The 71,098-nt window shown below is 52.6% G+C and overlaps 1 protein-coding gene and 1 non-coding gene across 4 annotated transcripts; both read left to right on the top strand.

Moving 5' to 3' along the window:
• Nucleotides 1-12,780: 12,780 nt before the first annotated feature.
• LOC119953809 lies at nt 12,781-12,922 on the top strand. The gene has a single exon (XR_005458121.1). It is a non-coding gene; the product is annotated as a small nucleolar RNA SNORA79 (small nucleolar RNA).
• Nucleotides 12,923-36,769: 23,847 nt separating this feature from the next.
• Nucleotides 36,770-70,323, top strand: LOC119952826 (tropomyosin-1-like). 3 transcript variants are annotated; one of them, XM_038776335.1, is made up of 9 exons: nt 36,770-37,046; nt 38,096-38,209; nt 39,060-39,173; nt 51,327-51,446; nt 54,816-54,941; nt 57,948-58,035; nt 65,232-65,301; nt 66,976-67,092; nt 69,759-70,323. In XM_038776335.1, the coding sequence occupies exons 1-8, from the start codon at nt 36,813-36,815 to the stop codon at nt 67,088-67,090; spliced, it is 981 nt and encodes a 326-aa protein (XP_038632263.1). In that variant the 5' UTR covers nt 36,770-36,812; the 3' UTR covers nt 67,091-67,092; nt 69,759-70,323. The 3 variants fall into 3 exon arrangements, with proteins under 3 accessions (XP_038632263.1, XP_038632262.1, XP_038632264.1); XM_038776334.1 differs by having other exon boundaries at nt 51,324-51,446; XM_038776336.1 differs by lacking the exon at nt 54,816-54,941 and having other exon boundaries at nt 51,324-51,446.
• The last annotated feature ends 775 nt before the right edge of the window (nt 70,324-71,098 follow it).

The raw sequence follows: 71,098 nt of genomic DNA, 5'->3' as shown, positions 1-71,098 counted from the left end.
CTGTACCCCAGTGTTATACAGTGACAGACCCATCCCCACCAGTACTGTACCACAGTGTTAGATAGCGACAGACCCATCCCCACCAGTACTGTACCCCAGTGTTATACAGTGACAGACCCATCCCCACCAGTACTGTACCCCAGTGTTATACAGTGACAGACCCATCCCCACCAGTACTGTACCCCAGTGTTATACAGTGACAGACCCATCCCCACCAGTACTGTACCCCAGTGTTATACAGTGACAGACCCGTCCCCACCAGTGCTGTATCCCAGTGTTATACAGTGACAGACCTGTCCCCACCAGTACTGTACCCCAGTGTTATACAGTGACAGACCTGTCCCAACCAGTACTGTACCCCAGTGTTATACAGTGACATGCCAGTACCTCACCAGTACTGTACCCCAGTGTTATACAGTGACAGACCCGTCCCCACCAGTAATGTATCCCAGTGTTATACAGTGACAGACCCCTCCCCACCAGTACTGTACCCCAGTGCTATACAGTGACAGACCCGTCCCCACCAGTACTGTGCCCCAGTGTTATACAGTAACAGACCCATCCCCACCAGTACTGTACCCCAGTGTTATACAGTGACAGACCCATCCCGACCAGTACTGTACCCCAGTGTTATACAGTGACAGACCCATCCCCACCAGTACTGTACCCCAGTGTTATACAGTGACAGACCCATCCCCACCAGTACTGTACCACAGTGTTAGATAGCGACAGACACGTCCCCACCAGTGCTGTATCCCAGTGTTATACAGTGACAGACCTGTCCCCATCAGTACTGTACCCCAGTGTTATACAGTGACAGACCTGTCCCAACCAGTACTGTACCCCAGTGTTATACAGTGACAGACCCATCCCCACCAGTACTGTACCCCAATGTTATACAGTGACAGACCCGTCCCCACCAGTACTGTGCCCCAGTGTTATACAGTGACAGACCCATCTCCACTAGTACTGTACCCCAGTGTTATACAGTGACAGACCTGTCCCCACCAGTACTGTACCCCAGTGTTATACAGTAACAGACCCATCCCCACCAGTACTGTACCCCAGTGTTATACAGTGACAGGCCCATCCCGACCAGTACTGTACCCCAGTGTTATACAGTGACAGACCCATCCCCACCAGTACTGTACCCCAGTGTTATACAGTGACAGACCCATCCCCACCAGTACTGTACCACAGTGTTAGATAGCGACAGACCCGTCCCCACCAGTGCTGTATCCCAGTGTTATACAGTGACAGACCCGTCCTCACCAGTACTGTACCCCAATGTTATACAGTGACAGACCCGTCCCCACCAGTAATGTATCCCAGTGTTATACAGTGACAGACCCCTCCCCACCAGTACTGTACCCCAGTGTTATACAGTGACAGACCCATCTCCACTAGTACTGTACCCCAGTGTTATACAGTGACAGACCTGTCCCCACCAGTACTGTACCCCAGTGTTATACAGTGACAGACCTGTCCCCACCAGTACTGTACCCCAGTGTTATAAAGTGACAGACCTGTCCCGACCAGTACTGTACCCCAGTGTTATACAGTGACAGACCTGTCCCCACCAGTACTGTACCCCAGTGCTATACAGTGACAGACCCATCCCCACCAGTACTGTATCCCAGTGTTATACAGTGACAGACCTGTCCCCACCAGTACTGTACCCCAGTGTTATACAGTAACAGACCCATCCCCACCAGTACTGTACCCCAGTGTTATACACTGACAGACCTGTCCCCACCAGTACTGTACCCCAGTGTTATACAGTGACAGACCCATCCCCACCAGTACTGTATCCCAGTGTTATACAGTGACAGACCTGTCCCCACCAGTACTGTACCCCAGTGTTATACAGTGACAGATCCATCCCCACCAGTACTGTACCCCAGTGTTATACAGTAACAGACCCATCCCCACTAGTACTGTACCCCAGTGTTAAACAGTGACAGGCCTGTCCCCACCGGTACTGTACCCCAGTGTTATACAGTGACAAACCTGTCCCCACCAGTACTGTACCCCAGTGTTATACAGTGACATGCCCGTCCCCACCAGCACTGTACCCCAGTGTTATACAGTGAAAGACCTGTCCCCACCAGTACTATACCCCAGTGGTATACAGTCACAGATCTGTCCCCAACAGTACTGTACCCCAGTGTTATACAGTGACAGACCCGTCCCCACCAGTACTGTTCCCCAGTGTTATACAGTGACAGACCTGTCCCCACCAGTGCTGTACCCCAGTGTTATACAGTGACAGACCCATTCCCACCAGTACTGTACCCCCGTGTTATACAGTGACAGACCCGTCCCCACCAGTACTGTTCCCCAGTGTTATACACTGACAGACCTGTCCCCACCAGTACTGTTCCCCAGTGTTATACAGTGACAGACCATCCCCACCAGTACTGTACTCCAGTGTTATACCGTGACAGACCCACCCCCACCAGTACTGTACCCCAGTGTTATACAGTGACAGACCCACCCCACCAGTACTGTACTCCAGTGTTATACAGTGACAGACCCGTCCCCACCAGTACTGTACCCCAGTGTTATACAGTGACAGGCCTGTCCCCACCAGTACTGTACCCCAGTGTTATACAGTGACAGACCTGTCCCCACCAGTACTGTACCCCAGTGCTATACAGTGACAGACCCATCCCCACCAGTACTGTATCCCAGTGTTATACAGTGACAGACCTGTCCCCACCAGTACTGTACCCCAGTGTTATACAGTAACAGACCCATCCCCACCAGTACTGTACCCCAGTGTTATACACTGACAGACCTGTCCCCACCAGTACTGTACCCCAGTGTTATACAGTGACAGACCCATCCCCACCAGTACTGTATCCCAGTGTTATACAGTGACAGACCTGTCCCCACCAGTACTGTACCCCAGTGTTATACAGTGACAGATCCATCCCCACCAGTACTGTACCCCAGTGTTATACAGTAACAGACCCATCCCCACTAGTACTGTACCCCAGTGTTAAACAGTGACAGGCCTGTCCCCACCGGTACTGTACCCCAGTGTTATACAGTGACAGACACGACACCACCAGTACGATACCCCAGTGTTATACAGTGAAAGACCTGTCCCCACCAGTACTGTACCCCAGTGTTATACAGTGACAGACCCGTCCCCAACAGTACTGTACCCCAGTGTTATACAGTGACAAACCCGTCCCCACCAGTACTGTACCCCAGTGTTATACAGTGACAGACCCGTCCCCACCAGTACTGTACCCCAGTGTTATACAGTGACAAACCTGTCCCCACCAGTACTGTACCCCAGTGTTATACAGTGACATGCCCGTCCCCACCAGCACTGTACCCCAGTGTTATACAGTGAAAGACCTGTCCCCACCAGTACTATACCCCAGTGGTATACAGTCACAGATCTGTCCCCAACAGTACTGTACCCCAGTGTTATACAGTGACAGACCCGTCCCCACCAGTACTGTTCCCCAGTGTTATACAGTGACAGACCTGTCCCCACCAGTGCTGTACCCCAGTGTTATACAGTGACAGACCCATTCCCACCAGTACTGTACCCCCGTGTTATACAGTGACAGACCCGTCCCCACCAGTACTGTTCCCCAGTGTTATACACTGACAGACCTGTCCCCACCAGTACTGTTCCCCAGTGTTATACAGTGACAGACCATCCCCACCAGTACTGTACTCCAGTGTTATACCGTGACAGACCCACCCCCACCAGTACTGTACCCCAGTGTTATACAGTGACAGACCCACCCCACCAGTACTGTACTCCAGTGTTATACAGTGACAGACCCGTCCCCACCAGTACTGTACCCCAGTGTTATACAGTGACAGGCCTGTCCCCACCAGTACTGTACCCCAGTGTTGTACAGTGACACACCCATTCCCACCAGTACTGTATCCCAGTGTTATACAGTGACAGACCCGTCCCCACCAGTACTGTACCCCAGTGTTATACACTGACAGACCTGTCCCCACCAGTACTGTACCCCAGTGTTATACAGTGACAGACCCACCCCCACCAGTACTGTACCCCAGTGTTATACAGTGACAGACCCATCCCCACCAGTACTGTACCCCAGTGTTATACAGTGACAGGCCTGTCCCCACCAGTACTGTACCCCAGTGTTATACAGTGACAGACCCATCCCCACCAGTACTGTGCCCCAGTGTTATACAGTGACAGACCCGTCCCCACCAGTACTGTACCCCAGTGTTATACACTGACAGACCTGTCCCCACCAGTACTGTACCCCAGTGTTATGCAGTGACAGACCCACCCCCACCAGTACTGTGCCCCAGTGTTATACAGTGACAGACCCGACCCCACCAGTACTATACCCCAGTGTTGTACAGTGACAGACCCGACCCCACCAGTACGATACCCCAGTGTTATACAGTGAAAGACCTGTCCCCACCAGTACTGTACCCCAGTGTTATACAGTGACAGACCTGTCCCCAACAGTACTGTACCCCAGTGTTATACAGTGACAAACCCGTCCCCACCAGTACTGTACCCCAGTGTTATACAGTGACAAACCTGTCCCCACCAGTACTGTACCCCAGTGTTATACAGTGACAGGCCCGTCCCCACCAGTACTGTACCCCAGTGTTATACAGTGAAAGACCTGTCCCCACCAGTACTATACCCCAGTGGTATACAGTGACAGATCTGTCCCCAACAGTACTGTACCCCAGTGTTATACAGTGACAGACCTGTCCCCACCAGTACTGTTCCCCAGTGTTATACAGTGACAGACCTGTCCCCACCAGTACTGTACCCCAGTGTTATACAGTGACAGACCCATTCCCACCAGTACTGTACCCCCGTGTTATACAGTGACAGACCCGTCCCCACCAGTACTGTTCCCCAGTGTTATACAGTGACAGACCCGTCCCCACCAGTACTGTTCCCCAGTGTTATACAGTGACAGACCTTTCCCCACCCGTACTGTTCCCCAGTGTTATACAGCGACAGACCTGACCCCACCAGTACTGCACCCCAGTGTTATACAGCGACAGACCTGTCCCCACCAGTACTATGTCCCACTGTTATACAGCGACAGACCCATCCCCACCAGTACTGTGCCCCAGTGTTATACAGTGACAGACCTGTCCCCACCATTACTGTGCCCCAGTGTTATACAGTGACAGACCTGTCCCCACCATTACTGTGTCCCAGTGTTAGACAGTGACAGACCCGTCCCCACCAGTACTGTACCCCAGTGTTATACAGTGACAGACCCATCCCCACCAGTACTGTACCCCAGTGTTATACAGTGACAGACCCGTCCCCACCAGTACTGTACCCCAGTGTTATACAGTGACAGACCTGTCCCCACCAGTACTGTACCCCAGTGTTATACAGCGACAGACCCGTCCCCACCAGTACTGTGCCCCAGTGTTATACAGTGACAGACCCGTCCCCACCAGTACTGTACCCCAGTGTTATACAGTGACAGACCATCCCCACCAGTACTGTACCCCAGTGTTATTCAGTGACAGACCCATCCCCACCAGTACTGTACCCAGTGTTATACAGTGACAGACCCATCCCCACCAGTACTGTACCCCAGTGTTATACAGACCTGCAGCAGAATACACAAACCAGTTTTAGACACTCAAGTCAGAGTTATAAAATAATGAGGGGCGGCACGGTGGCGCAGTGGTTAGCAATGCTGCCTCAGGGCGCTGAGGGCCCAGGTTCGATCCCTTCCCCGGGTCACTGTCCGTGTGGAGTTTGCTCATTCTCCCCGTGTCTGCACGGGACTCACCCCCACAACCCAAAAACATGTGCAGGGTAGACGAGTTGGCCACACTAAATTGCCCCCTAATTGGAAAAAAAAAGAAGTGGGTACTCTAAATTTAAAATTTAAAAAAGTTTAAAAAACATGAGAATAGTGAGGCAGGAAATGTTTTAAAGACACTTCTGAAGCAGCGAGAAACTCTGAGCTTCTGCTATTTCCAAAAACTGCAGATTCCACTGCCACCTAGTGTCCACCCGATGCAACTGGAGCAAGGTGAAGAGCTGGAGGATCACCTCTACAACAACAACTTGTATTTATGTAGCACTTTTAACATAATAAGGGCATTCCAGGCACTTCACAGAGGCGATAGGAAGCAAAGGTTGACAGTGAGTCACAGAAGGCGATATTAGGACAGATACCTGGGGCGGGATTCTCCCATTCGGCGGCAGAGTGTCCCGCCATCGGAAACGCCATCACGTTTCACGACAGCGTGACCGGGCCTCTGGGAGTTATGGGCGCGCTTCTCCAAAAACGGGAGAAATCGTAAGGGTTTGACGCCAGCGCGCCCCTTCCCGACCGGGAACCAATTCTGGTCCCCGGTCGGGGCTAGCTGCCCGACGCCGTAAGCTCCGGCATCACGGGCTTAACGAATTTCGTTAAGCCCGCTTGCCAGAGTTAGCGCCGGCTGACGCGTCATATGACGTCAGCCGCGCATGCGTGGATTGGAAGACTCCAACCCGCGCATGCGCGGATGACGTCATCGCGTATTTGCGCGAAACCCGCGCATGCACGGGCCGGGATGCCCCTCAGCCGCCCCGCGAATGGATACTGCGGGGCGGCAGAAGGAGAAATAGTGCACGGGCATCGGGCCCGCTGCCCACGATCGGTGCCCGCCGATCGCGGGCCCATGGCACCCTTGGCACGGCCGTGGTACTGCCGTGCCAATCGGTGCCATGGTTATAAAAAGCGAGTTGTTCCCGCCATTTTTACGAACGGCCAGACCAGGTGTGTTTGCCGTTCGTAAAAACAGCCGTAAAGGGCTGGGACTTCGGCCCATCTATCAGCTGTGAATCGCTGCCGGCCGTAAAAAAACGGCGGCAGCGATTCGTGTCGGGAGTTGGGCGGGGGGGGGGAGAATAGCGGGAGGGCGGGAAAAATGTTGGGAAGGCCCTCCCGCTATTCTCCGACCCGTCGTGGGGGGCGGAGAATCGCGCCCACCGTTTCTGGCCCCTATCGGGGGCCAGCACGGCACTGCAGTGGTTCACGCCGCTGGCTCCCAGGGCCTATTTTTCTACGCGCCGGCCCCTGAACTCAGGCGCCACACTGCGTTGGAGCCAGCACATTAAGGAAGGCCACCGCGCATGCTCCAGCCTCCCATTCCGGCACGAACTGTGCCCCGTGCCAACACGCGCATGCGCGGTGGCTCCCTCTACGTGCTGGCCCCAATGCAATGTAGGTGGGAGTTCAGGGGCCGACACGTTAAAAAGATAGGCCCTGGAGGCGAGAGGCAGGCCCGCCGATTAGTGGGCCCCGATTGCGGGCCAGGCCCCATCGGAGGCACCCCCGAGGTCGGAGCCCCCCACCCCCACAGGCCGCCCCCGACCCTGCGCGCAGAGTTCCCGCCGGCTGCGACCAGGTGTGGACGGCGCCGGAGAATCGCGTGCCGGCGCCGGGGCAGCGGGGCGCGGTTGCGGGGATTCTCCGGCCCGGCGCGGGTCTGGGACAATCCCGCCCCTGATCTCTCGACCCCCCCCCCCCCCCCCCCCCACCCCAAGGCAAGTCCAAAGCCCCAACCTACCCAAGAGGAGGTCTTCCTGGCCCCTGCACCCCACCTCACACGGCATCCCCAGGTTCAATCCCTGGCATGGGCAAAATGCCCATCTGGTACTGCCAGGCTGGTGGCCAGGTGTCACTGCCAGGGTGCCATGCTGGTGGTGCCAAGATGCCCAGGCGGCACCGACAGTGCCAGGGTGCCACCATGCCCTGATGCCAACTATCCGTGGGCCTCCAATCCCCTGGGAGTTCCCCCCCCCCCCCAAGTTTTGTTCCGCCTGCCCCGCTTTTGTCTCAGGTCCCCGAGGGGAAGGAGTTAGATCCCAACACCTCGGGTGGATCAGGCCAGCTCTATATTAGAGTGAGACTAGCTACTCTCCCGAATATGCAGTTTTGCCAAACCTTGATCCCACCCACAATGGGCGGGATTCCGATCCCGTTAGATCTCACGAGGCGTGGCGCGCCGGTTAGATCCCAGAACGGGCCCCATCCTGGTATCTACTGGCCACGCCAGCTGAACGGGGCACGACATGGCTGGTAGGGCGCTGGAATAGTCGAGTCTAGAGGATCAAAAGACATGGATGAGGGCTTCAGGAGACGAAGAGCGGAGGCAGTGGTGGAGTCAGGCGACATTACAGAGCTGGAAGAGGTGACACAGTTATGACATCGGGAGTTTATCCTGAGGCCAGAAATGGCACCGAATTTGTGAACAGATTCAAGGTGGTGCACAGGGTGTATATGACCAGGGTGAGGATGAGTGGGTTCCAGGGGGTGGCTGACGAGTATGAGAAGTGTGTGTGAGGGCCGGCGAACCATCTACACATATTCTGGGGCAGTGAGAAGCTGGACAGATACTGGGAGGCGGTGTTCGGGACGCTATTGAAGATGGTGGGGGTAGAGGTCAGGCCGGACCCAATGGTGGCGATCTTTGGGGTGTCGGAAATGCCGGGGTTGATGGAGGGGAAGAGGGCTGATGTCGTAGCCTTCGCCTCTCTAATTGCCCGGTGTAGGATATTGTTGGATTCGGGGTTGGTAACGCCGCCGAGGGTGGAGGCCTGGCTGGGGGAACTGAAGGACTTGCTTCGGCTGGAGAAATCCAGCCCGAGTTGAGGGGATCAGCGGAGGGCTTTGAGACATGGTGGGCGCTGTTCATGACAATGTTTGAGGAATTGTTCGACCTGAGGGGCGGGTAGAGGGATGGGAGGGGGTGAAAAGGGCAGGGGAGGGGGGGGGGGGGGGGGCGGGAGACTGCTCATGCTGTAAACTGTGGGGGTGTGGAAAATGTTACCGATTTTTGTTCTTTTATTTTTGAGTACATTTGGACCGAAATAAATGTTTTTTAAAGTTTGTGAACAGACTGGTTTAGTCTCAGACGACTTGACTTGTTCCAATTAAGGATAGTGGGCCCTGTCTGCCAGCGTACCATATAACCACAGGAGTCAAGAAGCAGAGCTTGAAAATGGAACACCAGTAAGTTTGGGGTTAATTTGGCATCACATTAGCAGAAGAATAATCGGTGGTACAATTATTATCAGCTGCTCTCACATCCAACCACGCCGCTGTGCTCGCTGACCTACACTGGCTCCCCGTCGAGCAGTACCTCAGTTTGACAATTCTCAACCTTGTTTTCAAATCCCTCCACGGCCTCCCCCCTCCCCCTCTCTGTCATCTCCTCCAGCCCTCTGATATAAACGCAGAGGAATGCTGGAAAAAGGTCTGGCTGCATCTATACGGAGATAGAGGCAGAGTTTATTGCCTCCCATCGTCTTCAACATTGGCAGCCATGCCTCCTGCTGTCTGGGCCTAAGCTCTCTAACTCCCTCCGTTAACCCCTCCACCAAGCTACCCTTCTCTCCTCCTTGCAAACTCCATGAAACCGGCGTCTTTGTGACTTTAATGACAAAGGAAGCCAGTGGTGGGAAAGAAAAGATTTATGGGTGGTATTCTCTCGCCCCCACGCCGGGTGGGAGAATCGCCGGGGCGTCGCGTGAATCGCGCCGGGCCGTTCGGAGAATCGCCGCAAACGGCGAGCAGCGATTCTCCGGCCCAGATGGGCCGAGCAGCCGCTCCGGCACGGCTGGTTCTCGTCGGCGCCGTCCACCCCTGGTCGCTGCCGGCGGGAACTGTGCGGGAACGCTGGGGGGGGCCCTGTGGGGGGGGGGGGGGGGGCGCCTTCATCTGGGGGGGCCTCTGATGGGGTCTGGCCCACGATCGGGGCCCACCGATCAGCGGGCCAGCCTCTACCCCCCCGGGCCTACCTTCTTCCGCGGCTAGCCCCAGAACACCAGCGCCATGTTGGTGAGGGGCCGGCGCGCGTAAGAAGTTTCCCGTGCATGCAAAGGATGGCGTGGCCCAACTGCGCATGCGTAGGAATGAGCTTCCCCAACTGCGCATGCGTAGGAATGAGCTTCCCCAACTGCGCATGCGTGGGTTGGCGTGGCGCACGCTGGTGCAGCGTGAACCATTCCAGCGCCGTGCTGGCCCCCTGTGGTGGCCAGAATACGTTGTGTCCGGGACCTGTTCGCGCCGTTGTGAAATGCGACGGCATTCACGATGGCGCGGGCACTTAGTCCCGAGAGCGGAGAATACCGCCGTATTTACTTCTAAAGAAGCATCTTCCCACGGCAGTAACTATCTCCAATCACAGTCCCCGTTGGGGCAGCCAAGATGCGGTCAGTTCTAACCAGCCCCTGCTGAATGGGCCTCTGCCCCCGACCTGGGAAGCTCCAATTCCACAAACCCTACAGGGAGATCGATAATGGTGTCGCCCGTGGGCCTCGTGGTCGGTTATGACCCCCCCCCCCCCCCCCAAGTCCGAATGTTTTCCCTCTGCCGCCATCAGCAGGGACCTCCTACATCGCTTTGCCCACCGCTGAGCTTCTGCCTGTGGCGGGTCTGGGATGGGCGCTGTACACCGGCTGGCCGGCCGCCTTTTTTCTGGACAACCTCTGGAGGGCTATCGCCTGAATCTCGGCCTCGGCCCCGGACACGACATCATCCGTCTGCGCAGCTGCCTCAGTGTCCATATCCGAGCCGGAGTCGTCTTCCTCCTGCTGCCCTGATCCATGGGTCACGATCGGATGGGTTCCCTGGCTGAGCGGCGGTTCATGGCAAGGCCGAGGCATTAACCTCTCTGGTTGGGTTGTGTAGCACGGGCTTTCATTCCTGTTGGACATGTTTTTGTTGGACTTTCCCTTGGGCCTTGACTTTATAGGAGATCGGCCCCGTTCTTTCAATTGTGAGCATCCATAAAATTCAGGGTCGCCGCAACTGCATCTGCCACTGGTGGGAACGGGGGACTCACGGGCAGGGGGAGGCCACTATGGGCATCAGCGTGTGTACCTTCAAGATGCTGGAACGAGTGTTCATATGGAGCGAGCAAGAGTGCCCAATGCTGAAGCTAGGCCCATTGTAATGGGGGGGACTCCTCTTGTCCCCTTTAAAGAGGTTTGTTATCAGTCACAACGCAGAAATGCTATCCATAGATGTACTGATGGAACTTATTAACCCCAAATAACACCATCAAGCCTTCCTTCTCTATTTGGGTATGGCGGAATTCTGTGCCTGCTCGAGTCCTCAAAGCAAAAACAATAGGGCGCTCCATACCATCGTCCCATCTGTGGGCCAGCACCACCCCAATGCCACAGGGGGAGGCATCTCAAGTCAAAACTAGTGGTCATAGTAGTTGGGTCGTAATGGAGATGCATCTTCACCCCGGCGAAAGTTTCCCCTTGGAAGGCACCCCAAACCCTCTACTGGCTCTTCTTTAGCAGCGTGTGAATGGGGTGCCAACAGGGTGGCCAGGTTTGAGATGAATCTCCTGTCATAAATCACCAAGCTCAATGACCGGAGTTCAGTGGCGTTCCTCGGAGTTGGGGCCCTCTTTTGTGGCCTGAACCTTGTCCTGCACAGGGTGCAGACCATCTCTGCCCAATCTGTACCCCAAGTACGTTACTGCGTTGGCTCTGAACACACATTGTATTCTCTTCAGCCAGGCACCAATTGGGAAGAACCGTCTGAGCACTTCTTCCAGGTTTTCCATGTGCTCCATGTCAGTGGTACCCATGATGAGCACCTAATTTAAGTATACAACTATTTCCGACAGTCCTTGCAGAATACCCTCCATTACTCTGTGGAAGGTTGGCGGAGCCGACAAGACCCCGAATGGGAGGCGGGTGTACTTAAACAACCCCTTATGCGTGTTTATAGTTGCATATTTCCTAGACGCAGAGTCCAGTTCCACCTGGAAATAGGCATGGCTCATATCGAGTTTTGTAACGGACACTCTCCAGTCAGTCTAGCGTATAAATCTTCCACTCTTGGCATCGGGTAATGGTCCAGGCGTGAAGCCCTGTTTGCCATGAGTTTGTCGTCTCCGCAGTATCAGATAGACATGTCTGGCTTCATAACTGGTACTACGGGCGCAGCCCACTCCGCAGACTGAATGATTCCCAGATCCTCCAGGCGCTGCAGCTCTGCATCAACTTTGGCAAGTAAGGCATAGGGAACAGGCCTGGGTTGACAATCTGGGGCCAAGGATATACGGACCTTGGCCCTTTTAATTCTGCCCAGACCCTTCTGGAATAGTTCAGGATATTTACTCAGGACTTCTTACAAGTTTCCGGTACCCATCAGGAAAGTGTGTTACCAATCAAAATGCAGGACTCGTAACCAGTTACGCCCCAGCGATTGGTTCCTGAACCCTGCACCATGATTAATGGGTAGTCTGACCGACTCATGGCTGTGTGTCACTGGTAAGGCTGTCCCCACAATGCTCAGCAGGTCACTAACTTGGCCTCGGTGTCTCGCAGTGTTGGTGGTAGGATCCCAATATGAAGCCGGTGAAATTAGCGACTGTCCTGGGCGGCGTTCTCGTCGCCAGTTCTGATGGTCCTGACGATCATGACCACCTGACCACCACGTGTCCTCCAATCACACATCTGACAATGAGGGCGGCCTTCCCCTTCGTCCTCGGGGAAGTATCCCGTAGGTCTGCAGAGACTCCTGAGAACCTGGGCCCAACTGTGGGGCTACCTCCTGGGAGGTGATCTGGCCATTCTGGCGTTGCCCTGTGATGTTGTGTGAGTCCGGTATGCAGAGGGGTCAATCTATGGACCCCTGAAGCTCCTCTGCCCCTTCATCCGCATTTTCTCAGGATAGCGCCAACTTAATGGCCAAGTCTAACGTGGGCTCCACCAACAGCTTTCTTTGTGTGGCCCTGTTACTTATTCCACTGACAACACGAAGACAGTTCCTCCTGCTGCCCATGTTTTGGATTCATGATTTTGTCTTATCAGAGATTAGAGATGATTTTCTTCACTCGGAGCGCACTGGATCAGCCAGAATTGTCCATCTGCGCTCTGAATGTTGCGAGTCAGACACAGGTTTGCTCTGGGGTCCATCAGAGTGTCTTGAAATTTCAGCCCTTCTCATTTTGCAGAATGCATTTTGAGACAGTTGGAAGAATAAATGTAAGCCGGCTTGTTCAGAGTTATGGAACTTTTATCTCAAATTGAGATGAGTTTTTTAAGAATGTTTCTGCCTGGTTGTCAACGTGGGACTTTATGTACTTGAGGCAAATGTGATATCCATTAGATCCTATAGAATCCTGACACTGCAGAAGGAGGCCATTCGGCCCATTGAGTCTGCACCTACCCTCCGAAAGAACACTCTAGGCTCACTTACCCTGTCCATGTAACCCCACACATTGATCATGGCCAATCCACCTAACCTGCGCACCTTTGGACTGTGGGAGGAAACTGGAGCACCTGGAAGAAACACAGATCTGAAATGAAAAATGAAAATCGCTTATTGTCACGAGTAGGCTTCAAATGAAGTTACTGTGACAAGCCCGTAGTCGCAACATTCCGGCACCTGTTCAGGGAGGCTGGTACGGGAATTGAACCGTACTGCTGGCCTGCCTTGGAAGCCAGCGATTTAGCCCAGTGTGCTAAACCAGCCCCTTAATATAGATATAGGAGGGCTGATAATTATTCTGCTCACGGTATTGGTGCCCTGTTCATGTGTACTGATGCAAACATTCAGACTGTCTTGACTTAGACTAATTGAGGGTTCTCCTCTTTCTCTCTCTTCCCACTCCCTAGAGAAAAAAAATGGTTCCACAAACAAGCCTGTCTCTCAACATTTCTGAGGGGGATGGCCCAAACTCGCTGCACTCCGCCAGCGCCTACGAAGGGTCAAAAGGTCAGTCACTGATTCACCCAGAGACCGCACAGCCATGTTGAACATTGTAACGGAAGGTTTCCGATCATAATGTTCAGCCACCAGTGCAACCGACTCATCGAACGATTTGGAGTCCGGTGCAGTTGGGTAGGTAAGGCCCTTTACAATTCCAAATGTCGAGGCCCTGCAGGCTGTCAGGAGAATCACCTTCTGACAGTCTTACCCCAAGGTCCCATTGACCTGAAAGAAGTACCTCATCCGTTCTACGCATTATCTCCAATCCACCAGGCCCACATCGAAGGCCTCCAGCTTACCAAACAACAGCATCGTCAAACCTTGTACCCTCACGTTTGTGCGCATTAGTCACCCGGGGTGGCTTGGTGTGTTGAGAAGCGAGTCCGGAGTCTCCTTTTTCCTCGTCGCCAGTTTAATGACCAAGGAAGCCAACGGTTAGGGTGGAAAATATTTATTTACTTTTAAACAATGATCACGGCAGTAACTATCCACAATCACAGACCCCGTTGGGACAACCAACATGCCGGTCCCTGCTCGAGCCGGCTTTTAATTCAGGTCTAACGAGCCTCAACCGGGTGGGCCTGTGCCCCCTACCCGGGAAGTTCCTTCTTCACGAACGTCACGAGACGGTTGAGAATGGTTTCTCCGTGAGCCTCCTGGGGGTTTTGCAAGGCCCTAATGCCACCTTGTATGTCGAATTTTGTTTGAGAACATCCCTGTGAAGCAACCTGGGATGGTTTATGACGCGAAAGGTGTGATACAAAGGCATGTTGCTGTGGTTGAAGGGTCAGAAAAAGACTGAGAACCTATTTCTAGCACGCAGCCCCCTCTAGTGGTCATATCTGGTGCAGCAGGTTTAAACCATGAGACGAGAACCATGTGGTCCAATAGAAATTGCTGCCTAACCACAGCTAAGGAAGCTATGGTGACACCATTGTAACGGAATCCACTGATTTCTATAGAAAATACCTCACACACAATCCAGGTAAACGTGCTTCACACACATGTGTGAAGGGGCTGGTTTAGCATAGCAGGCTAAACAGCTGGCTTATAATGCAGAACAAGACCAATAGCGCGGATTCAATTCCCGTACCGGCCTCCTCAAACAGACACCAGAATGTGGCGACTAGGGGCTTTTCACAGTAACTTCAATGAAGCCTACTTGTGACAATAAGCGATTATTATTATTATTATGTATGAAAGTCTTCATATTCCCAGAGGTTAATACGCTGCTCTCTCCCTTTGAGAGAATCCATAGAATCCCTACATTCCCAAGGAGGCCATTCGGCCCATCGAGTCTGCACCCACCCTCTGAAAGAGCACCCTACTTAGGCCCACTTGCCCGCCCTATCCCTATAACTCCCAACTTTCACATCTTTGGATACCAAGGGGCAATTTATTACGGCCAATCCACCTATCTGCAAAACTTTGGACTGCGGGAAGCAACCGGAGCACCCGGAGGAAACACACTCAGACATGGAGAGAAAGTGCATACTCCACACAGACAGTCACCCGAGGCCGGAATCGAACCGGGCTCCCTGGTGCTGTGAGGCAGCAGCGCTAACCGCTGTTAGTGATGAGCTGACTGGTGGTGATTCACCATACCTCAGGTGATGGGCAAAGTTTTTGTTTGTTTGGTTTTTTTATAAATTTAGGGTACCCAATTCATTTTTTCCAATTAAAAGGCAATTAATGTTATCCACCTACCCTGCACATCTTTGGGTTGTGGGGCTGAAACCCACGCAGACACAGGAAGAATGTGCAAACTCCACACGGACAGTGACCCAGAGCCGGGATCGAACCTGGGGCCTCGGCGCCGTGAGGCAGCCACCGTGATACCCGGGTGAGGGGCAAAGTTGTGAAGGCGGAGCCTTCATGAAAACCTCAGCCGGTACGGGAATCGAACCTGTGCTGCTAGCGCGCGTTGCATCACAAAGCAGCCGTCCAGCCAATTGAGCTAACCGACCCCCGCTGCATTAAGGAGAATCGAAATCAGACGTGGGTTTGGTGGAGGCTGGTGTGCAGGGTAAGCTAGCACAGACTGGTTGGGCTGAATGGTATGTTTCTGAGCTGGACATGCTGTGTATAATTGATGTATCTCCCTTCGCAACATTGCACAACCATTCAGGAACGAAGGAAGTAACAGAGCCACAAACCCAGTCTCACACTCTGCTTGAGGTCTCACCTTCTTGTTACCAACTGAACAAAAAGATTAGAATTCACATGTACAAAGCTTACAAGTGTGAGTCCCCCTTAAACAAAATGCTTAGGGCCGGAAGTGTCTCGGATTCTGGAATTTTTTGAATTTTGGAATGCCGAGCTGCAAAGACCCTTGAACACTGCTCGGAGTCGCCGGTCAATGCTGTGTCTGAGGGAATTCTGAAGGAACCAGGTGCCAGGTTCAAATCTTTTGGTGCAACAAACTAGTGCCGTCAATTGGAAAGATACATGGGCACACATGTGTTCGGCCGCAGGAACGGGACACAGCACAAGGAACAGCCGCCACTGAAAAAGTGTGGATTTCAGAGCTTTGCCAATTTCGGAATTTCGAATAAGGGATACTCAATCCGTATTAACATCAGGCCAATGACAGCGTCAAATATTTATTGTTTTCCAGTCAAAAATTAAAGTTTGCACATCTGGATTTCCAATTGGTCACGTGTGGTTAGTGCACTGTGTTAATGGTTACTGTACTGAGTTAATGGTTATTGAACTGTGTTAATGGTTAGTGCACTAGTAGTTAGTGCACTGTGCTAGTGGTTAGTGCACTGTGTTAATGGTTACTGTTCTGAGTTAATGGTTATTGAACTGTGTTAATGGCTAGTGCACTAATAGTTAGTGCCCTGTGCTAGTGGTTACTGCATTGTGTTAATGGTTAGTCTATTATGTTAGTGGTTAATGTTTTAGTGATTAGTGTGTGTATTATTGGTTAGTGCACTGTGTTTATGGTTACTGTACTGAGTTAATGGTTATTGAACTGTGTTAATGGTTAGTGCATTAGTAGTTAGTGCCCTGTGCTAGTGGTTACTGCATTGTGTTAATGGTTAGTCTATTATGTTAGTGGTTAGTGTTTTAGTGATTAGTGTGTGTATTATTGGTTAGTGCACGGTGTTTATGCTAAATCCAACAGGGTTCGGGGGCATAGATAAAAACCAGACAGAATAGAAAAGCAAAATATTATTTTAATAGAGAGAGGCTGCAGACTGCTGCAGAGGGATCTAGGTGACCTGGTACATCAATCACAAAATGCCAGCCTGCAGGTACAGCAAGTGGTTAGGAAGGCAAATGGAATGTTGGCCTTTATTGCAAGGGGAATGGGTTATAAAAGCAGAGAAGTCATGTGACAGCTGTACAGGGCGTTGGTCAGGCCATGCCTGAAGCACTGTATACAGTTTTGGTTTCATAGAATTCATAGAATTTACAGTGCAGAAGGAGGCCATTCGGCCCATCAAGTCTGCACCGGCTCTTGGAAAGAGCACCCTACCCAAGCCCACACCCCCACCCTATCCCCATAACCCAGTAACCCCACCCAACACTAAGGGCAATTTTGGACACTAAGTGGCAATTTATCATGGCCAATCCACCTAACCGGCACATCTTTGGACTGTGGGAGGAAACCGGAGCACCCGGAGGAAACACAGGCAGACACGGGGAGAACGTGCAAACTCCACACAGACGTCACCCAAGGCCGGAATTGAACCCGGGTCCCTGGCACTGTGGGCAACGGTGCTAACCACTGTGCCACCTTTTCCTTACTTAAGGAGGGATATACTTGCATTGGAAGCAATTCACTGGACCAATTCCTGGGATGAAAGGGTTGGCTTAGAGGAAAGGTTGAGCAGGTTGGTCCTGTTCTCTTTGGAGTTTATGAGAGGTGATCTTACTGAAACATATAAAATACTGAGGGGGTTTGACAGGGACGATGCTGAGAGGATCGCTCCTCTCATGGGAGAACCTAGACCGGGGGGGGGGGGGGGGGGGGGGGGGTTCACAGGGGGCGGGATTCTCCCAGCGCTGGGGTCGGGCCGGAGAATTCCCGTGAAAGGGCTACACCGCCCTGACGCCTGCACGCGATTCTCCGCAGAGTGGAGAATCGGCGCGATTGGCGCGCCGCTGGTCGCAGACCGTTCTACGCGGCCGGCCGGCCGATTCTCCAGCCCGGATGGGCCGAGCGGCCGTAAGAAAAGAGCCGAGTCCTGCCAGCGCCGTTCTAACCTGCTCTGGGCCTGAGGGTCCTCGGTGGGTTAGGGTCGGGTGGTGGCCTTTGTGGGGGGAGGGGGTGTCTGACCCGGGGGGGGGGAGGGGGGGTATGCTGCTTTGGAGGGGGCGGAGCGTCGTGAAAGCGGCGCTGCCCCCGATTTGGTCAGGAACTGCGATTCTCCGGCTGATCGGCGAATGTGATTTTGGTGTCGGTGACCGGGGAATCCAGCCCATTATTCCGCCGGACGTGAATCAGGTGGAAATCGGGACCCTGCTGGGAGCGCCGGACAGATGAGATTCAGGTCATGCAAATGGGCCAGAACTCTGCCCACCCAAAGCACAGGCGATACCCGACCCTGCAGGCACCTGATTCACTGGGGCCGGGCGTCACGTTCCAGCCCCAACAAGCTGGAGCTGCTGATTAACGCTCCGCTCAGCACAGGCGGCCACTGCAGCCGACAGGACGGCTGCACAAAGAGACTGCCCCTGATTGCAGGGGTCCGGCCGAATGCTGGACACCAGTAAGGAGAAGGGGTTCACCCTCTATCTGTAGCCACCTACTGCTAAGGCTGTAGGGAGAAAACAGTTTTAGCCAGGACAAGCAGTTTGCAAAAGGCTAATTAGCATTCTGCACGTATCGAAACCAGTTTATGGCCAGGTGAAAGCTCTCAACCAAAGGTGTAAATAGCAAAACGCTTTGCATAGTAATGAGGCGATCCAGATCTGGGCCCACACAATAGCAACATTTGAGTTTGAATGGATACTTTGAGTGGACGCCCAGACGAAACGGCACCAGAAGTATCCATCACAAAAGACCCTAGAGACCGCCCCACCCATCGAGAAGAGACCCTCAGATTGGGGGATTTGTAAGATATCGATTGGGAAATGACCCAATCGATACATGGCAGGTAGAGGCCCGCCCCGAAGAGGCACGGACATTGGGGGACCTATAAAGGTAGGCACATGGTTCTGTCTGTTTTGCTCCGGCCTCGCTGTCTGTTGTTGCTCCGGCTTGCTGTTCTGACTCCGACTCCAGCCTCCAGATCCTGTCTTTCATCACCGGCCGTTGAGCACCAGCCATCGTTCAGGAAGTGCCAAACGACGCTCGCTACGTGGCCCCGGCATTGCTTATACATTATCTGACTATTAGTGAACAGAAGGTGCAGTCCGGAAAGGAACAAAGGCCTTGTCCCCTGACCTTGCTGGTTCCTACTTAGATAAGTATTTAGTCGTTTAATAGTAGAAATAAGTATTAGTCTTTAGCGTATGCATGCGTATTTATTATATTTGTATAATAAATATCAATCGTTTGAACTTACTAATCGGTGTATAGTTTTATTACTTTGAACCTGACCTTGAAATACTTGTGAGGTGTCTAAATACGGCACCTGGCGACTCCGAGCTGAAATTACATACACAGAGCTGTAGTAGTGTTAAGCACACGGCCTTTAAACGGAGGCGTGTTAATACACTCCAATAAACGCGTAATACACTCAAGTAAAATGTGCAACATATCCCAGGGTGGGGTGAAGACTCAAACCCGCCCTAGTTAACAGCGCCTGGGAAGAGTTGGCAGAGGCTGTCAGTGCTGCCAGCCGCAGGCGGACCAGCACACAATGTCGGAAGGAGATGAATGATCTTCGGCAGCCTGCTGTGTCAGCTCAGGCTCCATGCCCGGATCCTCCGCAATACCATCCTCATCCTCCTCAGCAGATCAGGCCTCCCGTTCTGCCTCCTTCTCCAACATGTTGCCCCTCTGCTGCACGATGTTATGGAACACGCAACAAGCCAGAGGTCTGGTCACCTGCCGTGCTGCCTCCCGGTGCTGCTTCAGCCCAAGCCTTCCCTGTCCTTCTGTTTCTGCCTTTACGAGTCTTCTTCTCCAGGCACCGATGTGGAAATTCAGTTCACAATTGCCTCTGTCATCAATTTTTCAAATCAAGACCGGTAAAAAAATCAGGGGGAAAGGTCCAAAAGTCCGACCCGAGCGGGAGCCATTAAATGTGCGACTTACTCCTTCATAGCCACCACCGGAAGTCGCCTGTTCCCCCTTATGACCATTTTTGGACCTCAGAAATTACAGAACAAAATGAGGTGGGGCTGGGGATCTTCAGTGTACATGTGAAGATGAACACTGTGCCCTGGGATGATGTTGGCGAGGGGCAGAGTGGAGACGGGAAATTGGAGGGGCCAAGGATAGATTCTTCGGAGATCCCAGCATTTACGGTGCAGGAACAGGAAGAACAACCATTGCAAATGGTTCTCTGACTACGATTAGATAGATAAGATTGGAATGAGCTGGGCGCCTGTGGATAGAGGTTGAAGGAAGGTGGTGTGTCAAACTATGGCAAAGACTGCAGACAGGTTATGACGGAGCGGGAGGGAACGTTTACCTTTGTCACAGTCACAGGGAACATCATTTGTGACTTTGGCAAGGGCTGTTCTGATACTGTGGCGGGGCCAGAAACCTGGGGCTGGATTCTCCGTCCCGCTGTGCCAGATTTCTGGTTCAGGCCACCGGCGGAGTGCTCCGTTACACCGGCCGGTCAATGTGGTTTCCCATTGTGGGGCAGCCCCACGCCACCGGGACACCCCCGGGCTGCCGGCAAAATGGAGCAACCCGATGGCGGAGGATCCCGCCCCTGATTGGTGGGATTCAAACATGGGCCAGAATTCTCTGTCCATTCATGTCGGCGGGAATCTCTGGTCCCGCAAGGCGAATGGTGTCTTGGCTGTGCGCCAAATTCTCCGTTCTCATTGGCAGCGATGGCGGGATGAACTCGGATCACAGAATCCAGCCAAGGATTTCTAGGTAAGATGGGAACGGATGTGGAAGGCGAGAACACAGGAAACGAAATGAAAATGAAATTAAATGAAAATCGCTTATTGTCACGAGTAGGCTTCAAATGAAGTTACTGTGAAAAGCCCCTCGTCGCCACATTCCGGCGCCTGTTCGGGGAGGCTGGTACGGGAATTGAACCGTGCTGCTGGCTTGCCTTGGTCTGCTTTCAAAGCCAGCGATTTAGTCCTGTGCCAAGGACTTTGGAGAGGAAAGGAAGGACAGAGAATCATAGAAGCCCAAAAGTGCAGAAGGAGGCCATTTGGCCCATCAACTCTGTATAACCCTCCTACGGAGCACCCAATTTAGACCCACTCCCCCCTCCATCCCTGTAATCCCAACTAAGCTTTCGACAATCAGGTGTTACACACGCCTAGTCAGCTCTCAAAACTGGCTGAGAGACTGTGCCAGACGCATAATGTTTTTAAAATTTTAAGACTTTGCAGAAAGATTGATTCATTCCAGGAGTGATAATATAAGAAATACGGCTTTGCTATCTTTTAAAAAAAAACTTTAGTAAAACAAAAGAACGACAAAAGACAATACTTAAACTTTTAAAACTTTAAAACATAACCAGAACATTTTACAAGTAGTTTCTTAGCCTTAACACACTAGTTCCCATTAAACCACCACACTCAAACATGATCATGTAGCTCTAATTCCACTTGTGAATGCAGGCATAGATGATACTGGCATCTAAGAATCAATTTTCTGCTGTTAGTCAAATTCCTTTAGAATGCTTTTCAAAAGCCTGTCTCAAGAACAGCTTTTTACCATGACTTTTCTCTGTGGCTTTTGTCATGACCTCTTCCATCGCTGTTCACATCCTTCTGCCTGAACCTGTTCAAAATGGATTTCTTTCTCTCTCTCGTGCTGAGCTCTTCCCAGCCCCTCAAACAAATGTTCTCTGCTGTTTCCAGAGTTAAATATGTGTTTTGCTGCTTAATTGCCCCGTCCTGTTTAAACAAAAGAACAGAGCCATGCTATTGATATTAAACTAACCTCCAAGTAATGGGCAAAGAGGCCATCAGACTCTGTGATGGGCTAATGGGTGGTCAAACAGGAGTGCACCAAAAGACAATGGATCTCAAGTTAATCACACTGTGTATTTCCACTAACGTGTTGAACTCTGAATGGGACTGTGGTGATTGTGTATCAGTGTAGATGCAATACAACTGAGCAAGCACTAGAGGGAGCACGGGAGAGCTATAAATACACAGGGACAGGAAGTGAGGACACACTTCACAGAAGGGGGACTTGGCAGCAGGACTGACAGACACAGGCAGGCAGCATTTGAGTTAGCTGTAAGTTAAGCTCTGAAGACAGAACAAATTCACAATAAAGCATCTTCTCCACCTTTGAGACTACGAGCTTTATTAAGACACAAGGAACAACACATGGTACCAGGAGTAGCTTCAGACGCTTACTACAAGACAACTCAGCTGCAGACCCAGAAAGACCAAAATGGCAAGAAAAACTCCTACTGGACATTCGACTTGGGAAGACCTCGCTTATTCGAGGATGTGGGTTGACACAGGGACCAAGTGATTCAGCTCGGTGTGGGCGTATCCCTTTGGCTCCAGACTAATAGTATTTTCCTTCAGTCTGTTTAACCCCTAACGTGCCTGCTGTATCTTCGATGCAATTTCTGTACCCAGGTTCCTAATATCACCAGATATTAGCAAGGGCCAATCCACCTAACCCGCACATCTTTAGACTGTGGGAAGAAGCCGGAGCACCTGGAGGAAACCCACACAGACACCGGGAGAACATGCAAACTCCACACAGATATTCACCTGAGGTTGGAATTGAACCTGGGGTCCCTGGCGCTGTGAGGCAGCAGATCTAACCACTGTGCCACCGTGCTGTGACAGAGATCTGGCAGTAGTTTCTGAGGACACTTCGGTCAACGTGTACTTTTTTTCAAGGAGAGGAGTGATTATGGCAGGTTTAAAGAAGAGAGAACAACACCTGAGGAGACAGGAGCATTATATATTATCGGGGCCCGGGAGGGATAACTGAGTGGTCAGCAGTGATTCATTTAGAGAGAGTGGTGGGATTAAGAGAGAGGTTTTGATGAGGTAGAGCTGAGTATATGTGTGGAATCCGATCTGTGTTTTTAATGGAATTGTAAAATTAAATCAAACTCACTCCTTCTGCCTCAGGCATCAACAGAGAGAAATAAAAATGTGTTTTTCGGTTTACAGTTTACATTCTAAAAATTTCTCAAGAGCTCAAAAAACCAGATTGTCTCCTCCAATGATCAGAAACCAAATGAGCGACAAAGGGAGCTGAAATCTCTATCGTTTCCTGAGCTCCCAGGTTCAGTTTCTATTTCCCCGTGTAATAAAAACTTATTATTGTTTAATAATCTTTATTGTCACAAGTAGGCTTACATTAACACTGCAATGAAAGTTACTGTGAAAATCCCCCAGTCGCCACACTCCGGCGCCTGTTCGGGGACACGGAGGGAGAATTCAGAATGTCCAAATTACCTAACAACACATCTTTCAGGACTTGTGGGAGGAAACCGGAGCAGCCGGAGGAAACCCACGCAGACACAGGGAGAATGTGCAGACTCCGCACAGACAGTGACCCAAGCCAGGAATCGAACCTGGGACCCTGGAGCTGTGAAGCAACATTGCTAACAACTGTTTTCAGTTTAAGGTTGTTTTTTTACATAATTTACATGAATGAAATGAAATGAAAATTGCTTATTGTCACAAGTAGGCTTCAAATGAAGTTACTGTGAAAAGCCCCTAGTCGCCACATTCCGGTGCCTGTTCGGGGAGGCTGGTACAGGAATTGAACTGTACTACTGGCCTGCCTTGGTCTGCTTTAAAAGACAGCTATTTAGCCCAGTGTGCTAAACCAGTTCCAGTATAATAATTGCTTATTGTCACAAGTAGGCATCAATGAAGTTACTGCGAAAAGCCCCTAGTTGCCACATTCCGGTGCCTGTTCAGGGAGACCGGTACGGCAATTGAACCTGCGCTGCTGGCTTTTTTCTGCATTACAAGCCAGATGCTTAGCCCACTGTGCTAAACCAGCCCCTAATAAGTGAGAGGAAATAACACAGTAGTATTGCCACTGGTCTACCAATCCGCTCAAAGACTCAGGCTAATGATCTGCGGACCCGGGTTCGAATCCCACCACAGCAGATGGTGGAATTTAAACTAAAAAATCTGGAATTAAAAATGATGACCATGAAACGATTGTCGTAAAAACCCATCGGGTTCACTAATGCCCTTCAGGGAAGGAAATCTGCCATCGTTACCTGGTCTGACCTACACGTGACTCCAAACCACACTCTTAAATGCCCTCTGAAATGGCCTGGCAAGCCACTCAGTTGTACTGTCTGATCAACACATCTACACTTTCATGTCCTGAAGTAAGGTCATCAGTCTGAAATGCCTCATTCTCTCTCTCTGTCTCTCTCTAATTCTATCTCTCTCCACAGAAGCTGCCTGACCTGCTGAGTATTTTCTGCATTTCCTGTTTATAATCCCCTGTGAGTGACCCTTGCTGAGTCAATCAGTGCAATTCTGAACATCTTGGGGGCGGGATTCTCCGATCCCCCAGACCGGGTCGGAGAATTGGCCGGGGCCGGCATCAATCCCGCCCCCGCCGTGTCCCGAATTCTCCGCCACCCGAGATTGGGTGGGGGCGGGAATCGCACCGTGCCGGTCGGCGGGCTCCCCGCGGCGATTCTCTGGCCCGCGAAGGGCCAAAGTCCCGCCGCGTGGATTAAACCACCTATGGTACCGGCAGGATTGGCGGCGCTGGCGGGCGCCGGGATCCTGGGGGGGGGGACGATCTGACCCTGGGGGGTGCCCCCACCATGGCAGACGCGGAAGAGACCCCCCTCCCCTGCGCATGCGCCGGGATGACGTCAGCAGCCGCTGAAGCTCCAGCGCATGGGCGGACTTACGCCGGCCGGCGAAGCCCTTTCAACCAGGGGCACCAAAGGCTGTCCACACCAGCCGGCGGAGCGGGAACCACTCCGGCTCGGGCCTAGCCCCTCAATGTGAGGGCTTGGCCCCTAAAGGTGCGGTGAATTCGCCCCGCCGGGTAGGGAAGAATCCCAGCCCTTGTTGTTTCCCGGGACTTGGTGTTGACGCTGTGAAACAGAAACTGTGGTGAATGTGATTCACACCGGATTATAATCTGTATATACATGTGTCTGTATTGTAAGTGCAGTTGCACTACCTGTCCTCCAGGGGGAGTAGCTCTGGGAATGCTCAAGTTGTACGGGGCTTCTCCCTTGGCTCTGCCCAGGACTCCTCCCCCGGAGGCTGCTGTATAAAGATCAGTGCCACATGGTCAGCCGGCCAGTTCACCGAAAGTTCAATGGCTAATAGGCTGGCTCTGTTGTGAGTATATTAAAACCGCTATTCTAATCCTACAAGCACGTGTCTGTAGAATTGTTGGTTCCAACAGAAACAGCACCGTATTATATTACACCAGAGAAAAGGGAGTAGAATATCTCCCAAGCATCAGTCTTGGGCTCGATTAGCCTCTGATCATTTCCCTGCTGCTCTCCAAACCCGAACAGACAGAACGGCAGAATGTTCAGATCTGTATTAGCCTTTATTAGAAAAAAACCCTTAATGATCCCATTTTTCTTCCTCATAGCCAAAATTATATGTTTTGTCATATAGGTATCTTCTATTTCAGAGCAAGACAACAGACTTCTCTGGGAACAGAACATTCACCCGCTGGAACCTGTAGAGAAAATGGAAGAGATTCCAAAAACACAGGCCAATCAGCTACAGGAGGACCAGGAAAAACACAAGGAGTCGGTGATGTACCATCAATTGAACGCGAAACAAGTTGCTGAACAAAAGTGTGGCTTTAATATACTAGATATTAAGCCCTGCGGTCGATTACAGTAGAAGGACGACCGCCGGGAGTACTGGGTATTTATACCCCGTCCTGGAGGCGGGGTTAACTCAGCCTCTCGACCAATCGGGGAGCCATCACATGACTGGTCTCAACCAACCGGTCGAGAGGCACATGACCGACCAGGGCCAATGGTAAGCCGGTGTTCTGCACCAATGGCAGGCAGCTATGCTAATCATACCACCACAGTCGGTGAGTCACATGCAGGTTGTTGGAGGAAGTGGCGGACAGTCAGGATCAGCACTGAGAGAGTGCTGCACTGTCAGAGGATCAGTACTGAGGGTGCTGCACTGTCAGAGGGTCAGTACTGAGAGAGTGCTGCACTGTCAGAGGATCAGTACTGAGGGAGTGCTGCAAAGTCAGAGGGTCAGTACTGAGGGAGTGCTGCACTGTCAGAGGGTCAGAACTGAAAGAGCGCTGCCTTGTCAGAGGGTCAGTACTGAGGGAGTGCTGCACTGTCAGAGGGTCAGTACTGAGGGTGTGCTGCACTGTCAGAGGGTCAGTACTGAGGGGGTGCTGCACTGTCAGAGGGTCAGTACTGAGGGGGTGCTGCACTGTCAGAGGGTCAGTACTGAGGGAGTGCTGCACTGTCAGAGGGTCAGTACTGAGGGAGTGCTGCACTGTCAGAGGGTCAGTACTGAGGGAGTGCCGTACTGTCAGAGGGTCAGTACTGAGGGAGTGCTGCACTGTCAGAGGGTCAGTACTGAGGGAGTGCCGTACTGTCAGAGGGTCAGTACTGAGGGAGTGCTGCACTGTCAGAGGGTCAGTACTGAGGGAGTGCTGCACTGTCAGAGGGTCAGTACTGAGGGAGTGCCGTACTGTCAGAGGGTCAGTACTGAGGGAGTGCTGCACTGTCGGAGGGTCAGTACTGAGGGAGTGCCGCACTGTCAGAAGGTCAGTTCTGAGGGAGTGCAGCACTGTCAGAGGGTCAGTACTGAGGGAGTGCTGCACTGTCACAGGGTCAGTACTGAGGGAGTGCTGCACTGTCAGAGGGTCAGTACTGAGGAAGTGCTGCACTGTCAGAGGTCAGTACTGAAGGAGTGCTGCCCTGTCAGAGGGTCAGTACTGAGGGAGTTCTGCACTGTCAGAGGGTCAGTACTGAGGAAGTGCTGCACTGTCAGAGGTCAGTACTGAAGGAGTGCTGCCCTGTCAGAGGGTCAGTACTGAGGGAGCGCTGCACTGTCAGAGGGTCAGTACTGAGGGAGTGCTGCACTGTCAGAGGGTCAGTACAGAGGGAGTGCTGCACTGTCAGAGGGTCAGTACTGAGGGATTGCTGCACTGTCAGAGGGTCAGTACTGAGGGAGCCCTGCACTCTCAGAGGGTCAGTGCTGAGAGAGTGATCCACTGTCAGAAAGTCAGTACTGAGGGAGCGCTGCACTGTCAGAGGGTCAGTACTGAGGGAGTGCTGCACTGTCACAGGGTCAGTACTGAGGGAGTGCTGCACTGTCACAGGATCAGTACTGAGGGAGTGCTGCACTGTCAGAAGGTTAGTGCTGAGGGATCGCTGCACTGTCAGAGGGTCAGTACTGAGGCAGTGCTGCACTGTCAGAGGGTCAGGACTGAGGGAGTGCTGCACTGTCAGAGGGTCAGTGCTGAGGGAGTGCTGCACTGTCAGTGGGTCAGTACTGTGGGAGTGCTGCACTGTCAGAAGGTCAGTACTGAGGGAGTGCCGCACTGCTAGAGGGTCAGTACTGAGTGCTGCACTGTCAGAAGGTTAGTGCTGAGGGATCGCTGCACTGTCAGAGGGTCAGTACTGAGGCAGTGCTGCACTGTCAGAGGGTCAGTACTGAGGCAGTACTGCACTGTCAGAGGGTCAGTACTGAGGCAGTGCTGCATAGTCAGAGGGTCAGTACTGAGGGAGTGCTGCACTGTCAGAGGGTCAGTACTGAGGGAGTGCTGCACTGTCAGAGGGTCAGTACTGAGGGAGTGCTGCACTGTCAGAGGGTCAGTACTGAGGGAGTGCTGCACTGTCAGAGGGTCAGTGCTGAGGGAGTGCTGCACGGTCAGAGAGTCAGTACTGAGGGAGTGCTGCATTGTCAGAGGGTCAGTGCTGAGGGAGTGCTGCACTGTCAGAGGGTCAGTACTGAGGCAGTGCTGCACTGTCAGAGGGTCAGTACTGAGGCAGTGCTGCACTGTCAGAGGGTCAGTACTGAGGGAGTGCTGCACTGTCAGAGGGTCAGTACTGAGGGAGTGCTGCACTGTCAGAGGGGTGCGGTATGTTTCAGCGCAGCTGTTTCAGCGTGTGTGTGAGAGAGAGTGAGTGTGAGAGAGTGTGTGTGTGTGAGAGAGGAAGTGTGAGTGTGAGAGAGAGTGAGTGTGAGTGTGTGAGAGAGGAAGTGAGTGTGAGAGAGAGTGAGTGTGAGAGAGTGTGTGTGTGTGAGAGAGGAAGTGTGAGTGTGAGAGAGAGAGTGAGTGTGTGTGAGAGAGTGTGTATGTGTGTGTGAGAGGGTGAGTGTGAGAGAGTGTGTATGTGGGTGTGAGAGAGAGTGAGTGTGTATGAGAGAGTGTGTCTGTGTGTGTGAGAGGGTGAGTGTGAGAGAGTGTGTATGTGGGTGTGAGAGAGAGTGAGTGTGTGTGAGAGAGTAAGTGTGTGAGTGTAAGGGAGTTAAACTCATCCTGGGATTAAATGTGACATTCAGGTTGTGAACAGATTGACTTTGTTTCAGACTGTAGCCAGGGAGCAGGATGGAGTCAGAAGCTCGGAACAGAATTTGGAGCAGAAACCAACACAATTTCAGATTCCCCAGTAATTAATTAGAGGAATTTTACGCTCATCCAGTGTGAGAGAGAGAGTATGTGCAGAATCCTCCGCACCTTCAGGGGCTAGGCCGGCGTTGGAGTAGTTTGCGCCCCGCCACCAGCATGGAAGGCCTTTGGCGCCATGCCAGCCGGGACCGAAGGGACTCCGCCGGCCGGCACGGGTCCGTGCATGCGCGGGAGCGTCAGCGGCTGCTGACATCACCCCCGCGCATGCGCGGGTCGGGGGGTTCACCTTCGCACCGGCCATCGTGGAGACTTACATGGCCGGCGCGTATGAAAAGAGTGCCCCCCCACGGCACAAGCCCGCCCATGGATCGGTGGGCCCCGATCGTGGGCTGGGCCACCACAGGGGAAACCCCTCCCCCCCGGAGCCAGATCGCCCCGCGCCTGCCCCAGGATCCCGGAGCCCTCCCGCGTCGCCAGGTCCCACCGGTAAGGGACCTAGTCCAATTTACGCCGGCGGGACCTGCATAGAACGGGCGGGACTTCGGCCCATCGCGGGCCGGAGAATTGCCAGGGGGGGGCGCTGTGAGTGGCCGCTGACCGGCACGGCGCGATTCCCGCCCCCACCAATTCTCCGGAGCCGGAGAAATCGGCAGCCGGCAGGGGTGGGATTCACGCCCCCCCCCCCCCCCCCGGCGATTCTCCGACCCCCCGCCGGGTCGGAGAATCCAGCCCCAGATTGGTGGGATGCAAATATGTGCGGCAATTCTCTGTCCGTTCACGTCGGCGGGATTCTCTGATCCCACGGAGTGAATGGCGTCTCGGCTGTGCGCCAAATTCTCCGCTCTCATTGGCAGCCGTGGCGGGACGAACTCGCTCACAGAATCCCGCCATGGATTTCCATGGAAGGCGAGAACACGCCCGTGGACATTGGAGAGGAAAGGGAGGGCAGAGAATGATAGAATACCTATAGTGCAGAAGAAGGCCATTTGGCCCATCGCGCCTGCACCGATCTTCCAAAGGACCACCCTACCTAGGGCCACTTCCCAGCCCTATTCCCATAGCCCCACCTAACCTTTGGACACTAAGGGGCAATGTATCATGGCCAATCCACCTAACCTGCACATCTTTGGACTGTGGGATGAAAGAGCAGCACCCGGAGGAAACCCACGCACACACGGGGAGAACGTGCAGACTCCGCAGTCACCCGAGGCTGGAACCGAACCCGGGTCCCTGCCGCTGTGAGGCAGTAGTGCTAACCACGGTGCCATAACAGATCTGGAAGTCTTTTCTGAGGGCACTTTGGTTAAAGTGCGATTGTTTTCAAGGAGAGGAGTGATTATGGCAGGTTTAAAGAACAGGGAACAACAACTGAGGAGAAAGGAGCATTATATATTATCGGGGTCCGGGAGATATAACTGAGTGGTCAGCAGTGATTCATTTAGAGAGAGTGGAGGGGTTAAGAGAGAGGTTTTGATGAGGTAGAGCTGAGTGTATGTGTGGAATCCGATCTGTGTTTTTCATCCTAAAATTAAATACAACACACTCCCTCTGCCTCAGGCATCAACAGAGAGAAATAAAAATGTGTTTTTGCGGTTTAGGTTCTAGAAGTTTCTCAAGTGTTCGGTGAATCAGACTGTCTCCTCCAATGAACGACAGAGGGAGCTGAAATCTCTTTCATTTCCTGAGCTCCCAGTTCAGTTTCAGTTTCATTTCCCCGTCTCCGTGATTTCAGTTTATGCTTTGTTTTCTGCATCATTGGCAGAAGAGGCAGAACATGCTGTCTCCCTAGCAACACCAGCTGGAAAAACCAGAAAGGGATCGGATTAAAACTCTCCTGCTCATTTCCCGCACCCTTTAATATCTCACCCAGTCCAATCCCCCTCTGCCCCTCGCTCTGCACATCTCTAATAACCCACCCACCTAATCCTCGGCCACTCCTTGCACCTTCTAATATCCACAACATTAACTTAGTTACCTTAGCCCTTGTTCTATTTCTTCATAGGGGAGACTTGAGACTGCCAAACTTGTCCACATGTCTCTCACTGGTTTGAATATTCTGGTGATATGCTGAACACATCATCATGAATCTAAGTCGTTAGGGCGGCATGTGGCGCAGTGGTTAGCACTGGGACTGCGGCGCTGAGGACCCGGGTTCGAATCCCGACCCTGGGTCACTGTCCGTATTGAGTTTGCACATTCTCCCCGTGTCTGCATGGATTTCACCCCCACAACCCAAAGATGTGCAGGCTAGGTGGATTGGCCACGCTAAATTGCCCCTTAATTGGAAAAAAATTAATAATTGGGTACGCTAAATTTATTTAAAAAAATTAATCCAAGTCTTTGCTTCATTTGCACCTTCACACCCCAATGACAAACTGGCTGGACGCGCTTTGTGATGTTCAGTGGATGTGGGTGGCGCTATATAAATGCAAGTCTGCATTTCCTTTCGCATGAACATACAGAGAAATCACAGGTTCTGTCACTTCAGGATTTTCAGCATTTGCCATATTTTAAGCAGGACGTCATACTGGGACTTCCAGTGGCGGCCACGGAGTGAGTGGTCGCACAATTGGTGGCTCCCGCTCGAGGTGGAATTCAATGGCCCTTTTTCACCTGAAGTAAGGGGTGGGGCGTTCCAGAAAGTGGAGGAGTCGGTGGGCGAAGATGAGGGACAGCTGGCCTCGATGGCGTTTGTGGTAGAGAGCCTAATGAGGTTGAGGGAGAAGGTGGAGGACCTCGAGAATTGATCAAGGAGGCAGAACCTACAGATTGTGGAGCTGCCTGAAGGGATCAAGGGAACGCAGGCCACAAGATACGTGGGGAACATGTTCGAGATGTTGGTGGGGGAGGGGATCTTAGATCGTCCCCACCCCGAGGTGGATTGGGCGCACAAGGCCCAAGGAGGAGGCCGAAGGGAGGGAGGCTGACCTCGGCGGATCTCGTCTGGTGTAGTTGGGAAGGAGGAGATGGCGACAAACATCTTGGAGGGGGCCCGAGGGGGGGGCGAGATGTGGACCTGGGAGCTGGTTGAAGAGGGATTATGATTGACCGGTGAGGGACTGAACAGAGAGCCGCCCAACCCGTTTTGATTATGTGGACCATCCGGGACTTATATGGCCCGGTCAAAAGGTCACGCATTTTCACTCATTAAGGAGTTTAAAGGCAGACGTGGGGCGGGATTCCACGCCCCCACTCCCCCGCCCCTGCTGGGGGGGGGGGGAGAATCGCCGTCGCGCCGCGTGAATCGCGCCGGGCCACTCGGAGAATCGCCACAAACGGCGAGCGGCGATTCTCCGGCCCGGATGGGCCGAACGGCTGGCGAAGAAATTGACAGTCCCGCCGGCGCCGTTCTAACCTGCTCTCGGGCCGGCGGGACCTGGGGCTTCAAGGGCCGGGAGGGGCCTGTGGGGGGGGGGGGGGGTGTTCCAATCCATAGGAGGCCATCCGGAGTGGCCCGTGATCGGGACCCACCGATCGGCGGGCCGGCCTCTCTGTCGGCGGGCCTCCTTTCTTCCACCGGCGAACCTGGATCCATCCGCCATGTTTGTGCGGGTCGGTCTGGGGGAGGACGGCCACCGCGCATGTGCTAGTTGGCGCCGGCCCAACTGCGCATGGGCGGGGCCCCGCCGAGGCCCCGCCCCATAAATCGCGCGACACCCCTGCTAGCCCCACGGAGGGGGGAGAATAGGGGTCTGGGAACGGGCGCCGACGCCGGAGTAAAACATTCCGGTTTTTACTCCGGCGTCGGCACTTAGTCTCCCGTTGGGAGAATCCCATCCGTTATGTTTTTGCAGGGGGCACAGCTGAAGTTGGGGGACCAGACGAGGCTGAGGGAAGGCTGGGTGGGCAGGTGTTGCACTCAGGGTTGGACATGATGACAAAGGGGTGGTGGTGCTAATTAACAAAAGGGTGGGCAGTGTTGTGACTGATCCGGGGGGGGGGGGGGGGAAGGTTTGTGATGTTGCAGGGGACACCCACGGTGCAAATGAATGCGCATGCCCCAAATTGGGACGATGTGAATTTTGTGAGGTGGGTCTGAGCAAAGATTCTGGACCTGGCACGCACAGGCTGACTATGGGGCTGATTTTAACACGGTTCTGGATCCAGGGTTGGATCGGTCGTGCCCCAGGCCCCAGAAGATTTCGGCGACGGCTAAGAAGTTGTTGGGTTTATAGAGCGTGGTGGGCCAACTGCGCAGAGCTAGGGGGGGTGGTGGTAGGGTTGGGGGGGGCGGGGAAATATGAGATCGGGGAGAAGGCCAGTAGGATGCGAGACCATCAGTTGAGGAATCAGGTGAAGGCGAGGGAAATTGGGAGGGTGAGAGATGAGAGGGGTGTCGGAGCCAGAGGGGGTAAATAGGGTTTTTGAGGTTTTTTATCAGGGTGGTGAAGTGTTGGCTGGTGTAGACTTGAGAGATGAACAGACACTTCCAACACTGATGAAGGTTCAACTCAATTTTATTAACTATTTCTAACTAACTAACACACGATGACTGTGGGTCTAAATGATGCTAACTTAAACTAGAGACCTAAGCCTTGTCCAAACCAGTTGCTTCTCTCAACACGTGATGTGAGTCTGGGCTGGGCTGGATGAGTTCTTGTTACACTGAGAGGCAGCACCCAGAATGAGCGGGAACCGTGGTGCCCTCTGCCTTTATAGCGTGTGTATTCTAACTGGTGATTAGCTGCAGTGTTTGTACATGTTGATTGGTCCCTGTGTGTGTCCATCAGTGTGTGTCTGCACCATGATATACTGGTGTATATTATGACAGGTGGGTACATGTCAGAACCCCCGACAGGGTATGATGGGATGAGACAGTTTCCAGGTGTGTTGGAGTTCGCAAGGGTTGAGGAGGTGAAGGTGGAGGGGCCCCGATCGGGCTGAGGGAGATGATGGATTGTGTGGGGTCGATACAGGCGGGGAAGGCCCCTGGCCCAGACCGGTTCCCAGTCAAGTGTCATAAAATGTTAGAGACGGAGCTGCAGTCCCATCTGGTGGAGATGTTTAGGGTTAGGGGAGAGGTCCCCCCCCTCCACGGTGTCTCAGGCCTCGATTTCATTTATCCTAAAGATTGATAACGACCCGGAGCAGTGTGGGTGGTATGGTCCAACCTTGCTGTTCATTGAAGATGCAAAGGTGTTGGCGAGGCGGACAGGGGAGTGTGTGCCGGGGGTGATGTGGAGGGCCAGACGGGGTTCATGAGGGGGCGCCAGTTGTCGGCGAATGTACGGAGGTTGTTCAATGTTATTATGATGCCCTCATAGGGGTGGGAGATTGAAGTGGTTGTGGCAATAGAGGTGGAGAAGGCGTGAGTCAAATGGGAGTATTTATTTGAGTGTTGGGTAGGTTTGGGTCTGAACGGGGGTTTGTGGATTGGGTTCGTCTGTTGCATAAGGCGCCCAAGGTGAGTGTGCAAACAAACAACGTCAGCTCGGGGTATTTTGGGTTGCACCAGGGGAGGACAAGGCAGGGGTGCCCGTTCTCCCCACTGCTTTTTGCCTTAACAATTGAGCGCTTAGGAATTTGAGAGGGTGGAGGGGCACCAAGCAGGCGGGGTGGGTTGGGTGATGCCGAGCACTGGGTTTCGTTGTATGTACGTGACCTCCTTTTGTTTCGGACCTGGTTTGGTGCTTCGATAGGATAATGAGGATGCTGGGGTAGTTTGGCAAACTCCACACGGACAGTGACCAGGGGCCGGGATCGAACCCGGGTCCTCAGTGCCGTGAGGCAGCCGGGCTAACCACTTGGGGGGGTGGAGGGGGGGTATAAGTTAAAGCGAGGTGTTTCCAATCAACGTGGGGGTGCAGGAGAGGAGGCTGGGGGAAATTGCCATTCCGGGTAATCGGGGCGGGTTTTTGCTACATTCGGATACAGGTGGTGCGGAGTTGGGCCCAGCTGCACAAGTTGAATTCGGCGTGACTGGTGGATGGAATGAAGGAGGACTTTAAGAGGTGGGATGTGTTGGCATTGTCGTTGGCGGGTCCGGTACAGACAGTGAAGGTGACGGTGTTGCCAAAGTTTTGTTTGTGTTCCAGAACATCCTGATTTTTGCCCCTAATGCTTTTCTAGGAAGGTGAACGGTTTGATTTTGAGGTTTGCCTGCGGGGGGCAGGTCCCGTGGGTTAGGATGGTGTTCCTGGAGAGGGGGCGACGGGGAGGTGGGGGTTGGTGTTGCCAAATTTGCTGAATTACTATTCGGCGGCAAACATTGCCATGGTTAGGAGATGGTGACGGAGGAATGGTCAGTTTGGGGGGTGGATGGATTGGGCCTAGTAAAAGGGTCCAGATTGAGGGCACTGTTGGCACACCTTCCGCTCCCATTGGTCAGGTCCTCCCCGAGCCCGGTAGTAGTATCAACGCTGAGGGTCTGTAACCAGTGTAGGCATCACTTTGGTTTAGAAGGCATGTCTTTGTGGGTGTCGATCTGTGATAACCGTAGGTTTGCACCTGCGGGGCTGGACGCGGGTTTCCAGGGGTGGCGGCAGGTAGGGATAGAATGTTTCAGGGATTTATTCGTTGGGGGAAAGTTCACAGACTTGATGGAGGGAGAGGGGATGTATCAGTTACCAAAGGGGAATGGATGTAGGTATCTGCAGGTTAGGAAATTTGTTAGGAAGGAGGTGCCGTCGTTTCTGAGGCTGCCATCCGCAGTGCAGCAGGAAAGGCTTCATTCCGAGGATGAAATTGGGGTCGGCAGAGACGGCCATGTATGGGGAGTTGATGGACAGGCAGAGCGTCCCCATGGTGGAGGATTAGGGGTAGGTGGGAGGAGGAGCTGGGAGGAGGGTTGGGGGATGGAGTGTGGAGGGCAGCTTTACGGAGGGTGAGTGCGTCCTCGCCGTGTGCGAGGCTAAGTTATATTCAGTTTAAGGCAGTGCACAGGGCCCACATGACGGTGTCGAGGATGGGTTGGTTCTTCTCGGGAGTGGGGGATAGGTGTGGGCAGAGTAGTGGGGGGGAGGGGGGGGGCGGCGAAGCATGTCCATTGGTTCTGGGCTTGCCCGAAGTTGAGGGGATTCTGGAAGGGTTTTTCGGAGGATATGGCAAAGATTTTGAGGGTGGAGGTAGCTCCGAGTCCGGAGGTGGCGATATTTGGAGTGTCGGAGAATCCGGGAGTGCAGGCGGGGAGAGAGGCCGCTCTTCTGGCCTTTGCCTCCCTGATAGCCCGCAGATGGATTTTGTTGCGTTGGTGGAGCTCGGAGCCGCTGAAGGCCGGGTTGTGGCTGAGGGACTTGGCAGAAATTCTGCAGCTGGAAAAGATCGAGTTCACCATCTGTGGGGCGGGGGAGGGATTCACTTCAAGGTGGAAGCCATTTATTGACTTGTTTAAGGAGGATGACGTTGTCAGAGGGGAATGGTGGGGGGAGTGGAGAGCGGTGGTTTGGGGTTTTGTTTGGGTTGTGGTCTCTGGTTGGTGGGGGAACGAGAGGTTGGAAAAAGTAGACGGATGCCGGTTAGGAGGCCTGTGATTGGTTAGTTTCTGAGGGGAGGGAGGGGTTTTGATGCCTGTGTTGGATGGAGTTGGGGCCTGTATTTACATTGTCCTTTTGGTTTTGCTGTTTGTAAATATTTTAAAATGCCTTCAATAAAATGTTTTTCAAATAAAAATACTTCATTCTGATCTCCACTTAAACTCGAGGGATAACGGCTCGTACCAGTCATCAGCTCCTGAAACTATCTGCATGCACTGTTTTTTATCAAACATCTCCAACTGGATGTTCTGAAATGCTAACTCTCTCTCTCCCTCTGTCTCTCGCTCTCTGTCTCTCTCTCCCTCTCTCTCTCTCTCTCTGTCCATCTCTCTCTCTCTCTCTCTCTGTCCGTCTCTCTCGCTCTGTCTGTCTGTCTCTGTCTCTCTGTCTCCACGGATGAACGGACATCGCGCGACAATCGCCATGCAGGAATGTTCCCTTCCAGTCGGGGAACACTTCAGCAGTCAAGGGCATTCAGCCTCTGATCTCCGGGTAAGCGTTCTCCAAGGCGGCCTTCAGGACGCACGACAACGCAGAATTGCCGAGCAGAAACTTATAATCAAGTTCCGCACACATGAGTCTGTATATATGTTTTTGGAACCTACCTCTTCAGTCACCTGAGGAAGGAGCTGCGCTCCGAAAGCTAGTGATTCCAAACAAACCTGTTGGACTTTAACCTGTAAGACTTCTTACTGTCCACAGAACGGACCTGCTGAGCATTTTCTGCATTTCCTGTGTCTAATCCTCTGTGAATGATCCTTGTTGGGTCATTGTGTAATTCTGAACACATTGTTGTTTCCAGGGAAATGGCGTTGACGTTGTGAAACAGAAACTAGACAGTTTTAATGTTTCATCAGGGCAAAGGAAGGGCAACTTGCTTCACAAAGCGATCTTGGATTCGACTTGCCTGTGATCATTTCCTGATGCTTGTTGAACCAAAACACACAGGACACCAGAATGTTCAGATCTTTATTAGCCTTTACAAAAAGAAATGCTGTCATAATCTTTGTTTTACTCTACATGGCCACGATATTACTTGGTATTATATCAATAACTTCCATTCCGCAGCAGGGCAACAATCATCTCCAGGAAAAGAATGTGCATCTTCAGGAAGTTCTGAAGACTATGGAGGCAAATGCAAAATCTCAGGACAATCAACTACAGGAAGTCCAGAAAAAACTCAATGAATCGGTGAGTGACCGACCAGGTTGTTGTCAGAAGAGGGAGACAGTCAGAGGGTCGGTACTGAGGGCGTGCTGCACAGTCAGACAGTCAGTACTGAGGGAGTACCGCACTGTGAGAGGGTCAGTACTGAGGGAGCGTTGCACTGTCAGAGGGTCAGTACTGAGGGAGTGCTGCACTGTCAGACAGTCAGTACTGAGGGAATACCGCACTGTCAGAGGGTCAGTACTGAGGGAGTGCTGCTCTGTCAGAGGGTCAGTACAGAGGGAGTGCTGCACTGTCAGAGGGTCAGTACTGAGGGAGTCCTGCACATTCAGAGGGTCAGTACTGAGGGAGCGCTGCACTGTCAGAGGGTCAGTACTGAGGGAGTGCTGCACTGTCAGAGGGTCAGTGCTGAGGGAGTGCTGCACTGTCAGAGGGTCAATATTGAGAGAGTGCTGCACTGGCGGAGTGTCAGTGCTGAGGGAGTGCTGCACTGTCAGAGGGCCAGTACCGAGGGAGTGCTGCACTGTCAGAGGGTCAATACTGAGGGTGTGCAGCACTGTCAGAGGGTCAATACTGAGGGAGTGCTGCACTGTCAGAGGGTCAGTACTGAGGGAGTGCTGCACTGTCAGAGGGTCAGTACTGAGGGAGTGCTGCACTGTCAGAGGGTCAGTACTGAGGGAGTGCTGCACTGTCAGAAGGTCAGTACTGAGGGAGTGCTGCACTGTCAGAGGGTCAGTACTGAGGGAGTGCTGCACTGTCAGAGGGTCAGTACTGAGGGAGTGCTGCACTGTCAGAGGGTCAGTACTGAGGGAGTGCTGCACTGTCAGAGGGTCAGTACTGAGGGACTGCTGCACTGTCAGAGGGTCAGTATTGAGGGACTGTTGCAATGTAAGAGGGTCGATACTGAGGGAGTGCTGCACTGTACCACCAGACAATATTAACGTTTCATCAGGGCAAAGGAAGGACAACGTGCTTCACATATCGATTTTGGACTCGACTGGCCTGTAATCTTGATCATATTGTTTAGAGTCTGGATATTATTTTGTATTAAGTTAATACATTCTACTCCACAGCGAAACATCCAGGAACAGAACGTACATCTTCAGGAAAGTCTGGAGAATATGGAGGCAAATGCAAAAACTTTGGCCTATCAGCTACAGGAGGTGCAGAAAAAGCTCAATGAATCGGTGAGTCACTGACCAGCTTGTTGTAGTAAGTGGCTGACAGTCAGAGGGTCAGTACTGAGGGAGTGCTGCACTGTCAGAGAAACAGTGCTGAGGGAGCGCTGCACTGTCAGAGGGTCAGTACTGAGGGAGTGCCGCACTGTCAGAGGGTCAGTACTGAGGGAGTGCTGCACTGTCAGAGGGTCAGTACTGAGGGAGTGCTGCACTGTCAGAGGGTCAGTACTGAGGGAGTGCTGCACTGTCAGAGGGTCAGTACTGAGGGAATGCTGCACTGTCAGAGGGTCAGTACTGAGGAAGTGCTGCACTGTCGGCAGTCAGTACTGAGGGAGTGCTGCACTGTCAGAGGGTCAGTACTGAGGGTGTGCTGCACTGTCAGAGAGTCAGTACTGAGGGAGCGCCGCACTGTCAGAGGGTCAGTACTGAGGGAGTGCTGCACTGTCAGAGGATCAGTACTGAGGGAGTGCTGCACTGTCAGAGGGTCAGTACTGAGGGAGTGCTGCACTGTCAGAGGGTCAGTACTGAGGGAGTGCTGCACTGTCAGAGGGTCAGTATTGAGGGACTGCTGCACTGTCAGAGGGTCAGTACTGAGGGAGTGCCGCACTGTCAGAGGGTCAGTACTGAGGGACTGCTGCAATGTAAGAGGGTCAATACGGAGGGACTGCTGCACTGTCGGAGGGTCAGTACTGAGGGAGTGATGCACTGTACCACCAGACAATATTAACGTTTCATCAGGGCAAAGGAAGGACAACGTGCTTCACATATTGATTTTGGACTCGACTGGCCTGTAATCTTGATCATATTGATTAGTGTCTGGATATTATTTTGTATTAAGTTAATACATTCTACTCCACAGCGAAACATCCAGGAACAGAACGTACATCTTCAGGAAAGTCTGGAGAATATGGAGGCAAATGCAAAAACTCTGGCCTATCAGCTACAGGAGGTGCAGAAAAAGCTCAATGAATCGGTGAGTCACTGACCAGCTTGTTGTAGTAAGTGGCTGACAGTCAGAGGGTCAGTACTGAATGAGTGCAGCACTGTCAGAGCAACAGTGCTGAGGGAGCGCTGCACTGTCAGAGGGTCAGTACTGAGGGAGCGCTGCACTGTCAGAGGGTCAGTACTGAGGGAGTGCTGCACTGTCAGAGGGTCAGTACTGAGGGAGCGCTGCACTGTCGGAGGGTCAATACTGAGGGAGTGCTGCACTGTCAGAGGGTCAGTATTGAGGGAGTACTGCACTGTCAGAGGGTCAGTACTGAGGGAGTGCTGCACTGTCGGAGGGTCAGTACTGAGGGAGCGCTGCACTGGCGGATGTGTCATAATAAACATCTATGTATATAATGGAGTGCAGACAGGCAGTGATTGACACACAGGATGACCAGTAAGCACACAGAACTGAGCAGCCAATCACCAGACAGGACACGAACACTATAAAGCCAGAGGGCACCAGTTTTCCCGCTCTCTCGGGACCCAGCCACTGAGACAGTCGGAGTTCGTGAGCATAGCCAGTGCAAACACCATGTGGTAGCTAGTAAGTCTGGTCAGGCTAGTACTGGGTCTCCATTCAAGTCAGCATAGTGTCAACCCACAGTTGAACATGTATAATAGTTTAGATGTTAAATAAAATCGTGTTGCATCTCATCAAGTGTTGGAAGTCTGTCTCTCGCTACAATGCATCAAGTGCAGTCCACATCGACCCAGCCAGCCCAACACATCATGGTACCAGGCAGTGATGCTGAAAATTGACGGACTTACATAGATCCCTGAAAGTTGCCACCCAGGTTGATAGGGTTGTGAAGAAGGCCTTTGATGTGTTGGCCTTTATTGGTAGAGGGATTGAGTTCCGGAGCCATGAGGTCATGTTGCAGCTGTACAAAACTCTGGTACGGCCGCATTTGGAGTATTGCGTACAGTTCTGGTCGCCTCATTATCGGAAGGACGTGGAAGCTTTGGAACGGGTGCAGAGGAGATTTACCAGGATGTTGCCTGGTATGGAGGGAAAATCTTATGAGGAAAGGCTGATGGACTTGAGGTTGTTTTCGTTAGAGAGAAGAAGGTTAAGAGGTGACTTAATAGAGGCATACAAAATGATCAGAGGGTTAGATAGGGTGTACAGTGAGAGCCTTCTCCCGCGGATGGAGGTGGCTAGCACGAGGGGACATAGCCTTAAATTGAGGGGTAATAGATATAGGACAGAGGTCAGAGGTAGATTTTTTACGCAAAGAGTGGTGAGGCCGTGGAATGCCCTACCTGCAACAGTAGTGAACTCGCCAACATTGAGGGCATTTAAAAGTTTATTGGATAAGTATACGGATGATAATGGCATAGTGTAGGTTAGATGGCCTTTAGTTTTTGACTTCCCATGTCGGTGCAACATCGTGGGCCGAAGGGCCTGTACTGCGCTGTATCGTTCTATGTTCTATGTTCTATGTACCTTGAGTGAATCAACGTTGACCAGCAAACAGCCATCCGGTGACATGGAAAACGCCCACCCTCCTCCGCAGCTCCGCATCGCCGGCAACCTCGGTGAAAATTGGAAGATCTTCAAACAGAAGTTCCAACTCAATCTCGCAGCCACCGACCTCGAGGCCGCATCAGACGCCAGGAAGATCGCACTATTCTTCTCCACAGCCGGGGACCATGCCATCCACATCTACAACTCCCTTACATTCGCTGAAGGCGAAGACAAGACGAAATTTAAAACACACCTGCTGATGTTCGACAGCCATTGCGACATTGAGGTGAATGAGAGCTTTGAACGGTACGTTTTCCAGCAGAGGCTTCAGGGTAAGGATGAACCTTTTCAATCCTTTTTGTCCCATCTCCACATCCTCGCACAGTCATGTAACTCTGACTCGACAACTGATTCCATGATCCGGGATCAGATCGTTTTCGGGGTCCACTCCGATTCCCTTCGCCAGCAGCTCCTGAAAGTCAAGCAGCTGACCCTCACCATCGCCATCGAAAAGTGCGTTCTCCACTAACATACTAACAATCGGTACTCCCACATCAGGGCGGCAGAAACGGCAAAGCTAACCTCCCACGAGGCGGAACGGGTGCAGGCCATCGCACAAATGCAGGGCCTAAACATCAACGAGAATGGCCATTTTGCGCGCTTTTCCCGGGCCCTGCGCATGCGCGCCACGACCGAGGGGGCGGCGAGGCAGAAGACCAGCCTGAGCAGGTGCGTACGTCGTTCGACCGCACTGTGCATGCGCGTTGGAGCACGGAACGCGCTGACGTTGCCGTCATGACGTGTCCGAATTGTGGCTCCGCCCATTTAAAGCGACAATGTCCGGCAAAGTCACGACGGTGTCTACAGTGTGGCAAGCTTGGCCAATACGCAGCCCTTTGCAGATCTGCTCTGCTGCCCAGCATCCAGTGATCCCAGCCACAGCGTAGAAGCGTCCGTTTGATACAGCAGGGCCGTGACAGACACCGACCCCGACAGCCCAACAGATCCTGATGCTGAGTGCTTCACATTCCCATTCCGGGTGGGCATCATTAAGGAGCATGCGCTGCCTTTCTCCAAGATAGTGAAGCACCTACCGATCCTCGGCGTGGATCCCGAAGACCAGTGGTGTGCTGTCCTCACAGTCAACAAAGCTCGCATCCGGTTCAAACTGGACACCGGCGCATTGGCGAACCTCATCTCGAAATCCGATCTCGGCATTATCCGTGTCAAACCAAACATTCTTCCACCGGCCTGCCAGCTCCTTGACGACAATGGCAATGCCATAGCTGCCAGTGGCTCAGGCCAACTCGGAGTTTCCAATAAATAATTTAAAGCGACACTGCGATTTGAGATTGTAGGAGTGAGACTTCCGGTGGCTGTGATGGAGCAGTAAGCCACACATTTGGGAGCTCCGTTTTAAAGAGATTTTTCGGCTCTTTTGAGAGCCCAAAACGGAAATTTTTCGACGTCTCCCGGTGGGGGAAGGTGTGCTGAACGACTTTCCCTGCAGTCCATGCCTCGAACTCGGAGTGGAAAGGGGGAAAAAACAGCAGCAGCTCCTCAGAAAAAACGGGGGAAGGGATCCAAGATGGCCGCCGACAGAGCTCCAGAGGAATGGAGACTCTGGGCCCAGAAACAACAAACTGATCTCCTGCGCTGCTTTAAAGAATTCAAGGATGAAGTACTGAGCTCTCTGCAGGAAACAAACAGAAGGCTGTCAGAGATTCAGTCCACCCAGGGTGCTGCCATCAAGAAGTTGCAGACGCAGGCCATTGAACGAGAGGAGGAGGCCGTGGTCCTCGTGAGTAAGGTGGAGGGGCACGAAGCACTCCACAAGAAGTGGCAGGAACGCTTCGAGGAGCTGGATCACCGCATGAGGCGGAAAAACCTGCGGATCTTGGGCCTTGCAGAGGGGCTAGAGGGATCGGACCTGACAGCCTATGCGGCTGTAATGCTGAATTCGCTAGTGGGGGCCGGGTCTCTCCATCTGCCCTTGGAGCTGGAGGGAGCGCACAGGGTGCTGGCCAGGAGGCCCAAGGAAGATGAACCCCCGCGTGCGGTGCTGGTGAGGTTCCACCGGTTCAGTGATCGGGAGTGCGTGCTGCGCTGGGCCAAGAAGGTGAAGAGCAGCAACTGGGAGAATGGGGTAGTGCGGATCTACCAGGACTGGAGTGCGGAGGTGGCTAAGCGGCGGTCCGGATTTAATCGGACGAACGAGGTGCTTTATAGAAAAAAGATAAAGTTCGGAATGTTGCAGCCCGCGCGCCTGTGGGTATCTTATTTGGACCGGCACCATTATTTCGATTCCCCGGAGGAGGCATGGGCCTTCGTGCGGACGGAGAAACTTGACTTGAACTAGGGGTTGGGGGTTGCGAGGTCGGCTGTAAGATATTAGTGCTGGATTCTGCTGTTGCTGTGTTCTCTTTTTCTTCTGTTGTTTTCTTCTTGTTTTAGTACTTTTGCAATTTTGATATGGTTATTTACGGAGGGGTTGTTCTGCTATGTTTTGTTTTTGTGCTGTGGGACATTGTTTGGGCTGTGTATCTTGAGGGGAGGGTCGGGGGGTATGTTGTATTCTATGCCGGAGTGGGGGTATGGAGTGGGGCTGATATTTGGGAGCTGCGTCAGAAGGGTGTGGTGGGGCAGTGCAAAAGCGCGGGATTTCCTCTGGTTTCCCGGGCTGGGGGGTGGAGACGATGACGGGTGGGGGGGGCCTTAACTGGTTCTTCCCCGCGCTGGAGCGGTGCCTGGAGGAGGGATAGATTGGGGGATGATCCCACTTCGGGAGGGGTCGGGCTATTGGCGGGAGTTTCCGGGGTCAGCAGAAGTTAGCTGACCCACGGAAGTACAATGGAGGACGGTTCGCGGCTGGGAGGGTTCCTAGCCTGGGGGGGAAGGGAGGGGGGGGAAGGGGAATACCGGGTTGCTGCTGGTAGGGTCAAGAAGGAGCTGGTGGGGGCTGGGGGGACAGAGGTGAGGGGTTGTCGCTATGGGGACGGGGTCGAGCAGGGGGGTGCTGGCCTGGGGCGGGCAGTCGATGGGCTATGGCTAGCCGACGGGGGAGGGGGGCGGGACGCCCTCTGATCCGGTTGGTCACCTGGAATGTGAGAGGGTTGAATGGGCCGGTGAAGCGGTCGAGGGTACTGGCTCACCTGAAGGGGCTAAAGGCGGATGTGGCAATGCTTCAGGAGACCCACCTGAGGGTGGCGGACCAGGTCCGCCTGAGGAAGGGATGGGTGGGGCAGGTTTTCCACTCGGGGTTGGATGTGAGGAACCGGGGAGTGGCGATTCTGGTGGGGAAAAATGTGTTGTTTGAGGCATCGGAGGTGGTGGCAGATAAGGGGGGTAGGTATGTGATGGTTAGGGGCAGGCTACAAGGAGAGAAGGTGGTACTGGCTAGTGTGTATGCCCCAAATTGGGACGATGCGGGCTTTATAAGGCGTATGTTGGGACGGATCCCGGATCTGGAGGCAGGAGGTCTGATCATGGGGGGGGACTTTAATACGGTGTTGGATCCTTCACTGGATCGGTCCAGCTCTAGGACGGGTAGGAGGCCGGCGGCGGCCAAGGTACTGAGAGGGTTTATGGATCAGATGGGTGGAGTGGATCCATGGAGGTTTGTGAGGCCGAGGGCACGTGAGTACTCTTTCTTCTCCCACGTACATAGGGTCTACTCTCGGATAGATTTCTTCGTGGTGAGTAGGGGACTGATTCCGAGAGTGGAGGAGGCCGAGTATTCGGCCATTGCAATCTCCGACCACACTCCGCATTGGATAGAGTTGGAGATGGGGGAGGTGCGAGACCAACGTCCGTTGTGGCGGTTGGATGTGGGGTTGTTGGCGGAGGAGGAGGTGTGTAGGAGGGTCCGGGCAAGTATTGAGGGGTACCTTGAGGTGAATGATACGGGGGAGGTTCAGGTGGGGGTGGTCTGGGAAGCCCTGAAGGCAGTAATTCGTGGGGAACTGATATCCATCCGGGCACACAGGGAGAGGAGCGAGAGGAGTGAGAGGGATAGACTGGTGGGAAAGATGCTGGAGGTGGACAGGAGGTATGCAGAGGCACCGGAGGAGGGGCTGTTGGGGGAGAGGCGCAGCCTGCAGGCTAAATTCGATTTGCTGACCACTAGAAAGGTGGAGGCACAGTGGAGGAAGGCACAAGGGGCAGTGTACGAACATGGTGAAAAGGCGAGTAGGATGCTGGCTCATCAGCTCCGCAAGCGGGATGCGGCTAAGGAAATTGCTGGAGTGAGAGACAAGAGTGGGAATGTGGTGCGGAAGGGGGTAGAGGTGAATGAGGCTTCAAGGACTTTTACGGGGAACTGTACCGGTCGGAGCCAACGGGGGAGAGGAGGGGAATGGAAAGGTTCCTTGACGGGTTTTCTTTCCCGAAGGTGCAGGAGGAGAAGGTGGAGGGGTTGGGTGCGCCGATTGAGCTGGAGGAGCTGGTTAAGGGGATCGGGCAGATGCAGTCAGGGAAGGCACCGGGGCCGGATGGGTTCTCGGTGGAATTTTATAAAAAGTTTGTGGATCTAGTGGGCCCCTTGCTGGTGCGAACACTCAATGAAGCGTGGGAAGGGGGGACTTTGCCTCCAACGATGTCACGGGCGCTGATCTCGTTAATTTTAAAGAAGGACAAGGACCCCCAGCAGTGTGGTTCATACAGGCCCATATCTCTCCTCAACGTGGATGCTAAGGTGCTGGCAAAAATCCTGGCCACCAGGATAGAGGACTGTGTGCCAGGGGTTGTGCACGAGGACCAGACAGGTTTTGTGAAGGGAAGGCAGCTGAACACGAATGTGCGGAGATTGCTGAATGTCATTATGATGCCGGCGATTGAGGGGGAGGCAGAGATAGTGGTGGCGCTGGATGCGGAGAAGGCCTTCGATAGAGTGGAGTGGGGGTACCTATGGGAGGTGTTGGGGAGGTTTGGATTTGGTGAAGGGTTCATTAGATGGGTAAGGCTGCTATATGAGGCCCCGATGGCGTGCGTGGCCACGAATAGGAGGAGGTCGGAGTACTTCCGGCTTTACTGAGGGACCAGGCAGGGTTGCCCCCTGTCCCCCTTGTTGTTTGCACTGGCAATCGAGCCGCTGGCGATGGCATTGAGAGATTCAGAGAGGTGGAGAGGCTTGGTGCGAGGTAGAGAGGAACATAGGGTGTCGTTGTATGCCGACGACCTGTTACTGTATGTGGCGGACCCGGTGGGGGGGATGCCGGGAGTGATGGAGTTACTAGCCGAGTTTGGGACCTTTTCAGGTTATAAATTAAACTTAGGCAAGAGCGAGGTGTTTGTGGTGCACCCTGGAGACCAGGAGGAAGGAATTGGTAGGCTCCCGCTTAGGCGGGCAGGGGAGAGCTTTAGGTACCTGGGGGTGCAAGCGGCCAGGGACTGGGGGACTCTCCACAAGCATAACTTTACCAGACTGGTAGATCAGATGGAGGAGGAGTTCAGGAGGTGGGACATGGTGCCATTGTCGTTGGCGGGGAGGGTGCAGTCCGTCAAAATGACAGTGCTTCCGAGGTTCTTGTTCCTTTTTCAGTGCCTGCCCATATTTATCCCCAGGGCCTTCTTTAGGAGAGTGACCGGCAGTATTCTGAGCTTTGTGTGGGCACATGGGACTCCGAGAGTGAGGAGGGTGTTCCTGGAGCGAGGAAGGGATAGAGGCGGGCTGGCGCTGCCCAACCTTCTGGGGTACTATTGGGCAGCCAATGTGTCAATGGTGCGTAAATGGGTGATGGAGGGGGGAGGGGCGGCGTGGAAAAGAATGGAGATGGCGTCATTTAGAGGTACGAGCCTGGGTGACATGGTAACGGCACCGTTGCCGCTCTCCCCTAAGAGGTTTACCACGAGCCTGGTGGTGGCGGCGACCCTAAGAATCTGGGGACAGTGGAGACGGCATCGGGGGGAAACAGGGGGCTCGATGGAGGCTCCACTGGGTGGCAACCATCGGTTCATCCCGGGGAACACGGATGGGGGATTTAGGGGGTGGCAAAGGGCGGGCATCAGCAAATTGAGGGACCTGTTTATTGGCGGGAGGTTTGCGGGCCTGGGGGAACTGGAAGATAAATTTGGCCTTCCCCAGGGGAACATGTTCAGATACCTGCAGGTAAAGGCGTTTGCTAGGCGACAGGTAGAGGGATTCCCTTTGCTGCCCTCGCAGGGGACGATGGACAGAGTGCTTTCGGGGGTGTGGGTAGGAGAGGGGAAGGTGTCTGACATCTATAAGGTAATGCAGGAGGTGGAGGAGTCGTCAGTGGAGGAGCTGAAGGCTAAATGGGAGGAGGAACTCGGGGAGCAGATAGAGGACGGGACTTGGGCGGAGGCCTTGGAGAGAGTCAACTCTTCCTCCTCATGTGCGAGGCTTAGTCTCATCCAATTTAAGGTGCTGCACCGGGCCCACATGTCCGGGACTAGGATGAGTAGGTTCTTCGGGGGTGAGGACAGGTGCACCAGATGTTCGGGGAGTCCAGCGAACCACACCCATATGTTCTGGGCATGCCCAGCACTGGAAGAATTTTGGAAGGGGGTGGCAGGGACGGTGTCGAGGGTGGTTGGATCCAGGGTCAAACCAGGGTGGGGACTCGCGATTTTTGGAGTTGCGGTAGAGCCGGGAGTGCAGGAGGCGAAAGAGGCCGATGTCCTGGCCTTTGCGTCCCTAGTAGCCCGTCGAAGGATTCTGTTACAATGGAAGGATGCAAGGCCCCCAAACGTGGAGACCTGGATTAGTGACATGGCGGGATTGGAAAATAAAATTGGAAAAGGTCAAATTTGCCCTGAGAAGATCAATACAAGGGTTCTATAAACGATGGCAGCCTTTTCTGGACTTCCTGGCTCAGAGATAGGTAACTGGGTCAATAGCAGCAGCAAGCCGGAGTACAGTGCTGCACTGTCAGATGGTCAGTACTGAGGGAGTCCTGCACTGTTAGAGGGCCAGTACTGAGGGAGTGCTGCACTGTCAGAGGGTCAGTACTGAGGGAGTGCCGCACTGTCAGAGGGTCAGTACTGAGGGAGTGCTGCACTGTCAGAGGGTCAGTACTGAGGGAGTGCTGCACTGTCAGAGGGTCAGTACTGAGGGAGTGCCGCACTGTCAGAGGGTCAGTACTGAGGGAGTGCCGCACTGTCAGAGGGTCAGTACTGAGGGAGTCCTGCACTGTCAGAGGGTCAGTACTGAGGGAGTGCTGCACTGTCAGAGGGTCAGTACTGAGGGAGTGCTGCACTGTCAGAGTGTCAGTACTGAGGAAGCGCTGCACTGTCAGAGGGTCAGTACTGAGGAAGCGCTGCACTGTCAGAGGGTCAGTACTGAGGGAGCGCTGCACTGTCAGAGGGTCAGTACTGAGGGAGTCCGGCACGTTCAGAAGGTCAGTACTGAGGGAGCGCTGCACTGTGGGAGGGTCAGTACTGAGGGAGTGCTGCACTGTCAGAAGGTCAGTACTGAGAGAGCGCTGCACTGTCAGAGGGTCAGTACTGAGGGAGCGCTGCACTGTCAGAGGGTCAGTACTGAGGGAGTGCTGCACTGTCAGAGGGGCAGTGCTGAGGGAGTGCCGCACTGTCAGAGGGGCAGTACTGAGGGAGTGCTGCACTGTCAGAGGGGCAGTACTGAGGGAGTGCTGCACTGTCAGAGGGTCAGTACTGAGGGAGCGCTGCACTGTCAGAGGGTCAGTACTGAGGGAGTACTGCACTGTCAGAGGGGCAGTGCTGAGGGAGTGCCGCACTGTCAGAGGGTCAGTACTGAGGGAGTGCCGCACTGTCAGAGGGTCAGTACTGAGGGAGCGCTGCACTGTCAGAGGGTCAGTACTGAGGGAGTGCTGCACTGTCAGAGGGTCAGTACTGAGGGAGTGCCGCACTGTCAGAGGGTCAGTACTGAGGGAGTGCTGCACTGTCAGAGGGTCAGTACTGAGGGAGCGCTGCACTGTCAGAGGCCTCTTGTAGAGGAATGGGTTTAAGGACATTGTTAACCAGTGTAGGCATCACTTTGATTTGGAAGTCATACCTTTGTGATAATCGTAGGTTTGCGCTGCGGTGCTGGATGCGGGTTTCCGGGGGTGGCAGTAGGGATAGAATGGTTCACGGATTTATTCGTTGGGGTAAAGTTCACAGACCTCAGTTCGGCAGGTGGCCAGTGGTTAGCACAGGGACTCCAGCGCTTAGGATCCGGGTTTGAATCCCTGCCCTGGGTCACTCTCTGGCGTGGAGTTTGCACATTCTCCCCGTGTCTGCGTGTGTTTCGCCCACACAACCCAAAGATGTGCAGGGTAGGTGGATTGGCCACGCTAAATTGCCCCTTAATTGGAAAAAAAATTATTGGATACTCTAAATTTAGATGTTAAAAAAGTTCACGGACCTGGTAGAGCGAGAGGGGACCTATCAGTTACTAAAAGGGAATGGATTCAAGTATCTGCAGGTTAGGAAATTTGTTAGGAAGGAGGTGCCGTCGTTTCTGAGGCTGCCGTCCGCAGTGCAGCAGGAAAGGCTTCTATCCGAGGATGAAATTGGGGTCGGCAGAGACGGCCATGTATGGGGAGTTGATGGACAGGCAGAGCGTCCCCATGGTGGAGGATTAGGGGTAGGTGGGAGGAGGAGCTGGGAGGAGGGTTGGGGGATGGAGTGTGGAGGGCAGCTTTACGGAGGGTGAGTGCGTCCTCGCCGTGTGCGAGGCTAAGTTATATTCAGTTTAAGGCAGTGCACAGGGCCCACATGACGGTGTCGAGGATGGGTTGGTTCTTCTCGGGAGTGGGGGATAGGTGTGGGCAGAGTAGTGGGGGGGAGGGGGGGGCGGCGAAGCATGTCCATTGGTTCTGGGCTTGCCCGAAGTTGAGGGGATTCTGGAAGGGTTTTTCGGAGGATATGGCAAAGATTTTGAGGGTGGAGGTAGCTCCGAGTCCGGAGGTGGCGATATTTGGAGTGTCGGAGAATCCGGGAGTGCAGGCGGGGAGAGAGGCCGCTCTTCTGGCCTTTGCCTCCCTGATAGCCCGCAGATGGATTTTGTTGCGTTGGTGGAGCTCGGAGCCGCTGAAGGCCGGGTTGTGGCTGAGGGACTTGGCAGAAATTCTGCAGCTGGAAAAGATCGAGTTCACCATCTGTGGGGCGGGGGAGGGATTCACTTCAAGGTGGAAGCCATTTATTGACTTGTTTAAGGAGGATGACGTTGTCAGAGGGGAATGGTGGGGGTTGGGGGAGTGGAGAGCGGTGGTTTGGGGTTTTGTTTGGGTTGTGGTCTCTGGTTGGTGGGGGAACGAGAGGTTGGAAAAAGTAGACGGATGCCGGTTAGGAGGCCTGTGATTGGTTAGTTTCTGAGGGGAGGGAGGGGTTTTGATGCCTGTGTTGGATGGAGTTGGGGCCTGTATTTCCATTGTCCTTTTGGTTTTGCTGTTTGTAAATATTTTAAAATGCCTTCAATAAAATGTTTCTCAAATAAAAATACTTCATTCTGATCTCCACTTAAACTCGAGGAATAAAGGCTCGTACCAGTCATCAGCTCCTGAAACTATCTGCATGCACTGTTTTATCAAACATCTCCAACTGGATGTTCTGAAATGCTAACTCTCTCTCTCCCTCTGTCTCTCGCTCTCTGTCTCTCACTCTCTCTCTCTCTGTCTCTCCCTCTGTCTCTCGCTCTCTGTCTCTGTCTCTCTCTCTGTCTCTCTCTCTCTCTGTCTCTCTCTCTCTCTCTCTGTCTCTCTCTCTCTCTCTCTCTCTGTCTCTCTCTCTCTCTGTCTCTCTCTCTCTCTCTGTCCGTCTCTCTCGCTCTGTCTGTCTGTCTCTCTCTCTCTGTCTCCACGGATGAACGGACATCGCGCGACAATCGCCAGGCAGGAATGTTCCCTTCCAGTCGGGGAACACTTCAGCAGTCAAGGGCATTCAGCCTCTGATCTCCGGGTAAGCGTTCTCCAAGGCGGCCTTCAGGACGCACGACAATGCAGAATCGCTGAACAGAAATTGATAGCCAAGTTCCGCACACATGAGTACGGCCTCAACTGGAACCTGGGATTCATGTTGCATTCCATTCACCTCCCCACCATCTGGCCTGGACTTGCAAAATCTAACCAACTGTCCTGGCTTGAGACAATTCACACCTCTTTAACCTGTGATTATCCCTCTCTCCAGTTGCATCTTCGGGACCTGTAAAGACTTAATTACTTGCAAAGATTCGCATTCAAAGTATTGTCTTTGTCAGTATATATGTTTTTGGAACCTACCTCTTCATTCACCTGAGGAAGGAGCAGTGCTCCGAAAGCTAGTGATTTGAAACAAACCTGTTGGACTTTAACCTGGTGTTGTCAGACTTCTTACTGTCCACAGAACTGACCTGCTGAGCATTTTCTGCATTTCCTGTGTCTAATCCTCTGTGAATGATCCTTGTTGGGTCATTGTGTAATTCTGAACACATTGTTGTTTCCAGGGAAATGGCGTTGACGTTGTGAAACAGAAACTAGACTGTTTTAATGTTTCATCAGGGCAAAGGGAGGGGAACTTGCTTCACAAAGCGATCTTGGATTCGACTCGCCTGTGATCATTTCCTGATGCTTGTTGAACCAAAACACACAGGACAGCAGAATGTTCAGATCTTTATTCGCCTTTACAAAAAGAACTGCGTGCATAATCTTTGTTTTACTCTACACGGTCACGATGTTACTTGGTATTATATTAATGACTTCCACTCCACAGCAGGGCAACAATCATCTCCAGGAACAGAATGTGCATCTTCAGGAAATTCTGAAGACTATGGAGGCAAATGCAAAATCTCAGGACATTCAACTACAGGAGGTCCAGAAAAAACTCAATGAATCGGTGAGTGACCGACCAGGTTGTTGTCAGAAGAGGCAGACAGTCAGAGGGTCAGTACTGAGTGGGTGCTGCACTGTCAGACAGTCAGTACTGAGGGAGTACCGCACTGTCAGAGGGTCAGTACTGAGGGACTGCTGCACTGTCAGAGGGTCAGTACTGAGGGAGTACCGCACTGTAAGAGGGTCAGTACTGAGGGAGTGCTGCACTGTCAGAGGGTCAGTACCGAGGAAGTGCTGCACTGTCAGAGGGTCAGTACCGAGGGAGTGCTGCACTGTCAGAGGGTCAGTACTGAGGGAGTGCTGCACTGTCACAGGGGCAGTACTGAGGGAGTGCTGCACAGTCAGAGGGTCAGTACTGAGGGAGTGCTGCACAGTCAGAGGGTCAGTACTGAGGGAGTGCTGCACTGTCACAGGGGCAGTACTGAGGGAGTGCTGCACAGTCAGAGGGTCAGTACTGAGGGAGTGCTGCTCTGTCAGAGGGTCAGTACTTAGGGAGTGCTGCACTGTCAGAGGGTCAGTACTGAGGGAGTGCTGCACTGTCAGAGGTTCAGTACTGAGGGAGTACGGCACTGTCAGAGGGTCAGTACTGAGGGAGTGCCGCACTGTCAGAGGGTCAGTACTGAGGGAGTGCTGCACTGTCAGAGGGTCAGTACTGAGGGAGTGCTGCACTGTCAGAGGGTCAGTACTGAGGGAGTCCTGCACACTCAGAGGGTCAGTACTGAGGGAGTGCTGCACTGTCAGAGGGTCAATACTGAGGGAGTGCTGCACTGGCGGAGTGTCAGTGCTGAGGGAGTGCTGCACTGTCAGAGGGTCAGTACTGAGGCAGTGCTGCACTGTCAGAGGGTCAGTACTGAGGGAGTGCTGCACTGTCAGAGGGTCAGTACTGAGGGAGTGCTGCACTGTCAGAGGGCCAGTACTCAGGAACTGCTGCATTGTCAGAGGGTTAGTACTGAGGGAGTGCTGTACTGTCTGAGGGTCAATACTGAGGGTGTGCAACACTGTCAGAGGGTCAATACTGAGGGAGTGCTGCACTGTCAGAGGGTCAGCACTGAGGGTGTGCTGCACAGTCAGAGGGTCAGTACTGAGGGAGTGCTGCTCTGTCAGAGGGTCAGTACAGAGGGAGTGCTGCACTGTCAGAGGGTCAGTACTGAGGGAGTCCTGCACACTCAGAGGGTTAGTACTGAGGGAGCGCTGCACTGTCAGAGGGTCAGTACTTAGGGAGTGCTGCACTGTCAGAGGGTCAGTACTGAGGGAGTGCTGCACTGTCAGAGGTTCAGTACTGAAGGAGTACGGCACTGTCAGAGGGTCAGTACTGAGGGAGTGCCGCACTGTCAGAGGGTCAGTACTGAGGGAGTGCTGCACTGTCAGAGGGTCAGTACCGAGGGAGTGCTGCACTGTCAGAGGGTCAGTACTGAGGGAGTGCTGCACTGTCACAGGGGCAGTACTGAGGGAGTGCTGCACAGTCAGAGGGTCAGTACTGAGGGAGTGCTGCTCTGTCAGAGGGTCAGTACAGAGGGAGTGCTGCACTGTCAGAGGGTCAGTACTGAAGGAGTCCTGCACACTCAGAGTGTCAGTACTGAGGGAGTGCCACACTGTCAGAGGGTCAGTACTGAGGGAGCGCTGCACTGTCAGAGGGTCAGTACTGAGGGAGTGCTGCACTGTCAGAGGGTCAGTACTGAGGGAGTGCTGCACTGTCAGGTCAGTACTGAGGGAGTGCTGCACTGTCAGAGGGTCAGTACTGAGGGAGTGCTGCACTGTCAGAGGGTCAGTACTGAGGGATCGCTGCACTGTCAGGTCAGTACTGAGGGAGTGCTGCACTGTCGGAGGGTCAGTACTGAGGGACTGCTGCACTATTAGATGGTCAGTACTGAGGGACTGCTGCATTGTCAGAGGGTCAGTGCTGAGGGACTGCTGCACTGTCAGAGGGTCAGTACTGAGGGAGTGCTGCACTGTCAGAGGGTCAGTACTGAGGGAGTGCTGCACTGTCAGAGGGTCAGTACTGAGGGTGTGCTGCATTGTTGGAGGGTCAGTACTGAGGGAGTGCTGCACTGTCAGAGGGTCAGTACTGAGGGAGTGCTGCATTGTCAGAGGGTCAGTACTGAGGGAGTGCTGCACTGTCAGAGGGTCAGTACTGAGGGAGTGCTGCACTGTCAGAGGGTAAGTACTGAGGGAGTGCTGCACGGTCAGAGGGTCAGTACTGAGGGAGTGCTGCACGGTCAGAGGGTCAGTACTGAGGGAGTGCCACACTGTCAGAATGTCAGTACTGAGGGAGTGCTGCACGGTCAGAGGGTCAGTACTGAGGGAGTGCTGCACTGTCAGAGGGTCAGTACTGAGGGAGTGCTGCACTGTCAGAGGGTCAGTACTGAGGGAGTGCTGCACTGTCAGAGGGTCAGTACTGAGGGAGTGCTGCACTGTCGGTGGGTCAGTACTGAGGGTGGTGCTGCACTGTCAGAGGGTCAGTACTGAGGGTGGTGCTGCACTGTAACACTAGACTGTATTGATGTTTTATCAGGGCAAAGGGAGGACAACCTGCTTCACATATTGATCTTGGACTCGACTGGCCTGTGATCATTTTTTGATACTTACTGAACACAAACACACAGGACAGCAGAATGTTCAGATCTTTATTCGCCTTTACAAAAAGGAAACACTTCTATAATCTTGACTGTTGTGGTAGTCACCACTGTATTGTATTGTATATGAAGTGTTGGGTATGCGAGGACTGCGTTTACCAGAGCAGTGAGAGAGACCGGCTACCAACACTTGTAGAAGTACAACTCTGCTTTATTTAACTATGAGCTGTTCAACATACTTGCACTGTGGGTCGGCACTATGTTTGGTTGACTGAAGACCTATGGCTAACCTGACCAGACTGTACTGCTAGCACATGGTAGACGTTCGTGCTACTGATTACGGGCTCTGGCTGTCTCAGAGGCTGCATCCCGAATGAGCAGGAAAACTAGTGCCCTCTGGCTTTATAGTGGCCGTGTCCTGTCTGGTGATTGGCTGCTGTGTTCTGTGTGTTGATTGGTCTTTCAGTGTGTCAGTCAGTGTGTGTCTATGCGCCATCATATACTTGTGTGTATATTGTGACAGTATATATCGCATATTAGGTGTATTCCAGTGAGGCTCCTGTGCTACAGGTACGGGGGTAGATCCCTGCCTGCTGGCTCCGCCCAGTAGGCAGAGTATAAATGTGTGGGGTCTCCGAGCTGCAGCCATTTCAGCAGCAGCTGCGGGAGGCTCCACATCTCTGCGTAATAAAGCCTCGATTACTCTCTACTCTCGTCTTGTCGTAATTGATTGTGCAACAACTGTATTCTACATAGCCTGGATATTATTTTGTATTGTGTTCATACGTTCCACTCTGCAGCGAAGCATCCAGCAAAGCATCAAGGAACAGAACGTGCATCTTCACAAACGTCTGCAGAATATGGAGGAAAATGAAAAAAGACAGGCCAATCAGCTACAGGAGGTGCAGGAAAACCACAAGGAGTCGGTGAGTCACTGACCAGGTTGTTGTAGGAAGTGGCTGGCAGTCAGAGGGTCAGTACTGAGGGAGTGCTGCACTGTCAGAGGGTCAGTACTGAGGGAGCGCTGCCCTGTCAGAGGGTCAGTACTGAGGGAGTGCTGCACTGTCAGAGGGTCAGTACTGAGGGAGTGCTGCACTGTCAGAGGGTCAGTACTGAGGGAGTGCTGCACTGTCAGAGGGTCAGTACTGAGGGAGTACTGCACTGTCAGAGGGTCAGTGCTGAGGCAGTGCTGCACTGTCAGAGGGTCAGTACTGAGGCAGTGCTGCACTGTCAGAGGGTCAGTGCTGAGGCAGTGCTGCACTGTCAGAGGGTCAGTACTGAAAAAGCGCTGCACTGTCAGAGGATCAGTACTGAGGGAGTGTAGCACTGTCAGAGCAACAGTGCTGAGGGAGTGCTGCATGGTCGGAGGGTCAGTACTGAGGGAGTGCTGCACTGTCAGAGGGTCATTACTAAGGGAGTACTGCACTGTCAGAGGATCAGTACTGAGGTAGTACTGCACTGTCAGAGGATCAGTACTGAGGGAGTGCTGCACTGTCAGAGGGTCAGTACTGAGGGGGTGCTGCACTGTCAGAGGGTCAGTACTGAGGGAGTGCTGCACTGTCAGAGGGTCAGTACTGAGGGAGTGCTGCACTGTCAGAGGGTCAGTACTGAGGGAGTACTGCACAGTCAGAGGGTCAGTACTGAGGGAGTGCTGCACTGTCAGCGGGTCAGTACTCAGTTGCCATGATTCCTGCTTGACAACAGTGTCTAGAGTTCAGTAAGTGTTTCATTGGCTGTGAATTTTCTTTTGCTACCTCCTGAGTTGGAATGGGTGCTAGCGAAATACAAGTCTTTCTTTCTTCAATCCCGGGATTCCCGCATCCAGGGGGAATGTCCTGTCAGTGTTTTTTGTCATAATATACACCAGTATATCATGGTGCAGACACACACTGATGGACACACACAGGGACCAATCAACATGTACAAACACCACAGCCAAACACCAGTTAGAATACACACACTATAAAGGCAGAAGGCAGCACGGGTCCCGCTCATTCTGGGTGCTGCCTCTCAGTGTAACAGGGACTTAGTTAGCCCAGCACAGACTTACAACACGTGCTGAGAGAATCAACTGGTTCGGACAAGGCTAAGGTCTCTAGTTTAAGTTAGCATCATTTAGACCCACAGTCATCGTGTGTTAGTTAGTTAGAAGTTAGTTAATAAAATTGAGTTGAACCTTCATCAGTGTTGGAAGTGTCTGTTCATCTCTCAAGTCTACACCAGCCAACACTTCATTTGTGACTATAGTAACATTGTGATTGTAGCACAATTCTCACCCTTCTGCATAGTTGCCAAACACTCTGGTCTCGCTGTTGAGTTTGCCACTTATTTCGCAGGGCCTGTGTTCGAGGGCCTGGTTAACTACCCCATTGAGGATTTGCAAATATGGTTGAAATGCTGTCTGCCACATTTAATTGTATAGCAGAACAGGCTGAATGGCCTCCTTCTGTTCCCATATTGCTCATATCGTGTGCTAATTAAATTAAGGGGATGGTAGAATTGAACATTCCTGGACTAGCGATCCAGAGGCCTGGACTAATGTGACAGTGATTCAAACCCCCCCCCCCCCCCCATGTTGGGGGGGGGGGGGGGGGGTGGGAATTTTAATTCAATTCATTATTAAATCTGGAACTCCGCCTGATCACTATTTGACCACAGACCTACAGTAATGTGGTTGACTCTGAAATCTAGCAAACCACTCAGATTGGACCAAACCACAATGGAAATGTTAGAACCATGGCTGTATCTACACGACGTGGACAGCGCAGTTTAAGAATGTGGCTTACCCCTCAAGGGAACATAGAGATGGGCAATAAATAGTGGCCCTGTCAGCATCCTTGTAAAACAAAGCAAAATACTGACAAGCAGAGGTTAGAAAATTTCTTGTTTCTTGGGTTGCCTTTGCTTAGCTTGGATACTCGATAAAGATATGAATTGGGTCCGTTTCTCTGTCGCCCTTCTCCTCACTGATGCGCTATCAATTGACCACAGAAGCGAGGTTGTAGTCCGAAACCGATGGCTTTAATAGACAAGATGCTTCCCCAGCAGCTCAGGTACAGAAAGGAAGCTGTGGGGAATACACGGGCTCTTATACCCTGCCTTACAGGGCGGAGCTACCTTACAACTCTAACCAATGGGTGACTAGTGTTACATACCATTGGGCCAATGAGCAGCGAGCCTTCTCCACCAATGGTGTCCCGACATTGCTTGTTACCGTAATACCTCCAGTCATACTACCACACTCACCCCTCGTGCAAAGCTGTGCGTTGTTGCTGTGACATCCTCTTTTTAAAAAATAAATTTCGAGTAACCAATTAATTTTTTCCAATTAAGGGGCAATTTAGCATACCCAATCCACCTACCTTGCATATCTGTGGGTTGTGGGGGTGTGACCCACCCAGACACGGGGAGAACGTGCAAACTCCACACAGTGACCCAGAGCCGGGATTCGAACCCGGGACCTCGACGCCGTGAGGCAGCAGTGCTAACCCACTGCGCCACCGTGCTGCCCTCTCTGCTGTGACACAATCGCAAAGAAGATCTCAGCCTTACCAGTCCTGGTCCACCTGACTGATGCCTGGTAACCTGACACGCCTCAGTGAACGATAATGCAGGACAAAGAAGATCATGACCCGTATCGTCTGGAGGCACCTTCCTCTGGACTCGAACCCCAATTCCTGTTGTGAGAGACCAGTGGGGGAGGGGAGTTGTTGATGGCATTTTAAACTGTGCTTTGCTGGACAGTATGACACGATGGGCCAAGTGATCTCTTCCTGTGCCATAAACGATCTATGATTCTCGATATTTTTATGTGACAGAAAATGATCTGAGTCCATGCTACTGTGGGTTATCCCAATGTATAAACCAACTTTCTCAGAGGGACCTCGCTAACACTTTTCCAATGTCTCACTTTTGTTGTCCATTTATTTTAGCTGTCCAAACAGGAATCCCAGCAATGGAAGATTACAGACCTGCAGAAGGCGATCCGTGACTGGAGCAAGGAAAACGCTAACCTGCAAGGTCAGTACAACAACAAATTGCATTTGCACAGCAGCTTTAATGTACAGTAAGAAGTCTTACAGCACCAGGTTAAAGTCCAACAGGTGTGTTTGGAATCGCTAGCTTTCGGAAGGTTGAAAGAGCAGTGCTCCGAAAGCTAGTGATTCGAAACAAACCTGTTGGACTTTAACCTGGTGTTGTAAGACTTCTTACTGTGCTTACCCCAGTCCAACGCTGGCATCTCCACATCATTGCTTTAATGTAATAGATTATCCCAACTGATGCTTCACAAGAGCGTGCTTGGACACCATTTAATACAAACCCACTTCAGGAAATGTGCATGGTGAATGTATTATACTAATAATCCACCATTGTATTTGTACCTGTGCTGTTGCCTTGTATTTGTATCTGTGCTATGCTGTTGCCCTTGTGGGCTCCTCCTCTGGACCATTGTATGGCATTATCCATCGGGGAACATGTTGGGTCATGTATGGCCTCCGCCCATGGCTCCTCCCCCTTGAAGGGAGGTATAAAGAGCAGTAGGCCTGCAGGCGGTTCTCAGCATTGGTTCAGTCGCAGGCAGGTACTGTTCTAAGTTGATTAAAGCCAAGGTTCACTTCTACTCATGTCTCGAGTGAATTGATTGTCGCATCAATTTAATCAACTTAAACACAACTATGGACTCGGCCCTCAAACCTGACCGACTGGAACTCGATCCGCAGGCCGCGGAGGCGAAATAAATTTTTTCACACTGGCTCCGCTGCTTCAAGGCCTATCTCGCAGCCTTCTCCACGACTTCCGTCACCAACGAACAGAAGCTGAGCCTCCTCCACGCACGGGTGAGCCATCGAATCTCTGTTCAACTCGACGGGGCCTCCTCCTACGCAGAGGCCCTCGCGAAGCTCGAACGCCTCAATGTACGGCCCGTGAACGAGGTCTACGCGCGACACATCCTTGCCACTCGCCACCAGCGTCCCGGGGAATCGCTAGATGACTACCTACACGACCTCAAAGTCCTTGCACGCAACTACAACTACCTAGCCGTTACGGCCGCTCAACATATGGAACTCGCCGTCCAAGACATCTACGTGGCGGGAGTCCGGTCCAACTATATGAGACGGCGCCTACTCGAAAAGGGGGCCCTGGTCCTGGATCAGACGGTAAAGTTAGCCTCCTCTTTGGAAGTAGCGTCCCAGAGCCTTAACGCATTCCCGGCTGACCATGCGACCCCCTCGTGGACTCCCGACCAAAGACGACCCCAGGCCTGTACCACGCAGCCGCCCGCCCATCATGGGGGGGCTACCCTGCTATTTCTGCGGTCAGTCCCAACACCCCCGGCAGCACTGCCCGGCCCGTAACGCGAACTGCAGCATCTGTGGGAGAAAATGACATTTAGCCAAAGTTTGCCTGGCCAGGTCCAAGAACTCTAACTCACAGGCCCGATCCTCAGACTCACAGGCCAGCAGACCCTGTAGTGTGGCATGGTGTCTGCCGACGCGTCATCAGCCTCGTGCTATCCGTGGGGGCAGCCATCTTCCAGCCCTCACAGCACGTGCTACTCACGGGGGCCGCCATCTTGGCCATCCTCCCCCACACGGCCGGCCACGTGCGATCCATGGGGGCCGCCATCTTGGCCATCCTCCCCCACACGGCCGGCCACGTGCGATCCATGGGGGCCGCCATCTTGGACTCAATCTTCCTCACCGCCGCCACGCTCGACCAGCAGGGGCCGCCATCTGCTATGCCGCTCGACGTGTACGATCAACAAGAGCAGCCATCGCAGAGCTGCCCCAGCACCTCCGACCACGCCGACTACCCGCAGCTCAGCGCGGTCACCCTGGACCAGTCGCGACCCAAGCACCTCTGGAGCTCTATGATGTCCGTCTGGGTAAACGGGCACGAGACGCCTTGCCTTTTCGACTCCGGGAGCATAGAGAGCTTCATTCACACGGACATGGTAAGACGCTGCTCGCTCACAATTTTTCCGGCGCACCAAACTATCTCCCTCGCCTCTGGGCCGCACTCGGTGCAAATCCAAGGGTGCACTACCGCAACCCTAGCAATACAGGGTGCCGAGTACACCAATTATAAATTATATGTGCTCCCAGACCTCTGCGCTCCTCTCCTATTGTGACTAAATTTCCAATGCAACCTCAGGAGCCTAACCCTGAAGTTCGGGGGGGCCCCTACCCCTACCCCCACTCACCACATGCAGCCTCGCGACCCTAAAAGTCAACCCTCCCCCAAACCTCACCGCTGACTGCAAACCAGTCGCTACCAGAAGCAGGAGGTATAGCATACTGGACAGGACTTTTATCAGGTCCGAGGTCCAGCGACTCTTGCGGGAGGGAGTCATCAAGGCCAGCAATAGCCCCTGGAGAGCTCAGGTGGTGGTCGTCAGGACCGGGGAAAAGAACTGGATGGTTGTAGATTACAGTCAAGCAATAAACCGGTACATTCCCCTTCCCCGGATTGCAGACATGGTAATCCAGATCGCACACTACCGGGTGTCCTCCACGGTGGATCTGCATACCACCAGCTCCCAATCCACCCGGAGGACCGCCACTACACGGCTATTGAGGCAGACGGCCGCCTTTTCCACTTCCTCCGGGTCCCCTTTGGCGTCACGAACGGGGTTTCGGTGTTCCAAAGAACAATGGACCGAACCAGTACGGGCTGCGGGCCACATTTCCGTACTTGGAAAATGTCACCATCTGCGGCCATGATCAGCAGGACCACGATGCCAACCTCCACAGATTTCTCCAAACCGCCCAAACCTTAAACCTCACGTACAACAAGGACAAAAGCGTTTTCCGCACAACCGGGCTAGCCATCCTCGGCTACGTCGTGGAAAACAGGGCCCTAAGACCCGACCCTGACCGTAAGCGCCCCCTCCTGCAACTTCCCCTCCCCCACTGCCCCAAGGCCCTGAAGAGGTGCCTCGGGTTCTTTTCATATTAAGGGGCTGGTTTAGCACACTGGGCTAAATCGCTGGCTTTTAAAGCAGACCAAGGCAGGCCAGCAGCACGGTTCAATTCACATACCAGCCTCCCCGGACAGGCGCCGGAATGTGGCGACTAGGGGCTTTTCACAGTAACTTCATTGAAGCCTACTCGTGACAATTAGCGATTTTCAATTTTAAAAATTATGCCCAGTGGGTCCGCAACTATGCGGACAAAGCCCGCCCACTAATCAAGGCCGCCAGGCCTTCAGCTGCGTCAAGGCGGACATCGCCAAAGCCGCGATGCGCGCAATGGACTAGTCCGTCCCCATCCAGGTGGAGAGCAACGCATCAGAGGTCGCTCTCGCCGCTACTCTCAATTAAGCAGGCAGACCGGTAGTGTTTTTTTCGCGCACCCTCACCACCTCCGAAATTCGGCACTCCTCAGTCGAGAAGGAGGCCCAAGCCATCGTGGAAGCCGTACAGCACTGGAAACACTACCTCACAGGTAGGAGGTTTACCCTCGTCACCGACCAACAATTGGTAGCCTTCATGTTCGACAATATGCAGCGGGGCAAAATCAAGAACGATAAGATCTTGAGGTGGAGGATCGAACTCTCCATCTATAATTACGATACAGTATATCGTCCTGCGAAGCTCAACGAGCCCCCAGATGCCCTGTCCCGCGGCACATGCACCAGTGCGCATGATGACCAACTACGGGCTATCCACGATGACCTCTGCCACCGGGAGTCACCCGGCTTATCCACTATATCAAGGCCCGTAACCTGCCCTACTCCACCGAGGAGGTCAGAGCCATGACCAGGGACTGCCAGATCTGCGCGGAGTGTAAACCGAACTTCAATCGGCCAGACAGGGCCCACCTGGTAAAGGCATCCCGGCCCTTTGAGCGCCTCAGTATCGACTTCAAAGGGCCCCTCCCCTCCAGTAACCGCAATACATATTTCCTCAATATTATTGATGAGTTCTCCCGCTTCCCCTTTGCCATCCCTTGCCCTGACATGACCACCCCCACCGTTATCAGAGCCCTGCACAGCGTCTTCACCCTGTCTGGTTTCCCCAGGTATGTCCACAGTGACAGGGGCTCATCCTTCATGAGCGACGAACTGCGTCAGTATCTGCTCAGTAAGGGCATCGCCTCGAGCAGGACAACCAGTTATAACCCCAGGGGGAACGGGCAGGTAGAGAGGGAGAACGCGACAGTTGGGAAGACCGTCCTACTGACCCTGCGGTCCAGGAATCTCCCAGTTTCTCACTGGCAGGAGGTCCTCCCCGATGCTCTCCACTCTATTAGGGCCCTACTTTGCATGCCCACAAACGTGACCCCTCATGACCACCTATTTGTTTTCCCTCGGAGATCCACCTCAGGGGCCTCGCTTCCATCCTGGCTGAAGACACCAGGCCCGGTTCTACTCAGAAAGCCCATCAGGAGCAATAAGTCCGATCCTCTGGTAGAGAGGGTCCAGCTCCTACACTCCAACCCCCAGTACGCTTATATCGAACACCCTGATGGCCGACAGGATACGGTCTCCCTCCGGGACCTGGCGCCCGCTGGTTCCACCTCCACCACCACCGCCCCTCCACCATATCCCGGCCAACCTACCACGACCAGCGCCCACGCCCCTATATGGCTCCCGCGCTCCCTCCCGCCCGCCATCCCCCCTTCACCGGTCCACAGGAATGAAGAGACGTTCCCGGAGTCCACATCTGTACCCGCACCGGCGCCCTCACTACCGATGCCAGCACGGACGAGTTCGACACCCAGGACAGCAACAACGCCAGAGCTTCGGCGATCACAGCGCACATTCCGTGCGCCAGACTGGCTGAATTTATGAACACGTCACCCCCGCCGGACTTCATTTTTTAACAGGGGGTGAATGTGGTGAATGTATTATACTAATAATCCACCATTGTATTTGTATCTGTGCTTTTGCCCTTGTATTTGCATCTGTGCTATGCTGTTGCGCTTGTGGACTTCTCCTATGGACCATTGTATGGCATTATCCATAGGGGAACATGTTGGGGCCTGTATGGGCTCCACCCATGGCTCCTCCCCCTTAAAGGGAGGTATAAACAGTCGGCCTGCAGGCAGTTCTCAGCATTGGTTCGGTCACAGGCAGGCACTGTTCTAAGTTTATTAAAGCCAAGGTTTACTTCTACTCATGTCTCGAGTGAATTGATGGTCGCATTAATGTGTTCAAAGAAGCACGGCGGCGCAGTGGGTTAGCCCTGTGGCCTCACGGTGCCGAGGCTCCAGGTTCGATCCCAACTCTGGGTCACTGTCCGTGTGGAGTTTGCACATTCTCCCCGTGTCTGCGTGGGTTTCGCCACCATAACCCGAAGATGTGCAGAGTAGGTGAATTGGCCACGCTAAATTGCCCCTTAATTGGAAAAAATTGATTGGGTACTCTAAATTTATTTTTAAAAAGACGAAAATAAAGAAGTAGGCAAGTTTAAAGAAGGGGATGGGGGCAGAAGGTTAAGGGCCCAGACAGCTGAAGGTATGGCTGCCAGTGGCGGAGCGATTAAAATCAGGTCTCAGAGGTCAGAACTAGTCGAAAACAGATTTCAGAGGGTATTGGATTGATGGAGGTTACAGAGAGTGAGGGGGGGGAGTGAGGGACTGGTGGAGGTTACAGAGAGTGAGGGGGGAGGAGTGAGGGACTGGTGGAGGTTACATAGAGTAGGAAGGGGAGGGGTGTGGGACTGGTGGAGGTTACAGAGAGTGAGGGGGAGGGGTGTGGGACTGGTGGAGGTTACAGAGAGTAGGAGGGGGAGGGGTATGGGACTGGTGGAGGTTACAGAGAGTGAGGGGGGAGGAGTGTGGGACTGGTGGAGGTTACAGAGAGTAGGAGGGGGAGGGGTATGGGACTGGTGGAGGTTACAGAGAGTGAGGGGGAGGAGTGAGGGACTGGTGGAGGTTACAGAGAGTGAGGGGGAGGGGTGTGGGACTGGTGGAGGCTACAGAGAGTAGGAGCGGGAGGGGTATGGGACTGGTGGAGGTTATAGAGAGTGAGGGGGAGGAGTGTGAGACTGGTGGAGGTTACAGAGAGTGAAGGGTATGGGATTGGGGGAGGATACAAGGAGAGGGAGGAGTGAGGGACTGGTGGAGGTTACAGAGAGTGAGGGGTCTGGGATTGGTGGCGTTTACAGGGAGTGAGGGGTATGGGATTGGGGGAGGTTACAGAGAGTGAGGGGGAGGAGTGAGGGACTGGTGGAAGTTGCAGAGAGTGAGGGGGAGGAGTGTGGGACTGGTGGAGGTTACAGAGAGTGAGGGGTCTGGAATTGGTGGAGGTTACAGGGAGTGAGGGGGGAGGAGTGTGGGACTGGTGGAGGTTACAGATAGTGAGGGGTCTGGGATTGGTGGAGGTTACAGGGAGTGAGGGGTATGGGATTGGTGGAGGTTACAGGGAGTGAGGGGGAGGAGTGTGGGACTGGTGGAGGTTACAGAGAGTGAGGGGCCTGGGATTGGTGGAGGTTACAGGGAGTGAGGGGGAGGAGTGAGGGACTGGTGGAGGTTACAGAGAGTGAGGGGTATGGGTTTGGTGGAGGTTACGGGGAGGGGGAGCAGTGAGGGACTGGTGGGTTTGGGGGAGTTTACAGAGAGTGATGTGGGGGTGTTGGGTGGGATAAGATAATGGCGAGCCACATGGGTCATTTTCCCGCTGGAAGTTTCTCAATGAAAGGCTGTGAACGGGATTGTTTCCTCACTCCCATCGATTTAGGAAGCAGATTTGCAAAATTAAAGAGCATTTAAGGGCCATTTCATGGGGCTGCCATTAGCTCCTGGTGATGAGGTGGCCCTAACACCCCTCCCCCCAATGTAGGAATGTCCCCAGTTTCATGGAGGCAGTCTCCTGAAGCAGCTCTGCGGCACGGGGATGATGGGAACCAGATTATGCACTCCCCCAGACTGGAGGCCAGGAAAGGCAGCCCCTGCTGCAAAGTAACTCTGCTGGAGTTACTCCAGATGAACCCCACCACCTGGAAGTTCCCCTCCAAGTCACTCACCATCCTGACTTGGGAAATATATTCCTTCATTGTCGCTGGGTCAAAATACTGGAACTGCCTCTCTAACAGCATAGTGGGTGTGCCTACAACTCAGGGACTGCAGCGGTTCAATAAAGCAATTCACCACCACCTTCAGAAGGCAACTAGGGATGGGCAATAAATACTGGCGCAACCACATCACGTAAGTGATTTTTTTTAAATTGGGACTGACACTTACTTACCATTTCAATTTCTCTTTTGTTAGATGAACTGCAGAAGAAACAGAGACAAGTTGAAGATTTGGATGATAGTAACTCATGGCTGAATTCACGACTGTAAGAGTCTGGGTCTTTTTATACATAATTTCATAAATCCTGAAAGCTCAGAGACGTGCAGACTTGAAAAAATATTTGAAAAAGCAAATCGGACAGGTCGCTGGGAATAAAGTAAGAGGATTGGGGAGGTGGGGGGGGGGGGGGGGCTCTCCCTCAGGACCCCAGCACAAACATGATGGGCTGAATGGCCAACTTCTGTGTTCTATCACTCTGATGGAAGATGAGTTGCAAAGAAAGAAACATTTGGATTAACATCGGTCCTCAGGACTTCCCAAAGTGCTTTGAAGCCAATGACATACTTTTTGAAGCGCATTCACTGTCATAATGTATGCACAGCAAGATCCCACCGATAGCATTGTGATAATGGTCACGTGGTCTGTTTTCCTGATGCCAGTCGAAGGATACTTTTTTTTATTTTTTTAAATAAATTTTGAGTACTCATTCATTTTTTTTCCAATTAAGGGACAATTTAGCACGGCCAATCCACCTACCCTACACATCTTTGGGTTGTGGGGGTGAAACCCACGCCAACACGGGGAGAATGTGCAAACTCCACACAGACAGCGACCCAGAGCCGGGATCGAATCCGGGTCCTCGGTGCCATGAGGCAGCAATGCTAACCACTGCGCCACCCGTGCTGCCCTCGGTCAAAGGATCAATATCAGTCAAGGAGATGGAAAACCCCTCCTCCTTTCTTCAAAATTGTGCCATGGGATCAGGACTGAGGGAGCACACGGTGCCTCGGATTAACATCGCATCCGAAAGGTTGCTGCTCCAACAGGGCGGCACTCCCTCCGTACTGCACCTGGAGTATTAGCCTGGATCATGGGCAGGATTAGGGGTGGCACAGTGGTTAACACTGCTGCCTCACTGCACTAAGGACCCGGATTCAATTCCGGCCTTGGGTGACTGCGTGGAGTCTGCACGTTCTTCCCGTGTAAACTTGAGTTTCCTCCGGGTGCTCCAGTTTCCTCCCACAGTCCAAAGATGTGCAGGTTAGGTGAATTGGCCATGTTAAATTACCCATTAGTATCCAAGGGTTAGGTGGGGTTACGGGGATAGGGAGTGGGAGTGGACTCTTTCAGAGGGTTGGTGCAGACTCGATGGGTCGAATGGCCTCCTTCTGCACTGTGGGTATTACATGAGTCTATGTGCTCAAGTTCTGGAGTGGGGCTGAACTCTTTCTGACTCAGAAGTGAGCTTGTTACTCACAGGAATCTGAAGAAATGATTGGCGAGCCTCAGAATCAGGCTTACATCGTGAGGATGGGTGAATATTCTGGAGATTCTTTTCATTCCCCTTGGCCAGAGGGAATGAAATGAAAATCGCTTATTGTCACAAGTAGGCTTCAAATGAAGTTACTGTGAAAAGCCCCTAGTCGCCACATTCCGGCACCTGTTCGGGGAGGCTGATACGGGAATTGAACCGTGCTGCTGGCCTGCCTTGGTCTGCTTTCAAAGCCAGCGATTTAGCCCTGTGCTAAACAGCCCCTGTTTCAGCAGAGCCCTCCTGCAGCAAGATAAAAATGAGGGTAAAATTCATGACCAGGTGGGCAGTACATGGGCTATCAGTGGATTGGGTTGATGGACTAACGTTGTCTCCGTATCTGTGCTTCACATTTCTATCATTCTTAATATTGGAATTAATTCCGATTTTATCTTAATTCCCTTACAGAAACAATTGTGCTAATAAACCCTGTGCCAAACAAGAAGATAACACCTGGTTCATCATTTTGATCTGTATTTTCTGCTTTTGCGTGGGGTTGTGCTCATGCTCTATGTGCAGATAATGGTGAGTTGAGTCAAAGAAGAATTTGGATTTGCACCCAATAATGTAGTGGTATTGTCACTGGATTAGTAATCCAGAGACCCAGAGTAATGCTCTGGGAACCTCATTCGAATCTCACCACGGCAGATGTTGAAATTTGAACTCAGTTAAAAATCTTGAATCAAAAGTCTAATGATGGCCATGAAACCATTGTCAACTGCAACTGTAAAAAGCCACCTGGTTCACCAATGCCCTTTAGGTAAGGCCTTCCTTACCTGGTCTGGCCTACATGTGACTCTAGATACACAGCAATGTGGTTGACTCGTAAATGCCCTTCAGTTCAAGGCCAATTAGGGATGGCAGAAAATGGGCACATCCCATGAACAAATAAAGAAATGATGTGGAGATGCCGGCGTTGGACTAGGGTGAGCACAGTAAGAAGTCTTACAACACCTGAGGAAGGAGACGTGCTCCGAAAGCTCATGTTTGAAACAAACCTGTTGGACTTTAACCTGGCGTTGTAAGACTTCTTCCAAATAAAGAAAGGAATGGGGATAGGGGAGGGGTTGTAATATAAGGGTCTGGCATATATGGGATTAATGTGAGACTGAGGACAGTACCACCCAAGGCACATGACGCAGACCCAGGATCAGTGTTGGTGTTGAGTGGAGACAGGAATGGACCATAAGCATGGAGGTAGCTCCCAGTCTTTATTGTACATGTGTACATAGATCTAATAGTTAATAATGACATCCAGTTAACCTACTTCTTTAGTGAGAGGGAATAACTGAGGGAGATCATTATTAGTAGAGAAATGGTGCTGGGAAAATTGTTGGGATTGAAGGTGGATAAATCCCCAGGGCCTGAGAATCTGCATCCCAGAGTGCTTAAGGAGGTGGCTCTGGAAATAGTGGATGCATTGGTGGTCATCTTCCGGGATTCTATAGACTCTGGAACTGTACCTGCAGATTGGAGGGTAGCTCACGTCACTCCGATATTCAAAAACGGAGGTAGAGAGAAAGCAGGGAATTATAGACCAGTAAGCCTAACATCGGTAGTGGGGAAAATTCTTGAATCCATTATCAAAGACTTTATAGTGGGACATTTTGAAAGCAGTGGCAGGATCAGTCAGAGTCAGCATGGATTTATGAAGTGGAAATCATGCTTGACAAATCTGTTGGAATTCTTTGAAGAAGTACAGTTGACAAGGATGTGGTATATTTGGACTTTCAGTTTGACTAAGTCCCGCATAAGAGATTATTGTGCAAAATTAAAGCGCATTGGATTGGGGGAAGTGTATTGAGGTGGATAGAAAACTAGTTGCCAGAGAGGAAACAAAGAGTAGGAATTAATGGGTCCTTTTCAAATTGGCAGGCAGTAACTAGTGGGGTGCCACAGGGATCAGTGCTGGGACCCCAACTATTCAAATATATATTAATGATTTGGATGAGGGAATAAAATGTAATGTCTCAAAGTTTGCAGATGATACCAGGTTGGGTGGCGGGGTGAACTGTGACAAGGTGCAGGGATCCTACAGCATGATCTGGACAGGCTGGGCGAGTGGGCAAACCAATGGCAGATGCAGTATAATTTGGATAAGTGTGAGGTTATTCTCTTTGGAAGCAAAAGCAGGAAGGCAGATTACTACCTGAATGGTTGTAAATTGGGAGAGGGGAGTGTGCAGCGGGACCTGGATGTCCTTGTGCACCAGTCGCTGAAGGTAAGCGTGCAGGTGTAGTAGGTGGTAAAGAAGGATAATGGTGGGCAGCACGGTGGTGCAGTGGTTAGCACTGCTGTCTTTCGGTGCCGAGGTCCCAGGTTCGATCCCGGCCCTGGGTCACTGTCCATCCCCACAACCCAAAGATGTGCAGGATAAGTAAATTGGCCACGCTAAATTGTCCCTTAATTGGAAAAAATGAATTGGGTACTCTAAATTTATATTTTAAAGAAGGAAGGCTAATAGTATGTTGGCTTTCATTGAGAGAGGCTGCATGTACAGGAGCAGGGATGATTGTTGCAATTAAACAGGACCTTGGTGAGGCCACATCTAGAATATTGTGTGCAGTTTTGGTCTCCTTTTCTGAGAAAGGATGTTCTTCAGGGTAAACCATTTCAGGCAGAGATGAGGAGACATTTCTTCACCCAAAGAATGGTGAGCCAGTGGAATTCATTACCACAGGAAGTAGTTGATGCTAAAACTTTGAATATATTCAAGAGGCGGCTGGATATAGCAGTTGGGGAGAATGGGATCAAAGGTTATGGGGAGAAAGCAGATTAGGCTATTGAGTTGGATGATGATGAATGGCGGAGCAGGCTCGAAGGGCCAAAAGGCCTCCTCCTGCTCCTATCTTCTATGTATCTATATATTTAGGACAAATCCATTGTGTAACAAAAGGTTTGAATGTGTGGGGTAAGATGGGGAGGGGGACGCTGAGGACCCAGGTTCGAATCCCGGTCCCGGGTCACTGTCCGTGTGGAGTTTGCACATTCTCCCCGTGTCTGTGCAGGTCTCACCCCCACAACCCAAAGGATGTGCAGGGTAGGTGGATTGGCCCTGCTAAATTGCCCCTTAATTGGGTACTCTAAATTTATTTTTTAGAAGATGGGGCGAGGGCAGCATAAGGGGGTTGGTGGGTTGAACTTGGGGAAAGGTAATAACATGTTTGAAACCTTTTCCTTGTGTTGTGCAGGATTCTTTCAAGGACCTGAGATGAAGTGCGGTCCTCAATGTGCTGAGATGAAACAAGCTCCCCTGTGCAAAGTGGCTAACGGTGATCAGAGGAAGGAACATTGGGCGCAATTCTCCGAATAAATCTCTTGGTGTGGTCTCCGGCGGGAAACGAGATGTGATTCCCGTTTGGTGGCTCGATCCAGATCACAACCCACCCGCACTGAAACTTTTCTGGAGGTTGGGGTGGCTTCTCACCAAAGCCCAGGATCTCATTTCATTGGCAACTTGTCACTCCTAACTGTGTCGCCCGTGTCTTCATGTTAACCAACTTCCATTGGAAGAAGTGTGGTTGGGTTTGCTGGACACTAAGACCTGTCGTAGAGTGTAGTTTCCAACCCACTCTATTAAAGTAACAGTTATAGACAATTAGCCTGGCTTAGAGTTAATGTGGACACATCTGAGGCACAGAAAGTGATAAGGCTGGCCGGTACATCAGTCTTACTCCAAATCTGCCACCCTTTTCATCTCCATCTGCACTCTGTGAAATATGTCAAAAGAACCAATGAATCTTCCAGTCCTCAAAATGGTGACGTTTCCTCACTTTCTGCCGTCCGGCCTTCTTCTTAAGTTCCGCAGAGATAGAAAACTCCAGATTCACTCTTGTCTCAATATCCCCTTTTCTCCTACTCGTCCATCCTGCACCCTGAACCTTGACTCGTCACATCCCAACAAAAGTATGGATTAATCCTAGAATTTACAGTGCAGAAGGAGGCCATTCGGCCCATCAAGTCTGCACCGGCTCTTGGAAAGAGCGCCCCACTTAAGCCTCCACCCTATCCCCATAACCCCACCCAATCTTTTTTGGACACTAAGGGCAATTTATCATGGCCAATCCGCCTGCACACCTTTGGACTGTGGGAGGAAATCGGAGCACCCGTAGGAAACCCACACAGACACGAGGGAGAACGTGCAGACTCCGCACAGACAGTGACCCAAGCCGGGAATCGAACCTGGGACCCCGGAGCTGCGAAGCAACTGTGCTAACCACTGTGCTACCGTGCCGCCCAAATGACACAGTGCATCTTATTGATCAAAAGTTGGTGTAATGGCACACGGGGGAATGACTGAGCTCACTTGTCTTTCACTGTGAAGTCTGGTGACCTGGATTAACACCAAGTGTTTCGATTTGTAAATTTACATAAAGCTGCATTTCCTTGTCTCACAATTAAAGTGACAAGAAATGCCTCTTGCAGTAATTTTTCTTTGGCAAATAGAAGGTGAATAAGAGAATCAGAAAACTTCTTAGAAAAGGATTGTCTTGAGTTTTGTTTCTGTAACAGCTTATATTGGATTTCTTTG

This window comes from Scyliorhinus canicula, chromosome 18 (assembly GCF_902713615.1).
Source record: "Scyliorhinus canicula chromosome 18, sScyCan1.1, whole genome shotgun sequence".
Lineage (NCBI taxonomy): Eukaryota > Metazoa > Chordata > Chondrichthyes > Carcharhiniformes > Scyliorhinidae > Scyliorhinus > Scyliorhinus canicula.
This window is presented reverse-complemented; position numbering and strand designations above follow the sequence as displayed.

Excerpts from the sequence above, each read along its gene's own strand:
- LOC119952826 (XM_038776334.1), top strand. The coding sequence starts at position 36,813 with ATGTTCAGATCTTTATTAGCCTTTACAAAAAGAAATGCTGTCATAATC. Across the intron at positions 38,210-39,059 it reads AGAAAAAGCTCAATGAATCG|CGAAACATCCAGGAACAGAA; the intron begins GTGAGTCACTGA and ends TCTACTCCACAG. Across the intron at positions 54,942-57,947 it reads AGGAAAACCACAAGGAGTCG|CTGTCCAAACAGGAATCCCA; the intron begins GTGAGTCACTGA and ends CATTTATTTTAG.